Source organism: Urocampus carinirostris, chromosome 11 (genome assembly GCF_059441175.1).
Source record: "Urocampus carinirostris isolate Australia breed hairy pipefish chromosome 11, RoL_Ucar_1.0, whole genome shotgun sequence".
In the NCBI taxonomy this organism is placed as follows: domain Eukaryota; kingdom Metazoa; phylum Chordata; class Actinopteri; order Syngnathiformes; family Syngnathidae; genus Urocampus; species Urocampus carinirostris.
In genome coordinates, this window is record NC_142359.1 from 22572298 (window position 1) to 22644386 (window position 72089).

General features: G+C 40.4%; 1 protein-coding gene, 1 long non-coding RNA gene and 1 pseudogene across 7 annotated transcripts in view; 1 reads left to right on the top strand and 2 right to left on the bottom strand.

The window, feature by feature from the left end:
* LOC148356811 (uncharacterized) overlaps positions 1-198 on the bottom strand; it is an 8060-nt gene extending 7862 nt beyond the window's left edge. For both annotated transcript variants that reach the window (XR_015852084.1, XR_015852085.1), the window contains exon 1: positions 94-198. This is a non-coding gene — a long non-coding RNA (uncharacterized LOC148356811). The remainder of the gene's footprint in view (positions 1-93) is intronic.
* A 27373-nt stretch (positions 199-27571) lies between these two features.
* On the bottom strand, positions 27572-47797 carry gata3 (GATA binding protein 3). 5 transcript variants are annotated; one of them, XM_088346725.1, is made up of 6 exons: positions 47746-47797; positions 44172-44531; positions 42342-42923; positions 38607-38752; positions 35555-35680; positions 27572-29849 (listed from the first exon to the last, which is right to left on the bottom strand). In XM_088346725.1, the coding sequence occupies exons 2-6, from the start codon at positions 44407-44409 to the stop codon at positions 29565-29567; spliced, it is 1377 nt and encodes a 458-aa protein (XP_088202851.1). In that variant the 5' UTR covers positions 44410-44531; positions 47746-47797; the 3' UTR covers positions 27572-29564. The 5 variants fall into 5 exon arrangements, with proteins under 5 accessions (XP_088202851.1, XP_088202854.1, XP_088202853.1 ...); XM_088346728.1 differs by lacking the exons at positions 38607-38752; positions 47746-47797 and adding an exon at positions 38486-38532 and having other exon boundaries at positions 42399-42923; positions 44172-44768; XM_088346727.1 differs by lacking the exons at positions 38607-38752; positions 47746-47797 and adding an exon at positions 38486-38532 and having other exon boundaries at positions 44172-44768.
* On the top strand, positions 40346-40474 carry LOC148356814 (U2 spliceosomal RNA; annotated as a pseudogene).
* Positions 47798-72089: the final 24292 nt, after the last annotated feature.

The window sequence follows — 72089 nt, forward strand, 5'->3', positions numbered from 1 at the left end:
CCGATAAATGTTCATTTCTCCTAAGACCCAAACGAGTTTGAACCTGTTCCGCTAACCAAAGCTCACTAAACAAAACAAAAGTCCAAACGTCACCTGTAGTTGTGGCCGGTTTCTCAGGAACTGCATTCCTTCTTTTTTGCGGCTTCCTGTTAGGAGTGGAAGAGCAACATAAACACATTCGCCCACACACTAAAGAAGCAGAATCACAAGGAAGAATCATCTGCCTATGACATCATTGTTTTGTCATCCCATCCAGAGAGACAACATGTAAAAACACAATGAGCCTGTTCATTAAATCAAAAGAAGACAAGTTTTATGATGCAATAAAAAGAACACATACATTAATGGTTTATTTAATTGGATAATAATTAGTAAGTGGCATGTAGTGGTGAACTGAGATAACCTAAATACAACATAATACATCACGTAAATGCAATTTATTTATGTTTTTTCTCACTCATTTTGTCATTTTTTTATTAAAGTATTCATTTAGTTGCAAACAACACATTTTTCAGGGATTATGTGCTGGTGACTAATTTTTTTTATTTTAAAATGCCATTGAATGTGTGGAGCAAAAAACAAAACTTAACGGTAAGATCTCCTTGATTTTAGCTTGCACCCATTTAATCCAGAATACATGACAGCTGCACTGTCATAACACTGTGCCACAACTTTACCCAGACATGTATTTTCCATCAAAAATCGGATGATAAGACTTGAGATGTCTTCGAGTCTCTTCCCTCTGGTAACATTTTCAAATCGGACATAGCGCTCCTTGACTTACACCTTTGTTCATAACGTAACACACAACCATTGCAAGCTGCGCTCAGTTATTCACTTCTGTCACCTCATCGATCATAACAGAGACGAACACATTAAATTAACTTACAATCTGATCATTTACTCCTCCATTTCAGATCTAGCAGTGATCATGTCGTTTTGTATTTTGCCCGACATTCCGCTAATTTTTTATGAGTGGACACATGTTAACACAAATCCGTGTCTCTCTCAGGAATGATGGGAACAAGCTCGTCATAATTCCCTTTGTTTCATATACCACTCATAGTTTGAACGTTGAGAATAGCGGACAAAACATGAAAAGTTGGACCAGGCAATCAGCAGGCTAAAACATTGCGAGGTGGTTGGCCGGGTCCAAGTGGCGCGAGCAGGTTCTGGGGTGACGGAACTAATAAGGTCGGATCAGGAATGCTATACCATCAAAGCAGTTTCCCAGAGCAGACAGGGGGCTGGAAAACATGGGAAAGTCTCATGAACAGGCGCCTATGTCTTGGCCGATCTGTGGGAAATGCCACAAGCCAGGCTCAGCTTCCTGATTTGAGCAACTTACAACAGGCTGCCCTCTTCCCTCAAATCTCCGCCTGTGGTCCGACACTTAAGAGATCTGACACCTCTGTAGTCCTATCAATGCTAGCCTTCAGCGCATCCTCTCTGGCTGCAAAAGGTCACTGTCCCAATGCCACTACAGATGGCGGCATGACGCTGTCCTGAAGAACCATGCAGACAGGAACAAACAGCAGGCCAACTACCCCATCTTGATACACCATCAACTTTTTAAGGGCTGGCAAAAACACCACTGGCCCCTGCCCATCAAACACGAGAAGGTTCTTTTCACCAGGCAGGGAATATGATAATGGCCCACAGGAAGCAGTTGCAGTTTCCCTGGGAGCTCACTGAAACATTCCAACCAGACCTGGTGCTGTGGTCGATAGCCAGCAAAGGGGGTACCTTAAGAGGAGGAAATAGAGGCGGCATACAAGAGAAAATGGGCCAAATACAAAGATCTGGCACCCAAATCCTTGGAAGCGGACTGGTAGACCACGGTACGCCCAGTTGAGGTGGGGTACAGGGGTTTTGTGGGCTGGTCAACCTCTTGCCCGTTAAGAGTCGTGGTTTTTACAGGAGCTGGCTACCAGAGAGCAACAAAGGAGCTGGCAGTGGAAGAAAGGACAGCATCTGGGGGCTATAAAGCAACACCCGGCATTAGTAGGGTTGGCAGGGATAATTCCCAACCATCGCTCCGCCACCGGGAGATGTCCTGGGGTTAAAGTAGCAAAACATCAATGACTGGTGGTGCCCAGCTGATGACCCAATCGGGCCCAAGTGTTCAGGGCACATAACATTCCAAGGGCAGCGGAGGATACGCGTCAGGCAGAAATGACCAGCAGGAGTACCAATCCAATATTTCCAAACAGGGAAAACCTGCTCAATGTCCATCTATTATCTGCATTTCTTATCCCCAGTAGGGTCACGGAAGTGCTAGAGCCTGAACTGGTTGCAGGCTAGTCACGGGGCACACAGACAACTCACTCGACTCAATTCAAACCTAGCGACAATTTGGACCGGCCAATTAACCTGACATACATGTTTTTACGATGTGGGAGGAAACCGGAGTGCCCAGAGGAAACCCACGCAAGCAAGGGGAGAACATGCAAACTCCACACAGGAAGGTTCAATCTCATGATCTCAGAACTGTGCCACACACGCGTTAACCACTGTGCTGCCGTGCTGCCCCCTGCTCAATGTATGCCACAAAAATCGAAGTACTCTAAAATATGTTTTGAGGGAAAAGTGGTTCTGGAGGGCACCGCAGAAAGACTCGATCAAGTCACATCTTGCCTGAAGTGTTGCACCACTTGAGGAATGTGCGCGTTGCTGCGTGCGTGGATAAGAAAAAGCAAGACACAACAATCAGTAGCGCACTTTAAATGCCGCTGCATGCTGGGTAATTAAACACCTGCTCTGTAAACCACAGTCATGTATAAATGAAACATACATAACTGCGCACAGGTGCCAAAAAGCTGTACCCGTGCACTTTGGTTAACCTCTGCTTGTGAGTTACAGGCATGACTCACCTTGCACACATTCTACACACGTTTGCGCTATGATTGGAGTGCGCAGGTGTTGAAAAAAAGTGAAAAGTGCATTCAAGTCAGGGACTGTACATCTTGAAAAAGTCCTTTAATTTCAGAAACGAATCAGACAAAACATCAAGTTTTAAAGCACTGGTCCTCCACTGATCTAACTTCAGAAAACCACCATTACAGCTAAATGACAAGCTGCAACCCAAATCAAGAAAACTTTCCACTTCTCAAATGTATCCAATAAAGGGACTTTGCTATTTAAAGCAGAGCTAATAGCATGTATTCACCTTTAAAAAAAAATGGCCAGCAAAACCAAAACAATTTCAAATGACGTATATACTCGCATATGGGCCTACATTGCATACAAGTGACCAGCTAAAACTCCTTTAACATATTAAAACATTTCGAAATATGAATGAAGTGTGCTTGAATATCAATGACTTTTTATTTATGTAGGTAATAATGAATAATAAAGTTGTAGAAAGTTAAAAATACACAATTTTTACTGTACCTTCCAGCAGCCCTTAATGGCAGACTTTTGTAGACCATTTTCGTGTTTTGTAATCTTTTTCTTATTTGACTCACCAGCCCATTATGATGGGCACGAAAGGGAAATAATATCAACAAAAACACAATAAAAAGAGATGTGTTTACACTCAAAGACGTCAATTGACCGAAGACGAAAAATATATTCTGCAGGGCACTATCACCATCTACTGTTAGTGTGTAATAATCCCCCGTTTTTTCCTTTTTCTTAGCATTATTTCCCCAAGGCAAAGACCCGCGACTAACTGAAAACCCGTCCATGACTCACTTTTGGGTCCAGACCCAACAGTTGAAAAGTACTGCTTTAGAAGAGTCAGATTTTCAGGTACGGTTTCTTGTAAGGGTGTTCAATACTGGGGATTTTGGTATCGGTCCAATACCAGGTAAGCATAGGGTACTATCAGCCAGTATTGATACGGTACCGATACTTTCTGCATGGAAATGAAATGAAATGATTTGCATTTATATAGCGCTTTTCAAGTCAAGACTTCCCAAAGCGCTTTACAATGTGCTCCACATTTCCCAATAGCGGCCGTGCAGCCATGTAAGGCGCTAACCTGCTTTTTGGGGGTATTAGGGGTTCAGTGTCTTACCCAAGGACACTTCGACATGTAACACGAACGAGCCGGGATTCGAATTGGGATCCCTTGATCCCAAGACAAGCGCTCTACCTCCTGAGCTACTGCCGCCCCAGCTACTGCCGAAATGTCATGATACAGTTTTTTTGTTAGTGTAGCATGAAAATTGTAGCGTAAGAAAGAGTCCAAACTGTAACCCAAACCACAAAAAGTATAAAAAAACGAGTTTATTGCGCGCCTCTAAGAAATGCATGTACTTGCAGGCGCAACATAAGTAGCTTGACAAAAGCTGCAATGATGACTTAACCTAATTTCCTCCTCACAGTTGTTGGCACACGTCTATTTTTCCCTCCTATCACTACCCTTCTCCATCAATTTAAACACTCCTTGGCCCTGTGCTAGTTGGTCGCCTGCCATGTCATGTCCAAAATACTCTCGTTTCAGTGTCTTGTCATTCCCGTGTACCAAACCCTTGCCTGCCCTTCCGGCTCCTGAGTGCCCCCTGCTGAACTCTTGGACGTGTGCTCTCGCTGTTTAGACTTTCTCTAACACGGACCACTCGCCTGCAACCTGGACCACGACTCTCGTACCGTAACTTTACAAATAAAACCCTAAAGAGACCAGTGTTTGATGTACTAATGAGTGTTTCTGGACTATTTTTCAGCTCCATCCCAAGTGGGTTCCTTGACTCACACTCGCACTCTGATTAAAAGGTAAACAAATACATATGTTACTGCGAGCTTAGTAAAACATAGAACATAATCGAAGTGACTCTTGCATGGTTTAATTTTTCAATCTAGTACCTTTTTTTCAAACGTTTTTGTTTCTACCTGCAACGGAATTGTTTTTTCAAAGGATCCGACACCCTGTTTGGTTTGTGTTTTTTTTCTGGGTTTACAGTCGATTCGCTTACCAAGTTCCGTGGTGCCAAGTCAAACTTGCTCCAGGGGATAAATTATCCAAAAATTCCTGGTGCGCAACCAAGCAATTTTTTTATTTATTTTGGAGTAGGGAGAAACCCTTAAAACGGTGACTTATTTAGCCCAGGAATAATAACAACAAAGCAATTTTATGAAAGCCTTTTCAGTGCGTGCTCACAGCCCTAATGAAGAGTGTTAATGTTCCGAGTAGGCCTGAAGCAGAAAGAACAAAGGAATTCAGTTTGTATTGGAGAGCACACATTCCCGCCCACCTAGACCCCCAATACCCCTCCACCCAACATCTGAGCTCATTCAAATGACTGCATTGGCCCTTAGATGTAATCTCAGTGTAAAATGTTGCTAGGGAAGCCATGCGTCCACACACCTGTGCCAAAAAACACATCCCTTTACACCTGTCGCAGAAAAGTGAAAAAGAAGTAGGGGGGCACTGGTGACCAGGTTCTAAATTTTGAAACCCCCTCTTGACGTCCCCACCTAAACACCACCACCAGCTCCACCCATACCCAACGCCGCTGCTCTATCGCTATCAATGAAGCTTTAAATGAAAGCTATTATCAAGTCGCGCTACCTCCCAAAACAGAGGTCCCAGGAGGGGTTTTATTTAGGGGCAAGGGCGGGGTGTCCATTACGGGTCTTCAGACCAGAGTTGAAGCAGGAAGGGCGCATCCATTACGGCTCAGGGGGATGTAATGTCCAGATGGCCAGGTGCTGCGGAGGAAGGCGTCCCCCCGCACCGTTTTGCAACAATCGCCGGCCTTCATGGCCTGCCCTGACTTGACTGCGACCCCCGCAGGGTTGAGGACCCACCGGTCACAGCGGAGCGCTCAAGCGAAGACGAAGCGGGAGGCCGCTCGCTTTAAGGAATGCACAAGACAACGATGGAAGCGTTGTCACTAATGCTCACTATACAGTTACAATTTTAGGAAAAAAAATTGATTCAGGAAAAAAGGAATAAAAGAAAGAAAAATAATGAAAAAAAGAAAGAATAGAAGAATCAACAGAGAATAGACAATCAAAATAGGAGAAAAAAAGGAGAAAAAAAAGCTAAGATAAAGGCAAAAAATGACGGGTTTTTTGAGGAAGGGGTTGGTTTCTGGAGCAGCGAGATGGCAAAAAAAACATGGTATGTTAAATAAATACAAATCTCTCAACTTAAAAATGCACATTCATATCATCCAACCATTATCTGCACTGCTTATCCTCAGTAGGGTCGCGGACGTGCTGGAGCCCTTCCCAGCTATCTTCGGGCAGTGGGCAGGTGACACCCTGAACTGGTTGCCAGACAGTTGCAGGGCACACAGGGACAGACAACCATTCACCTTTTAATTTGGAGTCACCAATTAACCTTCCATACATGTTTTTGGAATGTGGGAGGAAACCAGAATGCCTGAAAGAAACCCATGCAGGCACAGGGAGAACATACAGACTCCTCACATAAAGGCTGGTAGCTGGATTAGTGGCATGGAGGTGCTAACCACTCATCCGCTGTTAATATCATAATTTATGTGTTTTTGCTTATTATCCAAATAAATAATAATTTTAAATATTTAAATAATAAGGATTTTTAACCACTAGGAGGTGCTAAATAATGTCACTTTAATGCTTTTAAACCAATTCACATGCAAATACTCTTAGACATATTGTATTGTCACTGTATTGATCAACCAAACATAAAATTAAAAATTCACATTGACATAACACACACTATTAGTTTCATCGGCATATTAACACAGTTTATGAACCAGCACAAACCAACACAAAATTCCACACCAGTTCAAGAAACTTTAAACGTACTTAATATTTAATGAGTCTGTCTTCTCCGTTTACCAAAACAATCTCCCAAACACAATATGACAGAGACGATTGCTTGCACTGGTGGTGTGTCTAGTAACCGCTTAAGTGTAAGAAATCTCGGACAATCACAACAATTAACAATGAATAAACGGCAACAATTACGCATTGTTGTTAAATAATGTGGATTTTCTTGAAGTGTGGTGAGTTTCTTATTGTTAGTTAGATGCATCACCATCAACACACACACACACAAACACGTAACTAACCATATGTCATAAAAACTTTATATCTATTTAATTGGATAGCTAACGTTTTTGTTTAACTTTTGTTTGAAGTGGATGAATGAAAACAAATATTGGCTAGCAAAGTTGTGTTTAGCTTAACAAATACACAATATAAAATACTACAAGTAATTTAAAAACATCTAGTAAAATATAAATAATCACCTTTTGCAAGTAAAGTTATTTTTGTTCAACTGGCAGATAGTTTTGCTGATTTCAAATGGTGTTTTTGTTAATTTGCAAGTTAATCAAAGCAACAGAGATTTTAATTGAGTGAAGTAGTCTGCTGGCGAAATATTTTCTTTTTCTTTGCCGTGTATTATTCAAGAGTCTTTCTACAAGCGAAAGTAGTTGAGAGTAAATTCAACACCAAGCACAAGTTGAATCAAAGTAATTGACGGGCTAGTGACACTAAACAAAGTTAAGAAGTTAACATTATACAGTAATGCATAAAAGGCAGGTTAAGAATGTAAAAATATATGCAGAAGCTGCCCAGCCCATAGGTAGGCAAAGCAAGAAGCAAACTGACTGTATTTATTTTGCTTTTGTATGTACATTTTAGAAATATGCAATCTTTTTGAGTCACGGGTTAAGAAAAATTGACAGATAGGCCGGATCAAGAGAAAAAAAACGAGTGATTTTATTTCATTGCATTTGCCGATAGAGAGTCTCGAAACCGATACTTTGCCAATACATGAGGAAAAACTAAAGGATGCTAAGGACGAGAGTGACACTGTCCTGATTACCGGTGTGAATCTCCTGTGTCCGCTCATTTGGCGCCAGCCGCTGCGGGCTCTGATTGGCTCCCTGTCCTTTTTTAAACACAGTCCTGTCACTCTCTTTTTGTCAATCCATCTGCGAACCTCTATTGATACAAGGCAAGCCTTTTTGATCTTTACTTCCACCTGTCCGTACCTGATCACCCCGTTTGTCTCCGGCTACGACTTGTTTTTGATCCCGACTACGTCTGCTCTCCCGTCTCAGCTTACGACCCGTTTCTGACCCCGACCACGTTTTTGCTCTCCGGTCCCAGCTACAGACCTGTTTTTCCGTCCCTGACACCGCCATCGCCCGCTACGGAAGATCGACTTCCGTATTCGGATCACAATCCGATTGCGAGAGTGACTTGCTTCCCGTGTCCAGCGAACACCAGATCGTGGGCGCAGCCCTTCCTCTTTCTTTCAATAAAACTTGTGGTAAACGTTACTCAATTGGGTCCTGATTCCGTTCTGGTCATGACAGACGCCAAATCACCAACAAAAATATATTTGTAGTTCTTCATTCACAATTGTATGTACCGTATTTTCCGCACTATAAGGCGCACCGGGTTATAGGGCGCACCCCGAAAAAAAAAGTTTTTGGTCCTATATTTGACATAGATAAGACGGACCGGATTATAAGGCGCTACAATGGGAACGTCGACAAAACAGTCAGATAGTTCAGTCAAACTTATTACCCCCTTAACATTCCCAAAGCTTGCAAAGACGCAAATACGTGTCGAGAACACGTGCGGATGCGGTGTCCGTACGATGTCACTCAAATGCATCGTTCCATCATTCGGAAGGTTACAGTCTTGGGATTCAAAAAAATGCCAAACATTCCTTAGTTTCTATTTTCTTTTTCGCTCGCAACTTTACTGTGCATATGACAATAAACACTTGGAATTGAGTTTAATTTAAAAATAGACACTCCATTCCATCTATTATCTGCACCACTTATCACAGAAACATCGAGTTCAGTCTGAAAAAAGAGATACAGGGATAATATATAGCCGGAGTAGCTCACCGAAGTCGTTGTGTTCAATAATAATGTGCAGCCATAGTCCTCTTATATCCGTGAGTTTAGTTAATCCAGGAGAATAAAATATTTACAAATACAGAATAGTAAAAAAATGCTTTCTGTATGCCGTCAACCACGTGCTATACGCATTCATCTTTTTCGGCCAATTCCAGGCTTCGTTTTGCCGCTTCAGCCTATGCCAGACTGTAAATGATAAAAAGGATCCGCCTCTTGACCTCCGAATAACTTTAGCCAATAGTGACCGATTCAACTGATGATTGACACATCTTTTTCGGCCAATTGCAGGCTTTGTTTTACAGTTTAAGTCTATGCCAGCCTGTAAATGATAAAAAGGATCCGCCCCTTGACCTCCGAATAACTTTAGCCAATGGTGATCGATTCAAATGATGATTGCCACATTGGTTAGCCAATGAAACGCCGGTAAATAAATCCCAGCATACACCGCGGACTACTTGGCGTTCGGGGGAAAATCTAGTCGGCGGCTGCAAGTTAGTTGGAAGACTTTGCGATTTAATATTGATCCATAAATAAGGCGCACTGTATTATAAGGCGCATGGTCAGCTTTTGAAAAAAATTAAGACTTTTAGGTGCGCCTTATAGTGCGTAAAATACGGTACTGTTATTATATTTTCACCATGTTCATTTGGTGGGATGGATTATTGAGTGTAACAGGCCGCATGTGGCCCGTGGTCCATAGTTTGCTCACTTCTGGTGTTTATGCATCTATCTTCATATTTAGTATTTTCCCATGCACGTCTATATTTTAAGTCCTAATTTTAATACTTACAAGGATTTATTGAGAAAGTAACACAGTCCACATATGCAGTTTGCGCAAAAAACACAAGAATAACTACAGAAAGAAATAAAAACATTGATTTTGGGTTATTTTTTTGCAAAAGCCTGTCACTTTAGTTCATCTAGTCAATTGCGACCTTTCCTCATAAACCTACCGCAGGGAACTAAAAACACCTCAAGGATGTCGCCATTCAGTGCTCACTCACATATCAATGTGGCGTATATGTTTTATGACAAATGAGGGGAAAAAAACACAGTCAAAAGCACACTGCCCCCAGGGAGGAGATGGGGGGAGTATTGAGAGAGGCTGACAAGTGCACATCTAGGATTACTGCTGTTTTCATTGTAAAGGTGCAAATCCAACGAGGGGCCTCTAAAGTGGACGCGCTGCTTGCTCCATTCGATCTCCTGAAGTTGTGAGTGGCGTGTCAACACGTGTGATTTATGGCCGCACTTGTCATAAAGTGTCCATTGAGTGGGATTGACTGCCATCAACAGGCACGCACGCTGCTCGAAGTAAGTAAACACACAACAGGGGGTCCTGAAGCGGAGCCTGGAGGTCATTTGGCCACGGCTGAGTCATTTGCAACTCGCTCCAATTCAGAAACCTTTGAGCCAATACTAAGTTTAGGTTAAGTAGACACTCAAAAAAAGGAGAGACGGCATCAATTGTTTTTGAATGGCAGGGGGAAAGGGAGAGAAACCTTCGGATAAGAAAGTCCAACCTGTTCTAAACGTCATCCCCTGAGGCCTTTTTTTGTATTACATCTCCCAGGATACAAAAGCAGATCTGCCTTGAAGGTTGAGGTAACCAAAGAAGAGCAACATGATTGGCCAATAGAGACAATGATGTTAAATGTCAAAACAACAAAAAACAGTGCGCATAAACAGTCAAAATCACCTCTTCAGATTTGCCTTTTCTTGATCATCTACCTCACATACCACGCCCTTTTAACTCGACTGTGTTTTTATTCTGTATTTATTATTTTCTTGTTTTATTCTTGCTTTATTGTTGTTTGTTACTATATGTACAGCGACCTTGGGTGTCCTGAAAGGTGCTTTGAAGTACAGACTCTACCCTACTTACGAACATTCGAGTTACGAACAACGGTAGATACGAAAAATAATTCCGGGATGTTGAAAAATATCCGGACATTGCTGTAAGTTAGATTTTGTATTGTGCACCTTTTCCCAAGGACAGGACATTACTGTAGTGATTCTATACGCCACTATTGGTGTGTGGTGCTGTGAGAGCTCACCTAGCATCCACCCCGAAGAACAAATCCGGCTTCCTCTTCCTAGTTCGTGTGTAAGAATAATAAACTGAATCTCCAGCATGCTAAGAATGTTGACATTTTTATTATTTAATATCTCGTGCATTCTTCCAATATGGTTGGTGTTAAGTGTAAAGAAGAGGCGAGCCTTTTCTTTTGAAATGTAAATGGGATAAGAAAGCTTGATGCGGTTGAGAAAATGGTTGGATTGCTTTTTTTTAGCCACTCTCTAACACGGAAGAGGACCTCTTGAAGCATTTATTCCAAAAGTAAGTAAAACTTACATTTTTTTATCTTTATAGAGCACATTATTTCATCAAATGTTTATTTTTTTACTACAAAACAATACAAGTTACTTATACAAGCCTTACACATACTTATATAAACCCTAAACATACTAAATATAGCACTGAAGCAACTTACAAACAAACTCAACTTACGAACAATCGTCTGGAATGTATCTCCTTCGTAAGTACGTCAGTTTCTGTACAATGTATTGTTATTGTTTTATTATTATTATTGTTTAATTTTCTTTCTCACAGTCACTTGTCTGGATTTTTCTCCAATCACAACACTCCCTAGATACTATTTAAACACTAAGTCTTCTTGGGTATGGGCAAGTTTGATGTCTTCTATGTCACTTCCCAGGCACTCTTGTCTCCACGTCTTCTTATTCCAGTATACCGAACCCTTGCCTGCCATTACGGAGTACTGTGTTTCAAAATCGCAAACTGTTGCCCTTACTTTTTGAACTTACCGGAAAACCGGGTCCTCGAATGCATCTTGGACCACAATTATTGCCTCGAACCCAGCCCCAAAAAAGACCACTGTTTGCTCTATTAATCAGGGTATCTTTGCTTTACTTCTACATCACCCCAAAAGAGTTCTTGTCAAAACCAAAGCCAGGACTAAAACAAACAACAAAGAAAAAATGTGCTTTCATAAACGTTATGTATTGATAATTTTCCTGATAAACTAAGGTTTGTATAAGTTTGGATAAGTCACAGCCTTTGCCTATCACAGAATGATTTGTCCCTATGGTACAGAACCTGAAAAAATTGACAACCTGTCTCAAGTCTTGAACTGTATTTTAAACTCCCAAAAAATCAGGTGGGTTATAGTACTGAAGAATTGGATGCACTAAGAATGGGACTGGGATTCGAGATGGCATACAGAAACATTCATTCAATCTCACCACAATAGCCAAAACGATCTATTCTGTAAGAATTCATATCATTCAGAATATCAACCATCTTGTATTGCAAAAGATGATATTTTGTTACAGGCTAACCAGGATATCATTTTCATACAACCGTAAAGTTCATTCATTAAGGTAACCCAAAGCTTTATGATTTATAAATATAATACGTGTATGATCTACAAAAAAATCAAATCTATCATTCCTATGAATGTCCACATATTTATGAACATCGCCCAAAAATATTTGTCATAAAGTTCATCTTGATGGACAAAGATGTACATTCAATCGTTTGCTTAAAAAAAACTTGACAAATCACAAAGATTAACGGCGTTGGAATTGCCCTCAATCATCAATACACTTGAGTTGACTGCAAAAATGGTTAAAATGGTAAATTCAAATCTTCTATGAGGCAGAGACGAATGATTCATCCAGATGAAAAGTAGTAAAAACAATATCTGTAGGCCCCTGACTATTCCTGCCTGAATATTTTGCGTCATCACGGTTTTATTAACAAAAACGTGCCTATAGTACAACCCGCCAGTCACCATCATGTGACTCCCGATATTGCCATTGTTTGGCTTAGCAGCACCTGCTATGTCTATTCCTCAATGTCTATGGATAAAGCCAAGTAAATTGACCTTGTAAAATTCCAATAGGGCAGCCCGCATAGGTGCTCTTGGCTCTCCCATTTAGTGCTTTATTGTGTACCTATTATTGTCTTTGGATTGTGTCAACACATACATCGGCATTACGCCACTACACCTGACAGGAGCTTGAGGATAACATCCATCGACATTAATAACACATCCCCCACAAATAGGCCAGACCACTGGGTGCTCCGTGAATTGCTATTAGTTCCGGGAAAAGACGTAGGCGGCTCGAGAGGGTAAGCAAAAGCAGGCCTACTGCTGAAGCTACGTGTACACTCAGATCCATTACCCATGAAACGGATGACCTGGAGCTACAACTTGCGGGAAACCACTACAATCGTGACTGTTGTATTTTAATCGTTAGGAAGACCGGACTCAACTCCAGATTCCCCGATGCTAGCGTGCATCAGTCATTCATCTTTTCATTGAACCACTGACTTGCTTTTATGAATTGCGAGATCATCATAAGCACTGGTTTTTGCTTGTTTTTTTTTTGCTAGTTCTTGGAGCTTTCCCACATTGTCATGTTATCAAAGGTACTGTATCCACACAATTCAAAGTACAGGTACCAGTCCTCACAAGCCAGACTTAAGTTTTCAAGAACTGTGCGTTATATGGTGTTTTTATTTTTTGTTGTGGATGTGTTAAATAATGTTTGTTTTCATCTGATTAAAAAGCTTTGTTTTACTTGGTACTTGAGCACAAAAGAACTGTATTTGCTAACTGTGTATAAATATATATTATTTTCCATATGTTTGTATATTTCTTGTGTAGAATGGATGGGGATTGATGAAATAAAGGCAAGGACATGGTTAGTGATGAGGCGACAACCTAAAGAAGATTGATGACAGCCTTGCCTCTCTTTCCTGGCTCCGGGGCAGCTGCGCCCGCCACAGCGTGTCCGGACCGGCTCCAGGCCTTTCCAGGTAAAACTGGTCATCCGAGTCCTCGCCTTCATCTACAACCGCCCTTTCGCTCACCTGCCCCCGGGCCGCCGCCCCCCCACCCACACATTACTCTACGTTGCACCCCAACCCCTTCCCTCCATCTGGCCAAACTAGAACAACAGTTGAGTTGAATTTAAAAAGAAGCTGACTTCCTTCTGCCAAACAACTTTTTGGATTTGCCCTGTTGCCAACAAATTGAAAGAAAATGTCAACTTTGGCGCGTAAGCTGGTAAATGCCTTCACGTGACTTTGCGAGAAGCCGATCCAAGCAGGAACTTTGCAAGAAGCCGCTTTGCGCCGATATGGCCGAGCAGCCGAGAGTGACTGAGCTAGCAGGCTAAAATGGGAGGACAATGGTCGCTTTGACGTCACAACCTTATTGTATCCTTTTTAGTCTCACCCTGGCAATAAGACACAGCAAACAGCGGCAGGATTGGGAAAAAACTTTTACCCAAACTTGTTTAATCCATCTGTCTGATTTTGATGTCAGCAGAGTTCACAAAACAATACAGGTTACTTATCTCATCTCATCTCATCTCATTAGCTGCACCGCTTATCCTCGGTAGGGTCGCGGGGGTGCTGGAGCCCATCCCAGCAATCATGGGGCAGTGGGCAGGGGACACCCTGAACTGGTTGCCAGCCAATCGCAGGGCACACAGAGACAGACAATTCGCTTGCTCGTTCACACCTAGGGACAATTTGGACCGGCCAATCCAGCTGAAATGCATGTCTTTGGAATTTGGGAGGAAACCGGAGTGCCCGGAAGAAACCCACGCAAGCAGGGGGAGAACATACAAACTCCGCACCGGAAGTCCGGTAGCTGGATTTGAACCCACACACGAGGTTCCCAAGACCATAGAACTGTCCCGCACACGCGCTAACCACTGCGCCGCCGTTACTTGTATAAACCCTAAACATACAAAATAGAGCACTGAAGCAACTTACGAAATAAATTTAACTTGTGAACGATCATCCGGAATCTATCTTGTTCGTAAGTAGGGGGGTGTCTGCATAGTCTGGTAATCTTTTGATCCATTTTAGAAAGTTACTTTTGTTATATTTTGTTAATTCAGGACTAGTTATTTATGTGTCACATTAACATTGTGTCGGTAAATATCCAGTTAAGATATGATTGCCTCTGTACTTGCTTTTATTTGTATCTGCCACCACCCAGTAACTGTTTTGTTTTTTTATATGTAAACTTTATGCCTAATATACATAACACAATAAAACAGAATTCTTGTGGAACTCAAAATGTTGACTGGAAAGTTATGGACTAAGCACAATTAAGCCTTACTAACATCAAGTGTGACACAATGCACTAAAGTATATCAGTAGCTGTGTCCTTTCTGATGGTTTTCCCCTGACCTATTTAGTTCAATAACCTGAAATTATGGCTTTTGGTTTTTGTGTGCTACCCTAAGATTTTAAGTGGCCACATTTGGCCACCCCGATGAAAAAATTCCGACAGCACCACTGAAGGACATACCTGTCAACCTGTACGTTTTTGCCGTACAAAGTACGTTTATTATGCATTTTGAGACGTGTACGACGCACAAGAAAATCAGTACGGAAAAACGCAAATTTGTCAATTATGGGTACCAGCCGGTATACACCGACTATCACGAAACGGCAAATCAATCAAGTCAAACGAGTTCGCTGCGGTAGCCTCTATCTCAAAATCGTTTTTTTTTTTTCGTTGCAAACGAAGCGAGCGGTTTGATGCTACCGTGCGCATGCGTCTGCCACTGTAGTGCCTAATTTCGACTCCCCAGCAAAATCCTCGCCTCCTTGCATGAACGCGCATTCTGCAGCGCTCACGACAATAGCGATCGTATTCTATATAATCAGCTTATTAAAACAATAAAGCTATTGTCGGAAGCGCAGCAAAATGCGTGTTCATGCGAGGGGGGAGGATTTCGCAGGGGAATCAAAGTTAGGCACTACACCGGAAGACTCCTCAACAGCTGCAGAAGTGATGTTTTGCCATTTCATCGCAGAGCACAACATACCTCCAACAGTTGATCACTTCACAACGCCTATAAAAAACATGTTTCCCAGTCACAAGGCTGAAAAAGTTTGTATTTTCTGTCCCTGTTAAATAGTTTGTTTGACATTTCAAATACAAGCATCAATGGTTGATATTGTGGTTGGTTTACAAAATAGAAACCTAGTTTTTTCCTCCAAAAAATATCTCATCATCATCATCAGCTGCACTGCTTATCCTCAGTAGGGTCGCGGGGGTGCTAAAGCCCATCCCAGCAATCATCAGGCAGTTGGCAGGGGACACCCTGAACTGGTTGCCAGCCAATCGCAGGGCACCCAGGGACAGACAACTCGCTCGCTCATTCACAGCGACAATTTATAGGGACAATTTGGACCGGCCAATTAACCTGACATGCATGTCTTTGGAATGAGGGAGGAAACCGGAGTGCCCGGAGGAAACCCACGCAAGCATGGGGAGAACATACAAACTCAGCACAGTAGGTCCGGTAGCTGGTTCCCAAGACCTTAGAACTGTGCCGCACACGGGCTAACCACTGCGCCGCCGTGCTGCCCCAAAAAATATCTTTATTTACAAATTTAAATTTAAAGTGTTATTAATGGATATTTTTGTTACGCTGCTGATTTTTTTTTTTTTTTTTTTTTTATTTTATTATTAAGAATATGTACAGAATGACATAACGAAACACATATACAATATCACATGTTAAACTACATGAATAAACACGTGTGAAAAAAAAAATATGGTGTAAGATCATTTTGTATTTTATAAGGGAAAATACGACAGTTTGTAAGGGCATGGAGCCGTGGAGGTTCACGGGTATGGAAGGGGACAGCATTGATATAAAATTTAGAAGAGAATTAAAACAATTTTAAGGAAGACACATAACATTCATGATCAAATGAAAACGAAGAAAAAACAACTTTTTCTGTTCTGTGTGAAACTAATTCGGTTCATCAAGAGGAAAAAACAAGAAAGGTGGGGGAAAACCAACAGCCTTTTGCAGAAAATCGCTGCTAATTCTAGAAATGCACCTCATGCTATTGTAATACCACCTTATATTTCAGGGAAATTGTTGGCATTTGCTCCCCCCAACCAGTTTGTCCACATACGAAGCTCGCCGTTGGAGCGAGGCACCTGCTGCCTTCTACTTCCTGCTTGCCGGCCGCCGATCGGCGGGCTTTCGCGTAAACACGCCATCTGGTTTGCCTGCAGTGTTGACAGGAGCCGCATTCCCGCTTCTCATCTGAGCTTCACCTGCTTACGCAAGGACCAGTACCGCAGACCTGAGCCAAGTCATTCTCCGTTCGCTCGAGGTGTTTCGTTTTGCTTTTCTTGGACTAAATTTGCTCCATGATACTCGTTGATCTACCTTTACTTTGGTTTTTAGTATGTACCGTTGGATTATTCAAATAGGTCAATGAGTATGTTGTCACTTAACATATTAGGTTTATTATTTAATCATCACATCATTATTTTGATAATCCCATTAATTATTTTAGTTGTTGTAAATACACATCATATTCATCCACATGTATTAGTGAAGTATTTACTAGCTGAATGTATTCTTTCATTTCAGTGTACTTCTCAGCATTGGTCTTACCACAAAACCTCAAAGATTCTGTGTTAATCTCTTGTACAGGGACTTCTTCTTTTTGCCTTGTAATGTGAGTTCTGCGTGTCTGTTTATGCTGGGTGTTCCATTATTGCAAGATATCCCTCCCTATAATAGAGGGGCAGAAACCTTTTTGTCATGTCAAGTCAAGTCAGGTTTATTTGTATAGCCCTTATGACAAAGAGTTTTAAAGGGCTGCACAGACCACAGATTATTGCAAACCACTGACTAATATTACACCATCCCCTGATCTAAAACCTACACGAGGGCAAGGAAAAACTCAAAAACCTCAACACGGGGGAAAAGAAGAAACGTTGAGAAGGAACAGCACATGAGGTAATCCCCCTTCCAGAATGACCAGGCTGCAATGGATGCTGTAATATTAAATAATACACAGATATTGTCAACATAAAATATATTTTGCTTGCCTTTTGGGGAGCGCACTCCTGCTTTCTTGGTGGGAGGGTGCTTCACCAATCGATAGGTCCGGACTGCATTCCGTTTTACTTTTATTCAGTTTTATCTTTTATTTTGAAACTTTTTTTTCAAATATGTCGTCAACTGCTTTGCTTCTCTCCAGCTCTATTTTTCCAAGTCTGTTTTCTCGGTCTTGTCTCACAAAAGAACACACGGCGAGACTTCGGTTCTTGGCCTTCAGTACTCGTACATATTTTTTTAAGGAACGCATTGTGCTACCTTGATTAAAAAGTTGAACTGGCTATATTTACTTAACTACATGTACAAACTACAAACTGTAACAAAACCACAGTACTGCACAAACGCAATCAAAATTATAAAGGACTCTTCACACCCCAGCCACCACCTCTTAGACCTGTTGCCCGATAGTAGGCACTACGTGTCCCCTGCAACAAGGACGAACAGGCTCAAAGTCAATTGCTCACCCAAGGCCATCCCCATCAGGGGTGGTCGGATTGATCCAAATGTCGATATTATTAGTACTAAGCAAGTACTTGGAGTGGATCGATACTATTGTCCTGGGATCCATATTGCACTCCTCACCCAATTTCCTAAAGGATAGGGCAACCCTTCTTCGTCTCACCCAAGCGCCATGAACAAAATAATTACATAAAAACGTGAAAAAAGTTCACCTTGCAGAGACCCATGAGCTCCTACCAAGATGTAAACATGTTACTGTTCCTGAACAAAACCCTGTAGTTACTATGGCAACGGAGTTGATGAGAGACAATTGACATTTTTTTCTAATTGTAACTGTACTTTATTATATTTTGTAATGGAAGGATTTTAGTTCTCCAAGTGACATAATTATACAATATTTGTATTTCGTTACATCGCTGCTTTCTTTTTATTCGACTTTCTTGGATTTTGTTCTTAAACTGTTGTAATAGAAATATTTCTAAGATCTTTTTTTACACTGTTAAAGTTTGAAACATAGTTATTTAATATAAAAAGTTACCATTTTTGATTATTAAAACCTTTGTGCTGTTTATGGTAACAATTCAATGATTGATATCGGAATGCTATCAATCGATACTACCATGTATTTACTAGGATCAGTTGATAACAAAATCCCTAGTATCACCTATCCCTAATCTCCAACCTAAACAAGCACTCTAAACTGTGAAAAATCTATATTTTGCCTGTTACATTGAAAATGTGTATTCATATCTGATATATCGACTTATTTTGGAATTGTGTTGTTGCTTAATGTTTTTGCCTTTTCATCTTGGCTTCCTTTTTTTTATCTTTTAAGTCTTTGATACATGTTTTTCCTGCAGTACCATGTCTAATCTTGTAGCAAACAATGGTCATTGCATTGTTATCAAAAGGTTTCAATTAAAAACTAAATTATTGAAATTCTGTGTAACTACACTTCAACTACAATGTTATGGTCACGCTCGGACCTGATTCCATACATATTATCATAATTTTTTTTCGGAGACCCTGTAAACTCACTCCAAAAGGTCTAGCTCTGCAATGTGATTGAGAAAGTACTTGTCATTGGTGTTAGTCGTTAGCGCAGAGCTAGCTTGTTAGCACCACCAGCCAAAGATTGACAGCTAATAATAATGTTGACAACAATAATAATGGTAATATAATAATAGGATATTGCTCGAGGCAACAACACACAGCGAAGGCAAATTACTTTTCACATTCCTCTTTTGGATATGTTCATTTCATCTTTCAGGTTTTTGAGTCCAATTGCTGATGTTACTGTTTTATTCTCTGGGTCTAAAGTGTTAGATTTTTTTTTGTTTGAGCACAGAGAACATGCTGGGAACTTTACAGCAAACTGGCAATATGTCCCTAAGCAATTAAAAAGCAAACAAAACACTTTTGTTTGTATATGATTCGTTGATATGTTGCAATTTTAGGATTTTCGTCCGAGGAAAATATACCAGGTTAATGGTTACAAATCCCAGTTCAAATATTGTTCTGTTGAGCTTTAGGCAGTGGTTTGAATAAATGGTAGATTGTGTGAATTTTGAACTAGAGAATTAAAAACAATGCTGCTGGAATAAGAGCCAAGAGAAAACTCTCCCAGCACAAGGCAGCAAAGAGTAAATCAATGCATCACACTTGATGTCCCCCTTCGGGTACTGAGACTATGCCTCGCTATTTCCATTTTGATCTTTTCCGAAAATTCATTTCCCTGTATCGGGAAAGTTACGCAACGTACTTGTAGTGCTTGGACCCAAATCGGCGGCAAGTGGGAACACATTTCCTGTCGGGCAAGTCGAGTCGAGAACGAAAAGAGTCAAAAAGTTCATTGGTTTTTTGAATGATATGTCAATGGCTTTATATTTGGGTGATTTTGTATTTAGAAAGCAAAAAAATAAGAAAACAGGAAACCAGAAAAGCAAGAAAGCAAGAAAGCAAGAAAGCAAGAAAAAAAGCAAGACAGAAAGAAACAAAGAAAGAAAGAAGGTCAGAAAGAAAGACAGGAAGAAAGAAAGAAAGAAACAAAGAAAGAAAGAAGGACATAAGGTCAGAAAGAAAGAGCTTTACTTGTTATGATTGCCGAAGTGAAGACACCTGCGGCTATCGTTTGGCGCGCTGGAGCGCGCTCTCTGATTGGCTGACGTTCTCTTCTTAAGCGGTCAGCTTCCAGAGAAGGACGTCAGACCGTACTTCTGTATTCCTGTGTGTTTCACCAGATTACCAAGTACCAAAGACTACTCTCCTGTTAGATTCCTGCCTTCGGTTCTGACCTGTTTCTGCCCCGCCCTTACGATCTACTCTCCTGCCCTGGCCATCGACTTGCCCGCTAAGACATATTGATTCTGCCTACCTGTCACGGAACTGCCGTTCCGTCCAACGCTGCTAGCGATCGACAACCATCGGCTTCCAAAGCCAGCTCTGTCAGCTCAATCAAATAAAGATTCCTTTAAAACTAACGCAATTGGGTCCGAGATTCCATTCTGGGTCGTGACATTACTGTCTTATTACATTCTCCAAAAATGTAGATACAAAGTTATTTTAGTAACCTTTGCGATAAGGGGACATTTCACGTAGGGGGTGCAATTGTCGGCAAAACAAAGAACTGGTAAACATACAGTCTTTCACAAGCTTTTAGATCAGCACCTGTGTATGGGGATTCTGCTTTACAATATAGTGGAAAAGATCATGTGGACTGAAGTCAGGCAGACTGGACGGTTCATTTACATGTGTGATTATGTCAGTAGGAAGACTTTATGATTTGTTAGCTAGCATTGCTAATGCTATCCTCAGTTTCTCTAAAAAGCGCCCATTGTGCTTTCCGACAAGGTGAGCCACCTCACCTGACAGCTGCACAGTATTTTTTCGACTAGTAATTGCCAATTGTGTTGAATAGTTTTGCTTTTTTTTGTAGTTGTTGTCCACTGTTTGGTACGGGTTACTAGCGTCTGTCATGATGTCGTCAAGTGGTTAGCTCGTGTTTGTGCAAAGGGTCAATACCTTTGAATCCCTGCCCACGAGAAGGAGTAGTCATCCTTCACACCAAGCAAGAAGCATTTCACTCTGCCGATTTACTGCACAACTTGACAGGTATCCACGCACCCCACTTAACGGTGCCCAATTACATCAACAAAGAAATGGAAACAGAGAGCAAGCAACAGAGCAGAAACAACAGTGACAGTTACTACCATGCAAATGTTAGCGGGTGGCACCAGGTAAGTTGCAGTTGTGGCCCCGGGCTTGACGACACAGGGTCCAATCAGGAACACGGCAGTAAGACACGCCCTGAAAGAGCTTTGTGGGGGGTTTCAACTCAACAATCAGCTTCCCAAGCAAGTAATTGTCCATTTTTATCATTGTAGTCACTGGGAATATGTCGATTGATAAAATGAACATTCAATGATAAGATTTTTTTATGGTTAAGGTTGGTTCTATTTGAATGAGCTATTGGGTTGCTTGAAAATAAATATTCATAAAACATAATTTTGTCAAGTCAAGTCACATTTATTTGGATAGCCCTTAATCACAAGATGTCTCAAAGGACTGCACATGTTACAATTACACCACCCCCTGATCTTAAACCAATATGCAGGTAAGCTAAAGTCATGTCAAGTCATGTTGATTTGTGATGCCCTTAATCACAAGGAGTCTCAAAGGGCTGCACAGACCATAGACTACTGCAAACTACAGACTATTATGACACCATCCCCTGATCTAAAACCTACATTAGGGCAAGGAAAACCTCAAAAACCTCAACGTGAGGAAAATGAAGAAACCTTGAGAAGGGACCGCGCAAGAGGGAATCCCCCTTCCAGGTTGACCAGGCTGCAACGGATGTTGTGATAACAAACATTATACAGATATTGTCAATATGAAATATAGGTCATTCATAAACTATAGAAAAAAGTGTGTTTTAAGCCTAGATTTAAAACCGTTCCACTGAGGTTGCAGATCGAATCTCAGGGGGCAGAGCATTCCACAACACCCGGGCCCTAATGGAGAACACTTTCGAACCTTCAGTTCTCTTCTTGGCTCTTGGGATTACTAGTGGACCAGCATTTTCAGAGCGGAGGCTCCGGACCGGAACATAGGGGGTAATTAAATCTGAAAGATATGAGGGAGCAAGTCCTTTATCACACTTGATTGTTGCTTGCATGATGCTTTTAATTCAAAATAAACCTCATTAGTATGCACATTTGACTGAATAGTTTTTTGGGGGAGTGGTCCAAATGTACAGTATATACAGTTGTTAATCTGTATTAAGCAATGGTGAGTGACAACATATCTGAATCATGTGATGTTTATCAATTTTGTCCATGAATGCTTAAATAATTCCAAATAGTCTATCAAGTTCTGTTCACTGCTTCTTCCTGGTTGTGCTACTTCCAAATATGTGATTTCATATTTAAGCATTTAACCTGTCTTATCTCAACCATTAGTTTTTGCTTGGCTCACAAATCTACTCTTCACTGAGACTTCTGACCACTGTTTGAGAAAGCTGTTGGTTTAGCTAATCAGATTTCGAAGTTGGCTTCTGAGAGCCTGTTAGCAGGCGTTGAGGAAGGTCAATGGTTTCACAAACTATAATTAGCTAGGGGATGGTAAGCCGCCAAAGCGATCACGCGAGAAGCCGTTAAACCTGAAGAGACTAAGCTGCGCAACGAAATCAATGGTTGTGTTGTTTTAATAATGAAAGGTCAGACAACACCGAGGGTAGCCAGCCTTTCACAAGTAAGAAAAGGTTTTGTCCGCCACTTTCAGCCTAGAGGTAAGATCCTAAGCCCAAGCCCAACCTGATCAAAATTTTGCGGCAGGTCGGGCCTAAAATGTCAATCATTAGATTCGGGTTGGGCCAAGCCTCTCTCTCTCTCTGACTTTATTTTTAATTATCCACCCGTCATTGTGCTTCTTGATCTCTATTTATACAGTCTTCTTCAACTTAATTTTTACAGTTAAAAAAAGCCAGGCTTTACATTCCGCATGCCTACTTGGTGCGGGGCTTTTGGAGACATCCCCCCTGTTGCGCAGTCTGCATTGCTGGGTCCCCAAACTGACTGGGCTTGGCAGAGACCCAGAAAACCAGGCAGGCGGCAGGGTCCGGCCCCTATCTTTCCTCACAAATAAAATAAGAGATTTCACTTTGCTTCGTACGTGAACAACACATCACTATTTCGGACCGGAGCTGAAAGCCCAGGTGTAAAACGTAAGGTCCGCCACTGCTATTAAGCGTGCTAGTTTGGTGGTCCTATGCAAGAATGCATCAAATGCACTTTTTTTCCTGGAGGGATATTTTAGTTATGATTTACATTTAAAAAGCGACGGGGCGCTCTACAAAACGTCTGGCTAGCGGATATTTTGCGAGCCTTCTTTGATGTAAAACGCCTGCGAGCCGCATACTTTGAATCCGAAGTGTTGTTTTTTGTGTCAAACGCTGGGTTTTTCATGAACACGGCAAGCATTGCGAGCGCGCGTTTACGAGGGTTTAGTCTCGTCATTGGCAAGGCCGTCCAAGAAGCCTCCGGGGCACGTCGCTAAAAGAGATAATTATCTTTTATCTTCCATGTTGTGACGGGAGATTATGGTTGAAATTTACGATTGTTAGCGAGACAATGGAACACCACACATTGCTTCTATTTTTTGTGTCCCTTTTTTTTTTACCAGCCTCCGGGACAAGTGAGGGAACTCCCATAATGCTACCGTGCATCAGCCTTGAGGTCTTTACCCAAACGAAGATAAAAAATAAACGATGTAATCCAGTGAATTATCTTTAATCTCAGCCATTGTACGTCACTTGAAATCGTCTTCATGCGCTTTGTGCAGATTTCGGCACGTAAATGTTGTTTATGAATCACATCACTGATGGAGAAGTGTCATGTTTCCTGGTGGGCCTGCGTCTGAATGCACTTGATTGGAAGTGTCAGTGTGAGAATTGTGTATTAGGAATATTTGCAAATTAATGGTAAAATAATAATAATGAGTGTTTGTTTTGTGCAGCACGTCGGCTGAGTGGTTAGCGTGTCCGCACCACAGTTCTGAGGAAATGGGATCAAACTTTCCTGTGTGGAGTTTTCATGTTCTCCCCGTGCCTGCCTGTTTTTCCTCTGGGCACTCCGGTTTCATCCCACCTTCCGACATGCATGTCAGGTTAATTGGCTTGTTCGAATTGTCCCTAGGTGTGAATGAGCAAGTGAGTTGAGTCTCTGTGTGCCCTGCAACTGGCTGGCAACCAGTTCAGGGTGTCCACTGCCCACTGCCCACTGCCCACTGCCCGTGGACAGCTGAGATGGGCTCCAGCACCCCCACAACACTACTGAAGATAAGTGGTGCAGATAATGGATGGATGGGTGAATGGATGAGTATTTGTTTTAAAGTGAATTTCAAGTATTTTAATTTTATAGTACAGTTTTTCAGGTCTATCAATGTAAGTAATCAGCCACCATTTGAGTATTTTGACAAATGGGTGTAGGGACTTATCCCCCACTAATAATAAAGACTTCACTTAAATGCATTTAACTCCCCGACATTGGATTTTGACATGAAGGATTTATACCACTCTGCAACTCCTCTTGGCCCAGGGTGGAGACAGATATTCTCCTATGTCAGACCCCACGCCTACAAATCTATCCTCACTTCACCCTAAGAGGAAGTCTCGTGAAGGACAAGAAAACAAAACCGTGGGGATCATGCAGAGTTGAAGAGTTTGGCAATAGCAGACGACTGTTGGGGTCAGACAAAGGCCACAGTATCGTGACATGGGGCTACAACCTGCTCCTAGGAGTTTAACCTTTTCTCAGGTTCAAAGTGTACTCTGGTCTAAACTTTTTACTTGGTTGAAAACCTTACCGGTGGAGTAAAATCCACAACTTAGTCCATTTGGTCTGATCCTTTGATTTTGGACTAGAATCTTCTCTCTCCCAGTTCTTTATTTGTGACTACAACAAGCTATGTTGTTTTATAACTTCAACTCTGACTTTTGTATTTCTCCTGCGACATTACGATGTTCTAGGTCTAATGTAATTTCATGGAACAAGTAATTTTCTGTTTTGTTTCCGGACCTCTCCTGCTCTGCCATTACCAGAGATGTGGGTGGGAAGGCCCAGCAGTGGATCCACTCTCTGAGTGCTCAGGTAAAGCAATTTGGAACACAACCTGTTGGTGTACTTCTACAGAGAGCATACCAGCACACAGCACAATGGTGTGGTATGTTGGAAGACATTGTTGGCTCCCGCCAAAGCAGCGGAGCTAAGAACATTATAAAGGACTCTTCTCAACCTGGACACCACATATTTGACCTGATTCCCTCTGGCAGACACAAGAAATCCCTTAAAACAAAGACCTATAGTCTCAGACACTTTATTCCCCAGACCAATCACTTTCCTAAACAATCACATTAAACTGTAAGAAACTAGCCAGTACATTGAAAAATGTATATATATATTTTATTTCTTGGATTTTGTTTGTCCACAATATTCCTGCAAGATGACATTGCACAATTTTCTGATGCGCTTACCACTTAGTCCAGTTTACAAGCGCTACGTTGTAAATATTACATATCTATCTTAATACATTTTGTGTCTCGTCTTTTTTTCCTTTAGATTATTTATTACATGTGTATCCATGACTTTGATGCCTCATCTCGTAAGGAAAGTTTACTACATTTTAATCGCTGACAATGAAGACAATTCTCTTCTGTTTTAAGTAGCTTGTGCAAGAACCTCTTCTTGAAAGTAAAAACTCTGTTACAATGTTATATAGTGCCTGCGTTTTAAGACAAGTACTTGCTCCTAACTACGACTGAGGGCAGAACCGATACCAACGTTTTGTGTTCATGAACTTTTTTTCTTTGGGAACATGTTTTAACACATATATATTCTCCTTAAATTAGACCTTTCTGTGAAGAACAGAACCTCCATTTCAGTGGAAATTCTGACTCTGTGACTACTGCTGAAAATTTGTAATTTAACTTATACCTAGATTCAATTTTGTCTTAGATTTAGACAAATCGCTTCAGGACTAAAACCCTCTTTTTTAAACATTGCATCATTAGTAAAGAGCCTTCTTTCTAGATCATGCTCTTAAGACACATCCATAGTCATTCGATTAAAACCTTCTGTTGAGACTGTTATCTCGTTTTTCTGTATGCTATGTGCCAGTCGGTCTTGTACAGGGATAGGGAAGCCTGGTCCATGAGAAGCATAGTCCTCCCTGTTTGTAGTGCCTCTTTCCTCAAACATAGAATCTTTTTCAAAGTTTGCTGATGAACTGCAGCTGGGTTGGAGGAGGTAAACATTGACAATAATGCTGGACTGTGGCTTTTGACGATGTTCCACGCCCTTTATCTTGTAGATGTTTTTATTGAGACTACAACCAACTTTTAAAACTCATACCTTCTACTTGAACTGAAACCAGTTGAGGCAAGTATCTGCTCTGAGGACTAAAACGTATTTATAAAATAGAACCTTCTCCTTGGTACTAGAACATATATGTGGTCTCAAGAGGCCAAACCTATTTCTTTGGATTCAAACATCCTATAAACCTTAAACATCAAACCACTATATTCTTTTCAGATTAACACGTTTTAGGACTAGTACCACTCATTAGGATTTGTCTTAGGATTTTTGAAGACTACCACCTTTTTCTCCAAACTCAAACTTCTTGGAAGAAAACCTTCTCGTTTGTTGCCATTTTCACCTGGGAAAACTCTGGAAAGACAACATTGAATACTGAGCAGATCACACGCAGTTGAAGCGTCAGGCAGGGGAGGTCAGACGGAGGCCACGGGGTCCCACCGTGGGGCAAATCTTCCCTTCAATCCCTCTGTACACACACATGCAATTCCAATTCCCATTCCCGTCCTCCCCTTGAACTCGCCACTAAAAACAACAGCGGATCTCCTCAATGGTCACGCAGCTCCCGAACAAATAACGCCTTAATATTTAAACCAACCGGGCTGACTATTCTGGCGTATACCAAGCTATCTGAACTCGTTTTACCCCAACCCCCTAGCTCCAAAAATCAAATATGATACCCACCATAAAAGGCTAAAGCATGTGTAGTTGTGAAAATAAGTGGGAATGGTTGTTAGTCAGCCAATCTAAGGTATCTAGGGTACGCCTCCCTTACCTAAAGCCAACCACGGTATGTTCCAAAGTAAGTATAAGAACTCTTTTTCCCCTCCATACTCTCTGACCAGTCAGAGGAACAAGCATGTGTCCGTTTTTCAAGTCACTACCCAATCGCCCACTCGACCGTTCGTTGTTTGATTTGCGGTTGTTTACACACGCACTTCCCGTGGAGGTTTTTCCTGTCGCGCGAAAAAAAAGCACGGCTCAGGATCACAGCGCTAACATGTCAACAAAGATTTAACTAGTTTTATTATTTGGAAACAAGGGAAGGAGGGAAGGAGACGACCTGGTAAGGTAGGTTTTACCGAACAAAAACAACCCAAGAAAAAGCAGCCTTATTTTACACTAGTGATTATTATTATTCAATTTTTACAACCATTCAGTCTGCATAACATAAAGAAATAATTCTACATCTTTGTTTCTTTCGTATTTTTGGTACTCTGATTTTTTTTTACATACAAATAACAAATACATGAACTTTTTTTTTCACAATGCATATCATCATTTGTCAAGTGTGTGCGTGCGTGTGTGTCTTTGTATGTGTGTGTATGTGCACGTGTTTCAACACAAACCAACAGGCCAAGACTTAAAGCACATCCAAAATCAAAACAAAGGCGCTAACGTTATCTTTACATGGACTTGTGGCCTGCGTCCCCACATCCTCGTACCCTTCAAGTGTCCTTTTCCCCCCATTTTTAGATGTATTTGATACAATTTGTACAAGTGTCCTGTTAAACAGGTACGAGAGCAGTTTTTGCGAGCTCTTCAGATGTGTTGGGGGTTTTTGTACACAAGTGGAGGTCCTTATCCGAGGAGAAATCAAATGTCACAGAGGTTTTGCTCACTCTCCTCCTTGGACATAGAAAAATAAGATCAACTGAAGGTGTCTGTGGAGCGTCATCTGGCTCACGGCAGTGCGCAAAATGTTCGTTGGCCGAGACATGGACTCTGATTGGTTGCTGGACACAATTTCAATGTAGTCCAGAAGGCTTCTTCACTTTCAGTAGTACCTTCATTCAGGACAAAATTTTACTGTTGGGACTAGAACTTGGGGAAGGTTTTTAATACCTTTATTTGGGTCAAGCCTTCTTACCCGGACTTATAAGTTTTGAAATAACAGTTTTGTGTAAAACCTCATGGGACTAGTACCTTATTTAAGAACAAAACAAATCTTGGGACAAGGATCCTCCTTTCTCTCTCCACTACACTGCAAGTCTCTCAGTTGCTTTGTTTTTGAACTATGATAATTTCACGGAAGTAATAAGTAACACTGGGGTCATAAATAACAAAAATAGTCAAAAACCGGTGGTTATTGATTTTCTATTGGTATAGTAAGTTAATTTCTATTTGCAAAAAAAATATCACATTTAAAAAATAGATATATTTAAATAATGACCTAATATTGTTACCTAGCAATCATTTATTCATAGGCAATTTGACATTACTTCTATGATAATTTCACGTTCCCGTTAATAAATGGCCAGTCAATACTGGTAACAGCCACCATTGTGAGAATGGATACCTTAAAAAAAGACCGGTAAGGGATCCAATGCCGACACATGGCCCGTTTCTTGTACATCCCTAATAAAAACAATCTTTGTGTTGTTATGCAGAAAATAATTTGTTGCTCTTTATTTTTACATTAACAACCATTTGAGTTTTTTGGTTTGATTTTTGTTTTATTATTAAAAAAATTGTTTGTTTGCAAATCATAGGACAATATTCACTGTTATATTTTGAACAAAATTTATGAAATTAACTTATTTCAAACAAAATGACAAAGTTGTGTGTTAGAGGTTTTTTAAAACGGTGCCTTAGGGTACATTTGGAAAATGGTTTAAAATGTTGTTTAATATTTTTATGAGAGGCATGATTGTAGCCACCTCCCACTAGTGCGATTCAGCTTTGATGTATAGATAGATAGAGGATTTTGTGCAAAACTGACTAGTGACCCGATTTTAATGATTCTTTATGCTGCTGTTTTTATACTATAGTAAGCAGACCATTTCGATGAACCAGTTCAAAAACCTACTGTTTGCACTTGTGTAGAACATTTGTGGTCTATACAAGGACTCTAAGTTCTCAAAATTAGAATTCTTCCCCAACAATTATTTCAAATTCAAGAGTGATGAAGCCTTTTGGAATTCCTGTGTTTTTGACAACCAGGAAGTGTCTGCCGCCGTTCAACTTTGAAGTGGGGTTAAAGTGACGTCTAGCCCATGGCCGTCACCATGCTGGACGGGTGGTGTGGGGCAAAAGAGGGGTGCATGGGTGTCGGGGTACTGAGCATGTGGCCGGAGTGTGGAAATGGCGGGAAAGAGGACATGTGGCGGGAGAGGGCGGCCGGGCTGAAGGAGCTGCTCTTGTCCATCAGACTCTTGGAGAAGTCATCCATGCCGCCGTCCTGCAGGGACTTTTTGCTCTTCTTGGACTTGCTGGACATCTTACGGTTACGCGTCTGGATGCCTTCCTTCTTCATGGTCAGAGGTCGGTTGATCTGCTCTCCATAGGGACAGCACAAAAGAAGACAGGTTAGTATGATTGAGTCTATTCTTCAGGAACAGAATATGTATTTTAACTGGGTCTTTTCTCAAGGGAGAAGACTAAACTACTTTTTTTGCTCTTTGTAGCTTTGTAATGGCGAATGTTAACTTAATTAAAAATAAATTAACTTGAATTTCCGACTACAAAGTGCACTTATTAGAAGCCGCATGCTGAAGTTTAGGAACAAAACTCAAATCTGTCTAGTAACAGCCACACTGGAGTTGAAGCTGCAGGCTAAAGAGCCTTAAAATTGAACGCATTCACGTCCATTTTTTAAACTGTGAACCCGGCGCACACCTGGCGCCAAACGCCTGGGGAATTTGGCATTGACATCTTTGACTGCAAAACATCAACGGTCCTGTGGTCCTGTTTCAGTTTTTCTCACTTATGTTTACGTCACGTGTTCTCGGCTCATATGACCATTCAAAATGGCAATTATAAAGACGAGCACACACTTACTATGGCACCAAAAGAAAGCGTGAATGAGGACTTTGTCTCGTACAATGTGAGTCTTACTTATATTTGTAGATGACACCAGAGCACCGGAGCAACCAGACTGAGGAGAATAGTTCCAGATTGCAATACATTTGTGTCTTTTTGTGTTGTCTTTGGCGGTTTCCACGGTAATGGACCAAATTGCATTTGCGTGTCAGTGTTCCTAAAAGATTAGAGGAGACTCCAGGGAACTCACAATATCTCCGATGATACGGTGAGGGAAGTGCAGCGGGGGTTTTTTAATAGATAACTTATGTTGATGTTCAATTTGGATGTATAAATTGAGGACTTGATTTGTGAGTAATTTGCCCCGAAGCCAAATTTTTTAAGCCTATGCGGCCCGTGACTCAAAAGGTTTGCCTATCCCTGTGGTAAAAAGTTGTAAAAACAAAGGAATTATCTTCATTGTGAGAACAATAACAAGGGTAGTAGTTCTTCTTTATTGAGATGAACAATTTAAAAATTGCTCAAAATAATTTTTAAGAATATGTAGTAAATTCCCATTCAAAAATTTGGGGTCACACAGACAATTTTGTATTTTCCATGAAAAAGTATTTATCAAAATAGCTTTTCAATGTCTGTTTTTTGACTTCCTTTCTTACTTCAGATATGGCTTTTTCATTGCCACTCTGCCTTAAAAGCCCGCATCTTGGTGTCGCCTCTTAACTGTAGATGCTGACAGTAATATTTTGCAGAAGAAACTGCTAGTTGAGGACCTGTAAGGCGTCTATTTCTCAAATTAGAGACTCCAATGTACTTTTCCTCTTGCTCACTTGTGTCTCCCACTTTTCTTTCTACTCTGTGCTGTTCACTAAAGGGAGTATTACACATAATTGTTGGAGACCTTCAGTTTCTTGGCGATTTATCACATGGAATAGCTTTAATTTCTCAGAACGAATATAGACCGCTGTGTTTCACATGAAAATTATATATTTTTTGGCCATTCTGAAAGTTAACACCTGCAAATGTGATGCTCAAGATACTTGACTTACTCAAAGGAAGGTCAGTTTTATAGCCGCTCTAACCAGCCAAACTGTTTTCAGCTCTGTTAACATCATTGCACAAGGATTTTCTAATCATTTGTTAGCCTTCTAACACAATTAGCAAACATGATGTACTATTAGAACACTGAAGTGCTGGTTGCTGAAAATGGGCCTCTATACACCGATGTAGATATTGTATAAAGAAGTGAAAATGTGCTGCTCATATAGAAATTTACCACACTGACAAAATATGGGGTGTATTTCTGATTAGTTTTCTGTTATTTTCATTGAATAAACTGTGCTTTTCCATCAAAAATAAGCACGTTTCTAAGCAACCCCAAACTTTTGAACGCTTTTTTTTTTTTTTGGCCTGTGCCAGGGAAAAAGGAAGTGATGGTGGGTAGGATGTATGGGTAAGGGAGGGATGGGCCAGTGGGGTGTCAATGGGGGGTTAGTCTGCCTGGCAGCCACCATCACAGGCCAAGTCCTCCTCGACCGTTGGGCTGTCTCCTTCCTGCTGCCATTCTTCAGTTTAGCCGGCAAGAAGCGAGATGATGGAATTTGGGCTGTGGGCAGGATTATGGCTTGGAAGAGTGTTCAGGGGGACGAGGGGGGAAGCGGGATGAGGCCGACTGGCTCCCTGATCTTTTCCGAGCATTTCTTCTTCCCGGGGAAATGGGAGCAGGGATTTCTTTCTGGCTCTGGTGCGGTCCGTCTCAAACATTTTTTTGCTGACTGCAAAAAAAGCGGAGCGGCCGCTGTGATTACCGCTGCAGTGCCCCCCAGACCTTCCCTTCCCCTGCCCACCCACTTTTTCCTCACTGCTGTGGTTTCAATGGCTTTTACGTGACACGGAATAGCGTGACTTCTTCACGCCTCCAGGTGGCCTGTACCTCTGCTCTTTGATGGTGTCCAATCGACCGGTCGGTTAACTTCTTAGATAACACAAAAATGTTTCAATTACTGGATTCGGGACGAAAAATTTAAGGATTTTTTCCCCAAAGTAAGTCCAAAAAGGGACTCCTCCAAACTTGTACATTCATTTCCTATCCCCTGCAGGGAATCAGAGCCAATCCCAGCTGACCTTGAACTGGTTGCCGTTGCTCATATATTCAATCGTGTCAAGTCCAGGCAGGTGAGGGGTCTTAAACTTGCAGCCTGGCAGACGATAGTTTGTGGCCCCCGTCTTAAAATGAAATTAACATTAGTGTTGCTACCTTCTTTCTTACTAGTTAGGCAGGGCTCAAAATTCACATGCAAATGTTTTGAGATAGATGAAGATCGGCCTAGGAACATAATTGGCTAGCTACTTCCTGGTTTAGCCCATAGCAGCAACTTTTTTTTTCAAATTATTCGATTTATCATTTTTTGCAATCTAATTGCAAAATGTTTTTCTTAAATTTGCTGTCCGGAATTTGAAAATGTTCTACCTGCTGACGCTATCTCTTGGCTTACACATCATGGCACCCTCTTTCAAGATGCTTGTGTGGTGCGCGCAAGTACGTGCATTTCTTAGATGTCATTGAATAAACTCTTCTTTTTTCATCTTTTTCGTTTCTGGACGTTATTTTCTACTTTCACCATTTTCATGCTAACATGCACTAACAGAAAACCTCAAGCACGAGGAATAATCCGCTAACCTCCCCTTCCTGCTTCCTAATGTATTGCTAGTCCCTAACTGCTCTAATAAAAGTAAGATAAAAGCTGGTAGGCACGGTAGGGAAAAAAATGATAAAGGCCCTTTAACTCAGTTAGGCATTTTTAACACATAATTAATAGAAAAAAAGTTTTACTTTCAACCTTTTAAGGACCCTTCAAACAACGCACCCCATCTTTGAATTGTAATATGGAACAAGAGACTTCCAGGGTGTGGGGGTTATCATCACGGCTGTCGAACTGAAGCCTAAAGGACAGTGCACATAACTTCTGGTGAGTTGCTACCTTCCAGCCAAGATTGTAAATTTGATTTCTCCACTCATATATTTAGTATGCTGTGAATACAATATTTTCTGATTTTATTTACTTTATTAATTGTTGGTTTAATTTCTTATTAATTATTCAAATTTGTTTTTATTTTGTTTCTTCATATCTTTGCCAAAAGTGCAATTCCTTAATTGGACCTTTTCTTGTGGAAATACTGTTATGCCCAGACCTCAACTCCAGCGGCCCCCCCAGTATATTGAATTTAAGGCCCCTCAGGTAAATATTTAGAAAAAGAAGTGTGAGGACTGATAATGTACCATAAACATGTTTAAAGGCCTTCAATTGCCATCCATGCGTTTTTCCATGACCTGTCATTAGTGTTTTGCCTTAAATGTTAGCATTAAGCTAGTGGACACGATTAAAAGAAAACAATTCTCTGGATTGTGACCTATTTGTAGCCAGTGGCATCATGGGAAAATGATTCATCAGCAGTAGACAGGAAGGCCAGCATTCTAACCACTTTAACAGTTTGATGAAAATTGACAGCTTTTTGTAGGCTGTGATTCCTGGGGAATCATACTTTGGGAATGTGCAGAGATGACGAGGGAATGGTCGGGTGGTCACAGGGGGGGGTGGGTGAATTAATGGGATTTTAATTAAGCGCCTTCTTTAATATTCACAAGTGCTCGGATTCACAGAGGCTGCCAATACAATCATTAATTCACTTTATCAGCCGCAGCTCTGCAGGAACAATTAGTGCTTGGGGACGTGAAGGGATAACAAAGATGGGGTTGGGTGGTGGGGGGCACAGGCAGGAGACTATAGGAAGGTGACTCTCGTGGGCATAATTTATCTTCATACTACTAAGTGTGACATTGTGGAAATATATCATACGTAAAATATTACATATGATATATATAAATAAATAAATATATTGCTCAAGGGATTTTCATTCTGCATTGTCTTCTGAATTCTGATTGGCCAAACAATCAATAAGAGAATATGAATTAGGGAAAAATAAATATTAAACAATTACAGTTACAGCATACAGTGCGTTTGTTTGCCCAAGAAACACTTGAGCTTGTAAAGAAAGGTTTGTTTTTTGGTTTATGTCAGAAACGAGTGGCTCTGAAGCTGCTTTGACTTCTTTGTGCTCCCCAGTGGCTGCCAGATGCATTTAAAAAAATATTTGATAATGGAAAACGATCCGGTTTCAGTAGGAGGACTAACATGACAAAAACATTATTAACATTGTCCATTGAATATAGATGTATACGATATATACTGTAAAATACAATTTACAATATACTATATATATATATATATATATATATACATATATATATATATATATATATATATATATATATATATAAAATGCGAGAATACAGAAATACTAATCCAAAAATACTACAAAAAAAATACTACTTAAATACCACCACAGAAAAACTTCAAAACTGCATTAAAATTAACATATTAATTAAAATACTGCAAAAATATGATTATAGTAATACTACAAAAATTCATGAGTAGTAATATTACAAAAATACTACAGAAATATGTTGAAAATATACTGGAGAAATACTACAAAAAAAAAATCAAAAATAGTACAGAAATACAACTAAAATATTACGGAAATACTAAAAATATACTTGTACAGAAATAATACAAAAAACACCATAAGTAATACAGTACTACAAAAATACAAAAAAATAGGACAAAAATACTACAACAGAAATATTTAAAAAATAAAATAAATACTACACAAATATGACATCAATATTGAAGGAATACTACAAAAATACTACTGCAGAAAAACTACCAAAATATATCAACAGTAATACTTCAAAAATACTACAGAAATATGACAGAAATACTACAAAAAACAAATTTGAAAATACATCTCCAATTATTCTTCAAAATTAAATGTTAAATTTAGTGCTTAAAACAGGGACCTGATATTTTGCTTTAATTTTGAGTGTTTCATAACCAATTTGATGAAATTAACCTTATTAAATTAAACACATATAAAAATAAATATAGAATGTATATATCTGCATGTATATTTACTCATAAATGAAAAAAATGGATCCGTCTCCAGGAATTTTTTCAAGCACTTCATAAGTTTGCCCACTCCTTATTTTATAGTACAAACCACAGACACGACTTTAATTACAAAACTAATGTAAACTTGAGGTGTTTTTCAGTGTTTTTTACTTTGTGCGTGCGTGTGTTTCGTTGCTTTAGGTGAACTTACATTGTGTAACTTGAAGTAGAGTCCGCAGGCGTTGCACACGGGGTCGCCGTTGGCGTTCCGCCTCCACAGCGTTGTGGTGGTCGTCTGGCAGTTAGCGCACGACGTGCCCGCGCGCCTCGCCGCCGACTGTGCACACAAATAAGCCACCGTAAATATACGTGCACGTGCAGGCGTGCTACAAGAAGAAAGGTGAAAGTGTCATGACTCCCCCACCACCACCAGAGGTAAGATCTTAAGCCCGAGTCGAGGTCCCAGCCCGACCCAACCTGTATTCAGCCTAAAATATCAATCATTACGTGCGGGTCGAGTTGGGCTTCTCTAGTAATTACACTACACTCACATGTTGCTACACTAAAATCACAGTGCACTGAGGCGTTTGGAGACCATAAGTAGAGCATTGTTTTCTTTGTCCCTCAGCCTCTCTCTCTCTTAAAGTGCCGCACTAAATTCTCAAAGGTTCTGTCCGGATTATGAACATTTGTTGCCACCATCTCCTGGTTTAAAATCAAGATCTCACCCTCAGTCAGCTCATTCATAAATTATAAGCTCTCAAATGAATTCTTCTATTATTATCTTTTTGGTGGTTTTTGTTGGCGTTTGTACAGAAATCCCTTGCTTAATCACGATCTTGCTACTTTGAGAATTTCCATCATGCATATTGTGGATTCTGATGAGTAAGTTGGACCTCTCCACCCACTAAACTTGCGGTTCTTTGGCATTCCATAGTGGCTTCCTGGAGATTTTTCAAAAATGTGTGATAATAGAAAAATATATAGTTTCTGTAGGACGGAACCGAAAGTTAAATGCCGTTTTCAATAGCGTCCACATGGTGGTGGCATAGTATCATGTAAAGTAAAAGTCGATCTGGTCCTTAATCCGTACAGTTGTGCAGTAAAACAGCAAAATATGTTTTTTATATTGTAATTTGACAGTACAGCAATTACTTGTAGAGATTTTTTTTAGCAAATACAGTACTTTCTGTTTGTTAAACAAATACTTGAGTTTGTACATTGGGTTTATTCTTCAGTAATGAATAAATGGTTGAAAATAAAGGGATAAAGAAAGGTTAGTGTGATGCAGGTTTTGATCATCGCAACTAAACATGAAAAACTGTGATGGCGAGCATGAAGTCACTCCTCAACTCGCCCAACCTCAATGAAAGGATTTAATTTGTTATCACGAATCACATCTCCTCCCAAGTCCTCACAAAAAAATATAAAATGTCGGCGTTCGGCCAGGCTTGGTCCTGCAAATCAAGTTAATTGGTCAGGCTTGGGCTGAATCGGGCTTTAATACCCGCGGGCCTGGGTCGGTTCGGGCTGGATTTTCCTGCCCGATCTTACCTCTGCACCCCTCCCCAAATGTTTGAAATCAAGACAGCAAAAAAGGGGAGGGAATGGAGTAGATGGAAGCGCGCAGAATGGCAGCGGTGTGAGGTGGGGGTAGGGGTTCTAAAAATAGCACAAGCACAGAAGAAACATTTCCTAAAAGCATGAGATAAAAGCGCAGCCCTGACACGCTACAGCCATTAAATCTGATTAAATGTCCTCCTGGAGAGAGAAAAAAAATAAATAAACGGGCTTCACATTTGGATGCAAAAGATTATTTCGGTGAGTGAGGTGCACTAATTAAAGGCATGCATAGGGGGTAGAGTGTGCAGGGGGGGTTGTTCGCTCCGGGGGGCTGCAGCGGAGCTTCCCTGACGGATTTAACAGTTTGACATTGATGTTCTAATCTTGGTCACCCCCCAAAAAAATCAATAGTTGCTTCGGTTGAGGGAAGGACGAGCTGCCGTGACGTTGATGATCTTTGCTGTTTTGCACTCAAAATGGCCTAATGATTTCTTGCATTCAAATATGACAAGCCCGCTTATTTTTAAAGCAGGAATCCTTGCAAAACACGCGCATGAGCAGTTCTGGCTTGGACGCTTATCTCACATCCTGCACACGTTTCCTGCTTTTAGCCTCTACAAAAAGGCTCCTGGTGTAAATATATACGGCCTCGCTATATTCTTTTAGGGTTTAAAAGGAAGGTAAAAATCAGGGGTGTCCAAACTATAGCTTGGGGCCAGCTGCAGCCCAAAGTCGAATATGTATGAGCAGTTAATTGTCAGCAACGAGAAATATGAATAAAATCTGTTTTTACGGGATGAATGAAGCAAATAAAACAAGCAGAAAATATAAAAGTAATTTAAATTATTAGTCAATCATTTGATCTCTTGCTGCTTTATTACAAATTTCACAATACGGTTGTAAATATATAGTGTATATTACAAATATTTCATTCTGTAAAAAGACCTTTTATCAAGTCGCCTCTGGCAGTCACCTAGAAATACATTTTTCCTGTTTTTTTCTTTTTTTAATATTACTAAGGTTAATAAACTTTTTTTTTAAAAGATGGAAACAAAAAGAGGAAAACCTTTCTTCATTTGACTGCAACAAAGTGTAAAAGAATGCGTGGGTGGGTCTATTGTAGGAAAAGGGCTTCAGGGCATCTTGAATTAAGTTGCATAAAATCAGTTTTTGTTCGAAAAATTATTTTTTTTATTTCATGTGACTAATTCAAATTGCTTATTTTTACAAGTGTATATTTTTAATCACTTTCACCTAAAAAAAATGTCAATTTTTACAACACAGCTGAGGAAGTAAGGCCTTTTTTACTTTATTTTTAAAATCGCTCAGATTTTGCTGCATGTGATATGAAATTACTTTATTAATCGGATTTTATTGGAATTATTTTTATTATTATCAGTTGTATTACTGTTTGGACACCCCCAATGTCACGACAGTAGCAGGCAACACCACTGTATTTTTGTTTCCTTTTTTCTTTTTTCTTTTTTTTTGCTTTTGCTTTTCTTCCAAAATAAGAACGGGAATAATACACAGTGCAGCTTTTTTTTCTTTTCTTTTTTTAGGATCTGAAAGCAGAGACCTGCACTTGTCGAGTCAATTTCCTGCAGCTAATAGGCCTACTTCTTCCTGGAGAGGGAAACACAGAGAAAGAGAGAGACGCACATGTCATCAAGAGAGGCCAGCGAGGCGCGTGCACGTACCAGCCGCCGCTTGGGCTTGATGAGGGGCCGGTTCTGGCCGTTCATCTTGTGGTACAGGCCGCAGGCGTTACACAGATAGTGGCCCGTACCGTCCCGCCGCCAAAGCGGGGTCGATGTGGCGCCGCAGTTCACGCATTCCCTCCCCTCTGCAGGAGGCCACGCACGTCCCCGCGCATGCAGGACGCACGCACCCACGCACGCACGCACGCACACAACCAAACAAACACACACATAAGCCGCAGGTCAGTTGGTGTGAACACTCGCCCAAAGGAGCAGATTAAATAAAAAGTGTAAAAAATACATGCGACAAAATCGAGGGAAAGAATGGTCACTTGTGCCTGGACAACACACAAAAAACACATGTAGGTGTTGATTTAACACTCCTCCTGTGTTACGGTTGCCACCGGATTTTAATACCATACAAAAATCATATACGTTGCATCAAGGCCTTTTGACTTGGTCAGGAATGTCTATTTCAACAAAACAAAGAACAAAAAACCCCTATAATTTAAAATACTAGAATTAAAATTGTTATATTTTTTAATGGTTTCAAATAAGGTTTATGTAAATTCAATAAGACTTTTCAAGTAAACTATATGGCTGCTGTGACAGAGATCGCGCCTTTACAGTATACCTGTACAAAAAAAACAAGGATATTTCCACAAATGTGAGGCCAATTCAGTATAAAGCTGGTCATTTGCAGCATTCGCATATCCTTTATGTAGCAGGCTACAATGAAAATTCAATTCACAGTGAAAGAAGCTCAAAAAATCATATTTTGGGTGAAAATGAGGAACTGTAAAGGAGCACGTGATACAAATCAGCAGGTTTCTAGTTCTTGCACACATAGACTTCTACTCTGATTTTGTTATTTATTTCAGGAGGAACCACTAATTAATCTTGGTCCGTTTTTGTTCAACCTTGCAAATTGATATCATTTTTATTATTAATATATGTAATTGTTTTGACTTCTTCTCCTTTTCCTGGTGTATCTTATTGTAGTTCTATTGCTGACATAAAATGATTTTTTTTCAGCCTTTTTCCTCAATTATATAAATATTTAGCAGATGTCTTGCAATATCCCTCGATAGTAGTCCAGTTACAGGAGAAATATATCAAAATTTTCATTTTAACATGTTTTTAAATTGAAATTGATGAGTGGCAGAAAAGGGTCCAGAGACCCACATCAAAAATAGGAGAAACAAACAGTATTTTCATGGAAAAGCAAACCGAATAGAGTAAACCAAGAAATGGTGGGAAATTGTAATGTGTTTTTAGTGTACTTTACAGCTGATTTCAGGAGTTTGTTACCTGAAAGCTAACACAAGAGGAGGGTTAACACATTTTTATTTTACTTTCTTTACAATAAATGAGTGTTGGAAGTTTGGGGCTAGAGTAAAAAAGTCGCACTTTCAATGGTGTTAAATTGACACTCAAGGGTGTAAATACGTAACGACTTGGAAGAGCCAATCTAAGACCGACGATTTTGCTGTGTGTTGATTGGTCTGTTGGGGAGAGTGCACGCGCAAAAGAGCAGATAGAACATCTTAAAAGGGGGAAAATGTATGAAAGTACATGCGACAAAATCGTCAGAAAGAATCGACACTTTTGTTTGGTCAACGCGACAAACACCAGTTAGTGTTCAACTAACCGTTTTAGAGTTTCTTTTTTACAATAAACAGTAGAGTGTTACAAGGTTGTAGAGCTAGGACCTAAGCTAGGACCTTAAAGCTAGGACCTTATCTTTACCGTTTACGGATAATGGATGATCTTTGATTTTTGCAACTCGGAGATGGCATAGGAGCTTGCTCTGTCCACTCCACGCAACGGCCCGGTATTGCAGTACCTCCGGGAACGGTGCATTCGCAATGATCGCAGCAAGGCTTTAGGGCTGGGACCTTAGCTTGGCCTTTTGGCTGAGAGTAAGTGTCCCAGCTCCTAGGCTTTGTAGCGTATTATGAACTGACCGATAACGGATAATGGATAATGATTTATGAACAAGCTAAATAACCCTTAAAACCCCTAAACCCCCCCCCCCCCCCCCCCGTTAAAAGCTTGGGGCAACACTTTGTGTTTGCTGTTAAAAACGTCACATTGGAATATAATATTGTGAATGTGCTTGATTGCTGTTGAGATCGTCATGATTGTTTTCTGTTTTTAGTGTCAATAAATTTGTTAAAACCAAAAAAAACACTTTCAAAGCGGTTAAATCATGGATGGCCAAACTACGGCCCGAGGGCCTTATACGGCCCCCCCGGGCTTTTTAATCCGGCCCGCCCGAAGGAAATGTTGAAAATAATTATAATTATCAAATAATGAGAAATTAAAGCACTTATAATTCATTTTTTTTTATTTGGGTCCACTCATATCTGCGGTTTCTCTTATTTATTCCATTGATCTAGTTAGTTATCAAATACCTTGAAAAAAACACTTCTGCACTTTATTTTTAGCCTCTCTGCATTATTAGAATGTTTGGAATGGGAAGAAAGTGCAAAAAAAAAAAAAAACATTTTTGAAATAACCACTACAATATGAAAAAAAATGGATAGGTCTTTTTTCTTCATGTATTGCCGAGGTATCAGATTGTATCAACAGATAAAAAAAAAAAATCAGTTTAATTTTACCTCCTGGCATGGCATTTCTGACAATTTATTGAACCGGATGCAGCCCACCAAACAAAAAGTTTGCCCACCACTGTGTTAAATTAACACTCACGGGTGTTGTGCTAATCTAAAACTGACAATTTGGCTGTGTGTCCCTTTCATCAAATCAGAAAATTCCTAATTTTACTATGATTTCCCTTGAAATACTATTTGCTTCAGATCGAAACATTGCTATAAAGCAGTGTTTCTCAACGGGTGGGTCGGGACCCAAACGTTGGCCGCGGACACATATTCAGTGGGTTTCCTTGGCAGGAGTATGCAGATTTCAAATCTTAAAAACAAATCCACAGATTGATGCTTTTGGGATTTCAAAAAAATGAAACCAATTGAGGATTACAAAGAATTTTATTACTTGAAATATTTTTAGATCTGCTGGTTATTTGTTGTTTTTTAATGTGAATATGCTCTACTACCTCTGGTTTAACCTACAGAATACTTTCATCAGCAAAGCTTTGCCTTCAGTCTATTCCCTTTAGCACCTGTTTAAGTATTGTCTTATTGTGTTGTACAGCTGTTGTTTTCGTTTCCCTTTGTTGAACAATGATTGATGCCGTTTTAGTTTTTGTACTGTGCCTAAATAAACTTCATTAATTCAAATTTAGGAAGTGAAATTGACGTTTTCTTAGTTAGGGTCGTGGCTTTTTTTAAGCTGGGTCCTGAAGTCAGACCAGTTGAGAACCATTGCTATAATGGACATCATTGAAAAATATTTTCATTGACTCCTATTCAAAAGATCACGTGTTTGCTTTAATTTGAATAAACGTTTACATTTTTTCCCCTGATGAAAAAAAAATATTGGAACAAAAAGTCTTATTAAGAAGAGGATGACATCTTTAAGTGCACATGATCCCCCCATTAATAATAATCCTGATGATATGCATCGACTAATCCACTAGATTTTAATCTCATTACCAAAATAAAATTAACGCAACGCCTATCTGCTTATGCAAAGACGTGTTTTTTTCAGGAGATACAGAAAGAAAGAACCCAATGCGTAATGGAATTGTCGCTTTTTGGTGTGTGCGGGATGCAGTAAAAGAGTGAGAAGGGAGGGAAGCTGAGGCAGGCCTACCTGAACACGACCTTGTTTTTGGTCTTGTTTTGGAACCATAACTAGAAGAGGACCCACCTATCAGGCTACTTGGTGGAAAGAGGCCTGGCCCGTATTCTGGGACATAGGGTGGGTAAGTGGCGATGGGGTGGTGGGCTGCCGCCGAGGAACCGTGGGGCCCGGGCCCGAGCGCCGTAGCCCCGCGGCCGTGCGCCGTCTCCAGTTTCATGCTGTCGGCCAGCGTCACCTGGTACTTGATGCACTCCTTGTCCTCGGGACGTGGGAGACCGCCGCCCCCTCCTCCACCTCCAGAGCCCGGCGTGGAAAGACCCGGGTCCGGGGACACGTCTTTAGGCGGGGTGGGTGGAAAGGTGAACAAATGCGGGCTGGAGTGCCCCCCGGATAGAGACGACGAGGAAGAGGACGAGGCTGGGGGGTAGACGGAAAGGCCGCCCGGGGAGCCGTGGTGGTGCAGCGGGTTTTTGGGGAAGGGGCTCAGGTTCCAGGGTGATGCACCGTGGTGTGCGCCGATGCCTTTTCCGCCTGCTGCCTCCAGCCAGGGCAGCGAGCCGTGCAGCAGCGACGGTCGGCACACCTGACTGCCTGGGACACACAAACGCACCAGCAAACATCAAAATCACTCCGAGCACTTTGAATGCGAAATAGGCGATCACAAATGTCCTCGTTTTTTTAAGCAGAATATATATGCAATTTATTTTCCTTTTTATATACATATTTCATTGTATTTCGATAGTATCCCAGTATTAAAACTAATTTAACAACACTGTTGCAGAGAGAATACCATTGGCACTTTTATATTTAAGACAATTAAGACAATCTTGAATGTTGAATCCTATTGTTGAGGTATTTTCGACATGACTTATGAAAAATATATTTAGATTACTTTCTCGTTTAGCGGGCACAAAATGAAACAATTCTCATCATTTTTATTTATCATATATAGTGCAATTGTGGAAAAAAACTATTTTTTTCTAAATCAGAGTCACAAGATCACTTTCACACATTATGGTCTTGATTTATGATAAATATATGTTAGTTACTTTCTTATTTAACTGCCTAAATATGCAGTTTGTCTCTCCATTTTTAGATTTATTTTCGATAGATCACATTCACGTGAGCAATTTCCCCAAGAAAGTGACATGTAAGTAGATGTTGGCTGCAGTCCGGGAAATTAAAAGTAAAGAATAAAACTTAGAGATCGTCCATTATTTTGTTTCGTTTTGTTTCACCTATCTTGCTCAAAGCGGCACTTACAATCAATCAATAAATCAATCACGCGTTCAGATGTAGATAACAGTTTAGAATACATTTACGGACCAATCACTTTAATTTTCGTTGACTTAATTTGGTAATTTTACTCATTCAGACTGGAGACGTGATTATTTGTGGATTTTATCTGAAAAGAGAAACTTTGAAAAATAATGGACATGTAGATATGTTACTTAAAAAAGTTATTTTTACTTATATTATTAATTCGACTTTAGGGATTAAGTTTTTATTTTATTTGAAAAGGGAAACTGTGAAATAATGGATTGATTTGATTTTTTTTTACTTAACTTATTTTGTTATTTTATTCATGATTTTTTTACATTCTGTCATTAAAAGCAAGTGCGTTGTTTGGCATGGACGGAGGGGACGTGTCCCCACCAATATCGAGCAATTATTGTTTTGTCTCCGCACAATTTTATGTGATCACTTAATTTAAAAATGCTTTTCGACCCCACCAATGCCAAGACCAACCCCATGCCCTTGATTCAAAGGAAACTCAATAACGGATATGTTTGAAACTTAATTGGAGGATTACATTTTGGTTATTTTTTTCATACTCACTGTGCGGGGGTGGCGGGTACCTCTGCACGGCCCGCACCGAGTTGCCGTAGTAGGGCGAAACGTGATTGCCTTGGGCATCAATATTAAAGAGTACATCCACATCTTCAGCCAACTGGTACTGCGATGGGTCCATGTAGGAGTGGCCCAGGCCCGGGTGATGCGAGGCGGGATGCTGCTCGTTGAGCACGGCCGGGTGCGGGTGGCTCATCCAGCGGGGCTGCTCCGCGCTCACTTCCATGTCGCCTCCTCCTACGCACCTCCTCAGACTCCTTTTCTAAACGTTCGCTCTCAGGGTGGGGAGGGAAAGGTGAAAAAAAAATCCGGGTTGCTTTTACGGGGTTAAATCCACAAAGGTGCCACCTGCGTAAAGAGACAGAGGCGGTTAACGCGGCGCCTCACACGCAAGGAAGGAGGCAATAAGTCCAACATGGAGAAGTTGCGCAAGAAGATCCATAAGAAATAAATCAGTTTGTTTGTTTTTGTTTGCTAAATGTTAGTTTTGGTCAAATGATAAGTTGACGTGCGTTCAACAGGTTAGCGTGCGTCTGAGTGACCAAAACGCACCCAAAGCAGCGTGTTGCACCCACTCGGGCCTCCCTCCCTCATTCCCTCCCTTTCACCTCCCCCTTTTCTCCTCTCTCTCTCTTTCTCTCTCCCCGCCTCCCAATCTCTTACACTGAAGGCATTCTTTCCGGATGGCGCCAGGCGGCTCAGTGCAGCAGACAGCTGCGGCGCGACGCAACTTAAGGAGGGTCCTTTTACGCATGAGGTGGGAGGGGGGGTTGAATATTTTCGAATAAGTGGGCTGGGCTTGCCCTAATTGAATTGGAGACTTTTTTTCCATTTCAAATGAAGATTTAAGGGTTTGAATTGAGAAAAAGGCAAAGTACAGAACTGGTGAAAGGGTTTGCGCATGCGTGCTGGGGCCAACGCGCAAGACACTGCACCATTGCGTCCTCTCGCGTTCACATGACTCTTAAAAGCAATTGAGGCCTGCACGCGCAAGGGCGATCAAGTTCGAGCCGGGTTGCGCGCTCACGAGCACTCGAATCTCACGCCGAAGGGAATGGGGGTGGGTTTCAGGTTGAATTAACTCCGGTGGAGTCATTTTTCTTTTTAAACGTTTAATTTTTACAGGCTGTGGTAGGCTGGTCTTTTTATATGCCCAAGGAGAAATGAGAGATCATTGATCCATGTGGCATGATGACAGTGACGTCAGTAGTCACTAATTAAAAAAAAAACTCTACATACATTTATTCATTTATTAAATCCGACAAAACGTACGACGAACACAATTTGATACAAAGGAGTTACACGTAAACCAAATGAACAAGTGTTATAATGCATGCCTAACACGCGAAAAGTCCGGTTCGAAACCGGATGGAAATATATGTTGCCTTGGAGATTGATGGGAGCCACCAGACTGTGCTTGCCCAAGGCACACCGCAGGTAATGGTGACCCTACGACCCTAGTAATTAAGGGATCCAACAAACATTACAATTATGGCACAAAGTATTTCCAAAAAGAGAAATCTTAATGGTATTTCTCATATATGCTGCCCTCATAAGGACACAAACACCAAAATAAACGCAGAAGTGAATACTGTGACGCTGTTTAATTTCGGCGAAATGTTCAAAATATTTAAATGTGTACATTTTCGAAGTGTCAAAATTAGTGCAACTGAAAACGTGTTTCTTTATTTTTTAATAATATTGTTTATTTTTGTACTTTAACCTTAACTTGAATCGTGGTAACGTTTTCTTGTAAATGTTCTTGCACATAAAGAATGGCGTTTTTTAATTTTATCTCGTCATGCGTTTCACTTGGTACGGTAATAACAAATTCTATTCTATTCTATTCTATTCTATTCGAACTAGTGACATTTTGTTTTATACATTTTCATGGTATAAAATATGATTGCATTGAATATGAATAATGATTCAAAACAGGTTAAAAATGAATATTACTTAGCCCTAACTCCCATAAAATAAAAATACAAAATACATTAAGTGATGTACACCATATTAATGTTGCCACTTTTTTTAATAAAAAATGAGCAAATGATGTAATGCATGCGTAAGTGTTGGGGAGGAAAACATTTTCTTGTTTATTTATGTGTGTGTAATTGTGTCAATAAATGTGACGTCACAACGCGTGCAGGAAGTGATCATTAATCAAGACACTAGTCTAAATTACGAACCATCACTGTCACCTGACTGAACCATTAAATTGCTGTTATATTCAGATTTTTTTATCTGCTGTTATCTGGATTGGTGATCTGGATTAACACGCAGGTGATTTCATGCGATCCAAAACAATATTTGCAAGAAATTACGTCTAAGAATATCAAGATAACCCATCAAATGTATTTTACCGTTATATTCTGAAGGCATTTTTTTATATGGTTGACATATACAACGCCTGTTTTAAACAAAGTCGTGTGTGCACACTCGCACGGTTTACAATTTAAAACTAGAGTGGAATATTCCACGAGCCGCACAAAACGTGGGAGATAATTTGAGCGCACACGCGCGTGCACACGCGCACAAACACATGTCATCTTCTGTGTGTAAAGAGCAAAATATTTTAAGATATTTAAAAAACAATTTATTCAAATGATTTAGTAATTTTCTAATGCATATCATTTTATTAATCTTTTTTTCAAACGAAATTTGGAATAGAATAGAATAGAATAGGATAGAATAGAATAGAACAGAATAGAATAGCACTGCCTTTATTGTCATTGATATTAACGTGCTGGTACATTGTATGCAACGAGATTGGACATAGAACTCCAGAGTAAACGCTGAATAAAGAATTTAAATAGAATAATAAGATAAAAGGTCGTTATAATAAATAAGCAAAACTATTTACAACATATAGTGCTTAGATACTGGTCCAATTTATAATTACAGTGCAGTGAAAGATAATAGTGCAAAAGGCGCAATTTTAGTGGGATTGTATTATAAGGAGAACCAAATTAAACCAAATCATTAATAAATGTATATATAAATACATAATTACCGTCCGATTTATTTTCTTTTAGAATACAATTCCTTCGCCTTTTTTTGCAAAGAAACGAGAGCGCGCACACCCACATGCAATATTTAAAATTTGTTATTAAGTGTGTGCACGTGTGAGTGCGCGCACTCGTTTTCAAGGTGTGTCTTCGGGGGACAAAGACTGGACGCAGGGGGCTCTCATGCTGCAGCAGCTCTCACACAAAATGGACGCAGCAGAGGGAGCAGGTCAGTAAGTGTAAAGGGACGGAAAAAATGAATTTCACCACATTTGGAGCTCAAGCTTTTGCGCGCGCAATATATATGGCAATAAAGAGTATTCTATTCTATTTTATTCAATTCTATTCTATTCTATTTCCACGTCCCACCGCCAAAAAATGACGCCATCTATATTTTCTCATGCACCATTTGATGAGTTCATAATGAGAGGAAAAGTTGACGGGCGACGGATGAGAAGGACGCGCGCACGTGCGCAAGTAGGTGATGACGTCATGACGTTGTTGATGAGGATTCGAAAGTCGAAATGAGACGAAATGAGAATTTGTTTACTGACCTTCTCCGTTTGGACGAGACGCGCGAGTGACCCGACGAGGCGCGCGCGCACGAGACACAACACAAAGAGCGGGAGAGAGAGAGGGAGAGACACGCGGGCACGTGCACGCGGGGAGGAAAGCACACGCACACGCTTCCCAGCTCTCCGCCTGTCCACGTTTTTACCTTCTCGTCATTTTTGGGAGTTTTGTTGTTATTGTGGTTTATTATTTACTGTTGTTGTTGTTGTTGTTTTCCAATGTCTAATTTTTTGTCAATATATATCTTTGTCGTGATTATCTTTTTTTTTTTTAATTTTGTTCTTGTCTCTTTTGCGTTAATGCATAGTGAAATAACCAGTGTTAATTTATAGCCTAAAAAACAAATGTTAACACCAACCCAGTGAAAATTTCTTTCTTTCTGGTTGGTCGGTTGCATCCCTCATCAAGGGTCGTAGGGGCACCATTTTCTGTGGTGTGTCTTGAGCAAGTACAGCTTGGCGGTGCCCTACAAACTGTAAAACATACACTGAATCTTGATTTAAATGTTCATAGTTAACTCAACTCTGATATGGGTTATTTTTTTACTCTGCATTGCACCAAGGAGTGTTTGTCTAGTTTAATTATGTCCATTGTTAAATACATTGAAAATGCATATATTTAAAATTTACAGTATATACACTCTCTCTGTTATCAACATTGTGTTTTTATTTTTCTTTCTGGTTAATTCATTTTCCATACTTTTATAATTTTCCTTATTGTTAATTTGTATTTATTTTCAGTTTTTTGTTTCATTGTGGGTTCTTCTTTTTCATTTTTATACGTTTGTAATCATGTAACGTGTTTTAGAAAGAGTAAAAACGCATTCATTTTTCCCACTATTTTTCCTCTTTATAGAGAATAGAATAGAATAGAATATAAAAGAATAGAATAGAATTGATATCAACGTTTTGAAATATTGTATGCGACAAGATTAGACACGCACTGTAACACACACTCTAAGACTTTCAAGAGTAAAAAAGGGAAAAGACTAAAGACTAACCAGACAAATGGGCAATGATATACAAATACATGAGTAATTACAACGTAGTTTTTAGAAAAACTGCCCCAAGTTATAATAATGATTCAATGAAATAGGACAGTGCGTTGTAATGACAGTGCAAAGGACAGTGTGTTCTATTTTGCGCCAATAGTGGTAAAAACAATTTTTATTTTAAAAACCAAGTTGGTATGAATAATAAGCAAAACAGGACGTGTCACCTTATGCATTCTGTAAAGTTGTCGTAGGTCGAAATATTAGCATATAATTGAACCTCCGCTAAAGGAGCTGAAATTGTCTGCCATCTTTCTTCCACGTGTACTGAAAAATTTGAAGTTCAATGGTGAGTTTGGGTCACTTTGAGTCTGCATAGTTTGTATTCTTCCTTGTGCTATTGAGCAGTTGTTTTCGGTAGCACTGCACAATCCAGCAACATCTAGCGGTCAAATAATACACAATTTTCTTTAAGGTTGTGTTCAGTTAACTCCTTTTCGAACCTTTAAATGTTATTTGCTTTGAGATTTTCAAATTTTAATTATTTTTTTAAATGTTTGCTTCTGTTTTGTTTCCTTATTTCTAATCATTTTGCGTCTTTTACACATTTGTGTTCAGTAAACATAAAAAGAGTGTAATAAAATGTATATTTCTTTCCCTTAAACATTACATTTTTAATGTTTGATTGTACTTTTTTCTTTATTGTATTTCATGCAATTTCGTGTTCTTCATGTTGAGTGGATTTGGCAACAACATAAGTAATTATTAATTATTGTTAATGTCGTTATATTACAATTGTTGCCATTATATTACTTTGATAAACATCATTATCTATCATGATGGGGATTTTTTAATGGATTTTTAGCAACAAAATTGCGGGTTATTATAATTATTATTATATTTATTATAATTATTATATTTATTATTATATTCATTATTATTATTATTATTGTTATTATTATTATTATTATTATTATTATCATTATTACTACTATGCAGATTTATGAGACCTGTTCATGGCGTTTTACTGTTTGGCAAAATAAAAGGGAAAAATGGGGGAGCAGGGTCGGGGGTTGGGGATCTTCTAGTCGTCGCTGATTGGCCCGAAAATGCAAACAGAAGCTGTGACGTCAGATTTAGTCGTTTGACAGAGTTGCTGACTGAGCATTTTAAACGAAAATGTTGCATTTGTATCGAATTCTGTTTAGGGGGAGGGTGTGACGTCACTAGAATATATTTTGGAGGAAAAAAAATAACATGACATTTTCACGATACAAATGTAAATGCTTAGAGTCTTACCTGTTTGCCTACTTATTTCAAATGGTGTATTTTCATAAATTATGCCGTCATGTATCGATTCGTGGCCAAATTTGTCATGTTGACAAAGCGTGATCTCCGATTGGACAAAGAATGCGCGTCCACGTAATCCTGGTACTTCATTTGGGACAGAGAAAGATATCGTAATGGAAACATTGGAATCAAGTGAATCAATCGCTCCTCCCCTATTTTCTTTTCCTGCTCTTTTTTGAGGGGATTTCTTCGTTTCTTTCACACATGGGGCCCCTAATCTGAGATTATCATTTTCCGAATTAAGGACTACAGATTGCAAATCAGGATGACAAAATATCCTAATCAAGGATTGTCGTGCACTAGTTATTATTAATAACGTGCTTATTTTAGGAATGAGCTGATGGGAAAACATTAAATTACATCACATTGTACTTGAGTCTTAAAAACAATTAATTTCAGTGGTGGGTGCATTGCATATTTTAGGTTATTTGCGCATTTATATTTGTTAATTAATACATAGAATTAAAAACTAATTATTCAAATTAGGATACAAACAAGGTTGTGCACAAATAGCTAATGCATATAATAGATTTCATTAAAATGTGATCAAATTGATTTTTCGGGTTTAATACAAATGCAATCAACATATATATCGTTTTGATGATGATAGACACTATCAATTAAAATATCAACATAATAGAGTGTGCAGAATAAAAAAAATATATAGGATTAGTATATTTGGGATTAAATTACACAGATTTTCATGATAAAAGATGAACAAATCAATCAATATTATTAATGACAAACATGTGATGGAATAAAAGAGTAAAATAAAAAATTTGGGTAGAAAAAAAACTCTTAAATGAGAAAAAATATTACACGCAGTAAATTAAAAAATGGGCAATTTATCATTGGTATCGTCATTATTAATGACAAACATTGACAACAATTATGATATTAAGGAGTGTTATTCAATGATTTCCAAGCATAAGAAAAAATATACTAAGTTTCATTAAATAAAATATATCAAATTATCATTGTTATCATAATTATCAATGAAAAATAAGCATTTGAAGAAAATAATGAACTTCAGGAGTTAATTCGATGATTTGGGGATAAGAAAATCTATGCATCAGAAAAAAAATCATTTTCATAATCATTATCAATGACAAATACACATTTGAATAAAATTTTTTAAAAAAATAATGCAATTATTTTGGGAGGAGTTAAAAAAACTCTCACATATAAAAAGAAATGTTATATTTAGTTTGATGGAAAAAAAAGAAATGATCATTTATATCACTATTACTTTTTACAAATAAGCATTTGAAATAATTAAATCAAAGAGTAAAATTCAATTAATTTGGGGATTAAAAATAATCCCATGCATTGTTGGTAATAGGAAAATTATTCTTCAATAAATATTGTTATTATTTTTAATTATTATTATTATTATTATTATTATTATTATTTTGTATTATTATTATTATTATTTTGTATTATTATTTTAGTATTACGTAACAACAACAAAAAAGAGATAATTAATAGTAGTTGTAGGATTCTTACTAGTAATAATACTAAGAATAAAAAGAATCAAAAGAATAAGAAGTGCAAGAATAATTGCGTTTTATTGATTGTTAGGTAAATACATTGACAAAAGAATTTCATTAAAAATAATAATCTGATATGTCGTTAGTCCAATAATACAAGCATATTACAACCATAAATCAGATAGATTATGGTTTGTACTAATGTTACAATGCTTTTATCTGACAAACTATGAAGTCAGCCCGAGACTCGAACATCTCTCCCATGAACCGTGTTATTTCGTCTTGACGTGCGAGTGCACGCGTGGCGCATTCACGCGCACGGTGCCCTTATCTGTCCACGCACGCTCGTGCGCGCGCACTTTCGTCCCCACGCAGGATCACAGCCGCTGATTAAGAGCAAAGTGCCAAAAGGGCCTGCAGGATTGCTAATGATTGCGAATAATGAATCCTTATCTCGGGCGTGCACATTATCAGCCTTTCAGCGCGACGTGTTTTTGTTCCACGCGCGGGCGGAGAATTTATTGCATCCAACACACCACAATGAGCGAGGCGCGCGCGTGCACGAGCGCGCACCTCCAATCCTATCCCGCGTGGGGCGGAGGAATGCTTTTTAGCCTGTTTAATTGCCAAAATAGGAGAGAGCGATCTGATAATGGAAAAAGGGAGGAGTGGGCTGTGGTGAGGGGGGGCTAATCTCTCCCGCCAGTCTTGCAGCCCATAATTAGTGTGTCAATTTCAACCTGAAATTAACTGCATCGACCTGCCATCTAGCACCAACCATTTGGCTGATCATTTATTTCTCATTATTTATCAACAACCCCCCCCAAACCCCCACTCAACTTTCTTTTCAAATATCACGCACATCAGTCATCCAACACCACATGCATTTTAACATTAATCTCCTCTTTCTCCAATATGACTCAGTTGTTTGTATCCTGGCAACCATCAGATGGATATCACGTCCAAACGAGAAGTAGGAGGGGGAAAGCTTCCATTTGAAAGACGCCCCCCCGCCCCCCTACCCATAATCCATGAGTAGGTGGCCCCGAGTAGGAGGGAAGAAAATTATCATCTTTGATTTTGATAGATCTGAAAAAAGAGCGATAATGTAAGACTAATAACAAAAATGTAATTTGGGAACGTTTGCAAAATCTGGATGATTTAATCCATCCATCCATCCATTATCTGTACCGCTTATCCTCAGTAGGGTCGCGGGGGGGTGTTGGAGCCCATCCCAGCAATCTCCGGGCAGTGGGCAGGGGACACCATGAACTGGTTGCCAACCAATCGCAGGGCACACACGGACGGACAATTCTCTCGCTCAGTCACACTTAGGGACAATTTGGACCGGCCAACTAACCTGAAAATGCATTTTGGGAATGTGGAAGAAACCGGAGTGCCTGGAGGAAACCCACGCAAGCACGGGGAGAACATGCAAACTCCACACAGGAAGGTTGGTAGCTGGATTTGAACCCATGACCTAGAACTGTGCCGCACACGCGCTAACCACCGCGCCGCCGTGCTGCCCCTGGATTTAATCCATCCCGCCATAAATTTGTGAGGATGTCAGAAAAGAAGCAAGTCTCTAGGTCATTTCAATCAAAAGTTAAGGTTTTTGCAATAGGGTTAGGGTTAGGTGGGACCCAAGCCTTCATGAGGCCACAAACAAAATTAGATTTGGGGGCGCTCTATTACCTGATCATTTCTATACCTTCTAGAACTCATTCCATGTTGTACTCCAGGGGTGGGCAACTAATTGGAGTCAGGGGGCGCATGTGACATGTATACTTCTTTTAAAACAGATCAGTTTAATCAAATTCGTTTAAAACGGCCACAATTCGAGCAAAATAGTTGATTAGGTGTCTGTTATAAGCACTTGATTTGTGATTTAGTTTACTGTAAATTTTTAAAGTTTTTTTTTTTAGTATTTCTGAAGTGGGATTTTAATTGAAGTTCTGCAGTGCTACTGTCGTTTTATTTTTGCACTAGTTTTGTAGTATTTCCAGTGTTCATTTTACCTCTGAAAAGTGATGGGTCCCGGGGACTCGCATGCTCAAAAATCTATGGGTCCCAACAGAGATCTATGGGTCCCCGAAATGTAGTGTTATCGAGGTTGAAATTGTAAATCGGCGACAAATATATATTATAAATCTATATATTCATTCAGTTTTAATCATCACAGTTTATTGGTAATACAAATCAGTTATCACTTCAAGATTTTTCAGTTCACAACAATATTTTACATTATACAAAATGATATTGCTGAAATAATTACATTAATCTATATTCTTTTGTTTATTTTCTTTCATCGAATTGTTGGCTTCAACACAATAGTTTACCTTGCCTCCGCCCACTTCCGAAGAATTTATTTGCCGTTTTTTCCTGCCGTATTGCCGTTGTTATCACTTTCTGCATTATGTTTCGACTTATTACTGACACTGAAGAAATTACCAATTTTGTGTTGATTTTCACCTAATACTAACTGTTTTTTCGGAGGCATACTCATACCTGTCAACCTCCACGGCTCCATGCACTTACAAACTGTCATATTTTCCCTTTAAAAAATACAAAAAAATCTTACTCCATTTTTTTTCAAACGTGTTGTTATGTGGTGTTATGTAGTTTAACATGTCATATTTTACATGTGTTTCCTTATATCATATATTGTTAATGAACATTTTGTTGTGAGACACTGAGTTGTTAGACATGAATGAGGTTTATCATTAAAAAAAGTACAAAATGAAGTATCTTGGACATTCACTGTAGAAGGAAAAAAATACATGCAAATATAATTACCGTATTTTCCGCACTATAAGGCGCACCTAAAAGTCTTAATTTTTTTCAAAAGCTGACCATGCGCCTTATAACACAGTGCGCCTTATATATGGCTCAATATTAAATTTGCAAGGTCTCGCAACTTACTCAACAGCCGCCGACTCGATTTTACCCCGACCGTGGAGTAGTCCGCGGTGTATGCTGGGATTTATATACCGGCGTTTCATTGGCTAACCAATGTGTCAATCATCATTTGAATCGATCAATATCGGCTGAAGTTATTCGGAGCCTCGGATTGGCTAGATGGCCAAAACAAACCCTGCAATCGGCCGAGTTTAGCAATGGCGTAGCAAGTCCGCGGTGTATGCTGGGATTTATATACCGGCGTTTCATTGGCTAACCAATGTGTCAATCATCATTTGAATCGATCACTATTGGCTGAAGTTATTCGGAGCCTCGGATTGGCTAGATGGCCAAAACAAACCCTGCAATCGGCCGAGTTTAGCAATGGCGTAGCAAGCTTAGCAAGCTTGCTAAAGTACACCATAAAGAAACATGTTTTATTAGTCTGTATTTGTAAATATTCTACTCTCCTGGATTTACTTCACTCACGGTTGTAAGAAGACCATGATTGCGTATCATTATTGAACGTGAGAACTTAGGTGAGTTATGCGGCTTTATATTTTCCCGTTATCTTGTTTTAGAACGATCTTGATGTTGCTGTGATGAGTTGAGTGAATTAAACTCAATTCCAAGTGTTTATTGTCATATGCACAGTAAAGTTGTGAGCGAAGAAGAAAATAGAAACATAGAAATGTTTGGCATTTCTTGAATCCCAAGACTTTAACCTTCCGAATGATATTTGAAATGACGCATATAAGTGACATCGTACGGACACCGCATCCGCACGTGTCTACGACACGTATTTGCTTCTTTGCAAGCTTTGGGAATGTTAAGGGGGTAATCAGTTGGACTGAATCATCTGACTGTTTTGTCGACGTTCCCATTGTAGCGCCTTATATTCCGGTGCGCCTTATCTATGGAAGATATAGGACCAAAATCTATTTTTTGGGGGTGCGCCCTATAACCCGGTGCGCCCTATAGTGCGGAAAATACGGTAAGTAGAATAATACATTTTCTTATTCAAATTATTATTTCATTTTCTCCATTTAATTATTGTTGGTAATATACTGATTAAAGGGATAACCACAAACCTGTCTTTTTTCATTTTCTCATTTTATACTTCCTTTTTTTCTTAACTTATTTATACAACATCATAATTCGTAATATAATGCATCAAAGCAAGTGAGCCGTTTGAGAGCCTGCTCTCTTTAATGAGTTGAGCCGAAAAAGCCGGTTCTCTAAAGAGACGGACTTCCACCACTTCATTGACGTAATCTTGTTTTCCGGGATCAGCGTGCAGACGAAAACTCTTACAGCGAGACCAAAACAACAATGGCGTATCTGCCTGACGAAAAGTTAAGTGCGGTAAATCTTTGTTAAAAAAAGTATCGGGTAATAATGACAATTTTGTGTCAAAAAAGTTGCGTCCCGGGGACACACATTGATTTGACACAATGCGTCCCCAGCAAAAATGATGCATCTAGGCCAGCAGATATGAGAAACACCATTAAAATTTCTTATTTTGGAAACATTGTGCCATAACTTTAATGTTTGTTGAATCCCTTAACCAATAGGGTCTTAGGGGCACAATTTCTTGGGGAAGTACTTCCTGGTGGCTCCCATTCCTCTGTATATTTACTGAATACATCTATGTTCATTGAAAAACCGTAAGAATGTTTGTGACATGTATGTCCTCTTACAGAAACCATATAGTTTTCCACTATCAAACATTTTTTAAAAGCGCAAGGGCGCCACTAGGAAGCGCCAAAAAGCCTTCAGAGCCACTGGTTGCCGACCCCTGTAATACACCGCTGGGAATAACCAGAATAGACAACTTAAACCTTGCCATTCATCTCCAGCAACAAAATTCAACAACTCCATTGCAGGTTTGTTTTGAAGAAGTGAAATAACTACCCTGATAATTATTAAAAGCGAGCCATTTCCCCTTCTTGCTGGTTTTCCAGGAAGCCGACGCTTGATTGACAGGCCGTCGGCGGGATCATGTTTAATCCGTGCTTCTCTACGGCCTGTTCCCGACTCATTTCTCCACGACGAGACGGAGGGGGTGATGGGGGATGCAGGGGACTCAGATGGTTGCCACGGCGACTGAGATAGGGCTAAGCCATTTCCATTTTTGCGTGGAGCGGAGGTCGCCGCAAAGTCATCGTTGGCGAGACAAGCAGCCGTCTGCAGTCGACCCGATCCGGCAAATGTGAACTCGAGTCGCTTCTTGAGTATTAACGCAGTATTTCGGCACCAATTATCGACACTTGAAAGGCAATAAGTGTCTCCTGGAGTCCATTACTGTTTGCTTTGATGAAACGACAACACTAGCGGCCATTTTGTGTACAGTGCACCTGTTGAAATGACAACAGCATAAAAATATTATAAGATTTGGATGAGTTTATTTTATGTAAAAGGACATTAATTAATCAAAATAACAATATCAATTTGAATAATTAGCAAAAGTACATGTATTATCATATAAATATGCATCTGTAAAAATACTCATAGGTTGAGAAATAAGCCTTTATTTTAAATAACATATATTAAGGTCTGGCGCCCTTCCGTCCACAAGGTGGCGCCTAATCGTGATTGGGACAGGTGTGCCCAAACACCCCACACCTGTCCCTGATTAGCCTGACGCTTCATAAGGATATTGTGGACAGAGTCACTTTAATTTTCCACATCCAAATTTTCACCATCAAGATCACCATCAATATCACTATCACCCTTTCCTTGTTCCATCTTTGTTTCCGAGGTCTACATGCTTACTGCGTCCTGCATTTTGGTCCACTGCAAAATCACATCATTGTTAACCTAACCGATAAATTCAAAGTTTATTAGACACCCAAACAAGGAGAGAAGACATCAATTGACATTGATCGTAATTGTCCACCATCTTGCTTCTAAGGGTACCCAAAATCCTCAAAAAGGCTAGTAAAAAACTATGCCCTTTGGTCAAGAGGAAAAAAAGAGAAAAGAATAACAGGATAAATGGGCAATAATATACAAATATATGAATAATTACAACGTAGTTTTTAGAAAAACTGCCCCAAGTTATAATAATGATGCAATGAAATAGGACAGTGCGTTGTGATGGCAGTGCAAAGGACAGTTTGTACTATTTAGCGCCACTAGTGGACCTTAAGTCTCTATTGTTTGTATTCTTCCTTTTTTAGCACTACTATCCATTTGCATGAGACAATACCGCAATAAAAAAGAGGGCAAATAATACACACTGTCACTTTAAAATGAGAAAAATTATCTGATATATAAAATGATAGAGTATATTTAAGAAAGTTCTTTTTTTATTCAAGACACTAGTTAAAGTATGATAGAATCAGAAAAATAGGCTAAAAATGGGCACTGTTAAGAGGATTTTTCCGCTCATCCTCTTTACCTGTCATAAATGGACAACTTGAATACTAATCTTAAAGAGAATGAATATTTTGTTTCCTCCGAAATGAAAACTTTCAGCAGAATTGAATTTTGTTGAAAATTGTTCTTAGATAGCTGTAATATAGATGATGCAGAAAATATTTTCACATTAATCACAAGCGCAGAATGTTTATGATTCATTTAAAGTTTAGTGGGTTGGTGGGTGGGTATTTGCCTTAACCACTTGGGTCGTATGGGCACCATTTCCTGTGGTGTTTCTTGGGAATGTCTGGTGGCACCCGTTGTCAAAATAAGGAGAAAAGATATCAATGGTTTTTGAACTTGCAAGGAGAACAGGCTGGAGAGCCCGGTAAGAAATTACAGCCCATTCAAACGGTCTTCCCCTGAGCCCTTTCTTTTTAATAAATCTCTTGGATTAAAAAAGCATATCCACCCCAAAGGGTGTTGAAATCAAAAAACAGCAACATGATTGGTAGATAGTGACAATGATGTGCACATCCCGTAATAGTCAAAAAATGAACCATAAACCGTGAACTTTACTCATGTAGAGCAAATACGCCCAGCACAAAAATGACTTCCACATTCTTTGTTTCAAGTAACTCAGAACTTTGTAATGCATGGATCGACTGCATCCCCTTTTGGACAGTTCCCGGTCGTACCAATTCACCATGTACCATAATGAAATCTGATAACATGAAGTTTTGAATGAAATGAAAACATTCAAGGTTATGCATTGATAAAATAATGTTCTCACCGTATGCAGTTATGTCAATTGGAAGGACATTCTCAAGTACAGAACATTACACAAATTTCTCAGTTCTTTGGCTTAACGAGGTTAGCAGTTTCAAACACCATCACCCGATACAGAGAGTATCAGATTGCTGAGCATACGCCCATAGAGGCATGATGTTGTTGAGCGTTACTGGTCCATATAAAAAGAATTGGCTGAGCTACAGCCGCTCTCTTTTCTTCTGCCTGGCTCGTTCGTCTCGCACGACGGTTGTACCAAGCCGCCGAGCAGGCCTTCACTGCAGCCTTAAGTTCAGCACGTAGGCCATACGTTGTGACCAAATCTCTTCACAACAAGGAGCAAGAGGACCGTTTCAGATTTTGCACTATGTTTGCCGGTTCTTGGGAATGAGTGTTTTTTTTTCTGTTTCAGGGAATTTCCCCTAATCGACCAGCTTTCTCGCGGGAAACTTTCTTTTTGTGCCAGTAACTTCCAGTTTTTCAGTGGTCGAAAACCTTTTTTTCCCTATCATTAACTCTCTGTGTTAATAAAGTGTGTGTTCTGTTTCAATTGGCCTGGTTCATAGAATCCATTGTCTTGGGATTAGTAATTCATATCAGAACACAAAGAACTCAAAGTAATAACGTAATTAAATGTTTTTATCAGTGTAGAAAATTCAAGCATCCTTCAGAGAAAAACTATTTATGGTGGAGAACTCAAAGTAATAACGTAATTAAATGTTTTTATCAGTGTAGAAAATTCAAGCATCCTTCAGAGAAAAACTATTTATGGTGGAGCACAAGCAACACCTAGAGGAAAATTCGTCTACTGCTGTAAAGAATAATTAGTTTCAATCCTAACGATTATCAAAATTAAAGATAAAAAAATCCCTACACTTGTTTTTTGAGTTTCATTGCACAAAAAAGTTCAAATAACAAACTTGCATCCCATGTAATCTCTTGTGCAGGTGTCCAATATTAAAATCGGAATAAAATTGTCACTAACCTAGAGGCAACTGACATAAGTGACCTCCTACTTGCTGCTATGGGTACTCAAAAACCTCCAAAAGGCTGGGGGGAAAAACTAGAGGAAAAGTTGTGGGTTTTGGTCATATTGAGTCTCTCTAGTAAGGACTCTTCCTTTTGCTTTATAGAACTAATTTTCAGTTGGACTACACCCTATGTTGACATCTAGTGTCAAATAGTACTCACTGGCTTTTTAAAAAACAATTACAATCCCAACATCGCCACCAGAACATTCCACATGCAATTTAATAAAAGTAATTTGTGCACGTGTGTATCTATTATTATTGTTATATATATTTTTATCTGGGTTCTTGTAGACGTTAGGGTGAGTCTCATTCCAATACTGCAGCTACACTCCGGCAGTCTGCGTTCGCACGATAAACGGACACCCTTACCGGGCTAGCCATGGTTACAGTGCTCACGAATGCTAACTGCCTATCTCGGCACCACACACCCCATAGGAAGGAGACCGGCAGGGAATATTCAAATATGTTTAGCATGTCCTAATGTTCCAAGTGCCCTCAGATGACGGTGACAAGCATGGATAAGGATGACTTTGAATCTGTTACAAAGAAAATAAATATCCTCCTGCTAATTGGGCAAATGGATGTTATGCAATTTCCTCAGGGAGGATTAAAAACAGTTTTTAGGGAATACAAGTAAAAAGTGGTTGAAGTTTAAACTTTAGTAGATCCTCAAAACAAAGAGAGAAGGCACCAATTGATTTTGAACATGCCAGAACGACAAGGAGGAAAGCCTCCAGATAACAAAGTCCAACCTCTTCTAAAGGACCTTTATTTTTATGAAATCTCCCAGAAAGCAAAGGATAGCAATATTAGTCTCTGATAGTGACAATGTTGCCAAAACAACTGACAACAGTGCACAATAACAATCAAAATGATAAACTGGCATTCTATGAAGTTTCAGGATGAAATGAAATGATCTGCATTTATATAGCGCTTTTCAATTTAATGAAGACTTCCCAAAGCGCTTTACAATGTGCTTCACATTTACCCATTCACACACACTCACACACCAATAGCGGCCGTGCAGCCATGCAAGGCGCAAACTTACTTATTGGGGGCATTAGGGGTTCAGTGTCTTAGCCAAGGACATTTTGACATGTAACACGGAGGAGCTGGAATTCGAACCTGCGATCTGTTGATCCCCAGACGAGCGCTCTACCTCCTGAGCTAATGCCGCCCTATCAGTAGTCAAACAAATGAATTCTCAAAAACAAAAGGAAAGTAGCTTATATACTCCAAATATCTCTGTCATGGAATTCCTTCGTGATGACCCGAGTGCCTTGTTCCCAATTAATCCAAAAGAATTAAGTGACCGGTCTTGCTGGGGAATCAAATGGCTTGGCGGCTTTTCTTCCAAGATAAACAACAGCTGGATGATCAAACTTCATGTCAGCAAAATGCTCTCTTGTTAGCGCTGGGCCAATAGTTCATGAGTGTGAAATTATCATTGTAGCGACATAACAAAAATAAAATGTGCTAAATACAAATTTTTGGGTCTAATTGAAACTCCTCGGTTCACTTGAAGTGCAAATGTGCGCCAGTTTTTCCCTGGGAGAAGTCTTCAGTGTTGACAGGATTTTTTTTCTTTTAGCATGCAACACTCACCACAATGAATTAAATGGTGGTACAGTAGATGAAGTGACTGGTCTCGGTGGAGGGTGGGGGGTCGTCAAAAAGGAGCAATGGGATCTTCTCAGTCTGCGCTTTTGATGGAAAGTTCTTTTAGTGGAGAAATAAAACACTTCCTGCCTTTCAAGTGGATGCGACGGCTACTTCCTCCCTCATGCAGGTGGGTGCAGGCGGCGTCCGGTGGACGACAAGGAGACAAAGACAGCAAGTCCAAACAATTTTTGCCCAGACGCCACCCACACTGAAAAAATACCACAGAATAACTTTGATGAAGGGTGTAGGCTTGGTCTTGGCTTTTCTCAGGACATAGCACATTTTTCTAAGTGATCACATAATATTGGTGGGGACAAAACAATGATTGTTTGATATAGGTGAGGACACGTCACCAATGTCCACAGCATATCCTCAGCTACTGTGCTAAGGCCCTGTGCAAAAGGCGCTACCGTTGGTGCCATGATCAACTCCTGAAGGCCATAGTGAACACCCTAAGGTGTGAGATTGGCCAATGCAAGCATCTTTGCCCAGTCAATAACTCCATCGCTTTTTCCGGGGTGGTTATAAGACAATGTCCGCTGCCAGAGCTACCTCACCTGGTTTGCTAGCAACACAGCAATAGACTGGTTGATGAAGGTTGACCTGGGGAAGCAACTGAAACTCCCCAAAATCAATTGCGACCACAACAATGCAGCTTGAGGTATGTTTATCCCTGAAGCCTCCAAGCGGATCTCTCTCTTGAAACTCACTGTACCAAAGGAGGACCGTATTGAGAAGGCCAATGAGAGAAAGATAACAAAATATGCTAAGCTAGTGGAGGAGTGTCGGAGCAATGGGTGGAAAGCACTATTTGAGCCTATCAAGGTGTGATGCAGAAGGTTCACTGGCCAGTTCCTCTGCAAGGCTTACAAAATATTTGGCATCACAGGGTCCAACAAGTAAAGGACCATTAAGTAGGTCACAGAGGCAGCAGAGGTTGCCTCAAGGTAGCTATGGTTAAGGAAAACCATGGATGAGGTACCGCTACCTCGACACAAGTTGGAATTTTGATCAGCCCCAGCAGAGTCACCTGGGTGAGAGTGTATGATGTTTGACATACCCAAAACACTCTGTGACTCAAAGTAGCATCACAGATGGTACGTCCCGGAAGTCTACTCACTATAAGTGCACAAAGCTTTACACATTCAGATTCAGATTCAGATTCAGATCTACTTTATTGTCATTCTAGTACACGTGTATACAGAACGAAATGTCGATGCATCTGACCCCCACAGTTTCCTTGAATATACAGATATAAATAAAGTTGTATTGTAATTGGCTACGTATAGTATTTTACCATAGTGCCGATAGTGCAAGAAGAGTAGCTAACCAGATGTGCAAAATGGGCAGTCAGGTTAACAAGTCAGGTACACAGTAACATTAACACTGTAACAATAACGCTGTAATTACCATAGTGCAGAGAGCAATGTGCAATGAGTGGCAAGCTATAAAAGACTGCCAGTAGTGCAAAAAGTCAGATTAGCAGCCGTTTAGATTTAAGTTAACTATATGTTAGATTGACCATTTAACAGTCTAATGGCCAGGGGGACTAGACTATTGCGGAGCCTGGTGGTCCTGCACCGCACACTGCAGAACCTCTTCCCAGAGGCTAGCAGAGTGAACAGTCCATGATGGGGGTGAGAGGGGTCCCCGGTAATGTTCTTAGCATGGGATAGGCAGCGCTTCTGGCCAATGTCCTGAATGGAGGGAAGTGTAGTCCCGATTATTTTCTCTGCTGTCCTCGTTACCCTCCTCACACTACCCCAGTCGGTAGCGCTGCAGCCTCCACACCACACAGAGATACAGCTGGTCAGGATACTCTCTATGGTGCCCCTGTAGAATGTGATGAGGGAGGGTGGGGGCAGGTGGGCTCTCCTCATCCTCCGCAGGAAGTACAGGCGCTGCTGTGCCCTCTTAACCAGTGATGCAGTGTTCACGGACCAGGTGAGTTTGTTTGTAATGTGCACCCCTAGGAACTTGATACTGCTGACAACCTCCACAGCCTTGTTGTTGATGCAAAGTGGGGCATGGTTGGGCTGGTTTTTCCTAAAGTCGACAATGATCTCTTTAGTTTTGTCAACATTCAGGACCAGGCTGTTGTCCCTGCACCAGCCCACCAACTGCTCCACCTCCTCTCTGTAGGCTAGGTCGTTGTCATCCCTGATGAGGCCCACCACTGTTGTGTCGTCAGCATACTTCACGATGTGGTTTGTGGCGGACCTAGGGACGCAGTCGTGTGTCATCAAGGTGAACAGCAAGGGGCTTAGGACGCAGCCTTGGGGGGAGCCCGTGCTGAGGTAGATGACATCTGAACTGTTCTGACCTATCCGCACTGATTGGGGTCTGTCACAGAGGAAGTCCAGCAGCCAGTTCCGCAGGGGGGTGTTGAAACCCAGGAGTCTCATTTTGTCTACCAGATGTTGTGGGATGATGGTGTTGAATGCTGAACTGAAGTCCAGGAACAGCATCCGCACATGGGTGTTCTTCTCCTCTAGATGTGTCAGGCTCAGGTGAAGCGCAGAGGAGATGGCATCCCTGGTGGAGCGGTTTGTCCTGTAGGCAAACTGAAAGGGGTCGAATGAGGAGGGGAGACTGGAGGTGATGTGCTCTTTAACCAGTCTCTCAAAGCACTTCATTATGATAGGAGTCAGTGCAACGGGCCGGTAATCGTTGAATGATAAGATCTGGGGTTTCTTTGGCACTGGGATGATGTTGGCAAATTTAAAGCATGATGGTACTTTGGCTTGGTCTAGCGAGGTGTTGAAAATGTCTGTTAGTACACAAGCCAGCTGATCGGCGCACTCCCTAAGTACCCGCCCCGGAATGTTGTCCGGGCCTGGAGCCTTCCTTGTGTTGACCCTTCTCAGGGTCTTCCTCACGTCAGATGAGTCCAGGTGGAGTGCTCTTTCGTCCTGATTTGGAACCGCTTTCGCTGCAGTGGTGCCGTTTTGTGCCTCGAACCTTCCAAAGAATTTGTTGAGGTCATTCAGAAAGTCCATGCTAGTGTCCTGCACTGGGGCGGTGGTTGGCTTGTATTTGGTAATGGCCTGAATGCCTTTCCACATATCCCTGGTGTTGGTTTTGTTGAGGAAACGTTCCAGGATTTTTTGACTGTACGTTCGCTTTGCTAGTCTGATAGCACGGTTCAGGTTAGCCCTCGCTGATCTCAGCGCCTCCATGTCACCAGATTTAAAGACAAGGTTCCGTACTTTTAGTTGTTTGCGTATCTCAGCAGTCATCCAGGGCTTCTGATTGGCACGGGTGCATATAGTTTTGGTATTGCTGACGTCTTCTGCGCATTTACTGATATAGGCTGACACAGAAATGGCGTACTCATCTATATTTATTTTGTTGTTGTAAGTGGCAGCCGATTTAAACATGTCCCAATCAGTGCAATCAAAGCAGTCCTGTAGTGCCTCCATTGCCCCCTCAGACCACACCCTCACCTGCTTCACTGTAGGTTTTTCTCTGGTCAGCAGGGGCTTGTATGCTGGAATTAGCATAACAGAAAGGTGATCTGATGAGCCAAGGTGGGGGCGGGGGGCTGCTTTATATGCACCTTTGATGTTTGTGTAGGCCAGGTCTAATGCGTTCCTACCTCTTGTAGCAAAATTTACATGCTGATGGAAATGCGGGAGAACTGTTTTCATATTGGCCTGGTTAAAGTCCCCCGCCGCAATAAAAATGCACTCGGTGTAAGCATGCTGCAGTTCACTCACAGTTCGGTAGAGAACGTCCATTGCCTCCTTCGTATTAGCGCTGGGGGGCACGTACACGGCAGTAATGATGGTCGCGCTAAACTCCCTCGGTAGGTAGAACGGTCTGCAGATCACCGTCAAAAGTTCAATGTCTCGTGAGCAGTGATTCGAGATTATCTTCGCATTTCTACACCAGTTGTTGTTTGTATAAATGCATAGACCGCCACCCTTGCTTTTGCCGGTGAGCTCGCCGCTTCTATCGGCGCGGAAAGCAGTTAGCCCCACAATGCTAACAGCGTCATTCGGGATAGATGAGTTTAGCCATGTCTCCGTCAGAATTAAAGCACAACAGTTCGTCAACTCGCGGTTCGATGAGAATTCCAATTGTAAATGGTCCAGTTTGTTGTCCAGGGAGCGGACGTTGGATAGGAAAATGGATGGTAGAGGCGTTTTGAAGGGTTTAGCCTTCATCCGAGCCGTTAGCCCGGCCCGACAACCTCGTTTCCTTCCCCGGTCACAGCGCTTCCGCTTGCCACTTTTACTCGCTGCTTTGTAGGCCGCTGTGTTCTGTTGACGTAGCACTCCGAGGCTAAGTAAACACTCCAGAGTGATCGTCGAAATTTGCGCTGGATTTCTGGATGTTCGCATATCCAGCAAAAAACTGCGATCGTATATTAATCTACAGTTAGAGTTGTCTTTGTTCGCCCTCATAAACTGAGTCGAAGGTTGGGGTTTTTGACTAGAATGTGAGAAACTGTCGGGAGCAGATCCAGCCGCAGCCATTGGGGGCGCCGCCATTTTGAAAGCCACATCATCGTGCAATTGAAATGTTTCGTATATTTTTTTGCTTTACAATATGACAGACCGCTTATCAATGACTTTCCGTGAAAGGATTTTACCGCAGACAAAGGCATTGAGTTGTGTTTATATTGTGAAGGTGACGATTCTTTGGTTTATTTGTCCGATCAAAATTACCTGCTCTGATGCAGAATCCTCGAATGAAGAGGCATCAGTCCACACTGCTCCCAAAAAGTAAGTAGTTACTTATTATTCAAATCATAACTTTGCATTTCGTGTTTATGAATAAACTCTTGCACGGCATGACCAAGGTTTAGCAACATGTTTAGAAGTGGGAAGGGGGTGGCAGGTTTTCCGTGCAGGAATAGCGTTATCTCATGACAACTAAGTTTGTTATTTTTCACATCTGGATAGGGGATTAGATAACTCCAAGTCTTACCTTTCATTAAAGCCCAAGATCATTTTGTATGTTGAAGCTTTCCAGCAGCATTTTTCCCTGTGTAAGCATTGCTTCCAAAGGGTCACCCAAATGGCCCACTTTTGATCCACCTGGACCTCTGTAAAATGCTATTTTTCTGTAGTATTGTTGACAAATTTATAGTGGAGCTGGGAAAACCTTTGGGCTATAATCCTGATGTGTGCCAGAACCCTGCCATATTAATTTTCTAGGCAGATTCCTGGAGAGAAAAATTAGGCAAACATAAAATGTGCTTTTCTTCCATAAGTCAGTGCTAATAGTACCTCAACAGATTTTGACTGGAGAGGAAAAAACTTCAAAGTGTTGGCTTCAAAAAGAAACCAAAACTACGATGATGCTACAAATGGTTCAAGTACAGCTAAGGTTTACTTTGGGTGCACCTTTTTAGGCGTTAAGGTAAGAATATATATATATATATATATATATATATATATATATATATATATATATATATATATATATATATATATATATATATATATATATATATATATATATATATATATATATATATATATATATATATATATATATATATATATATATATATATATATATATATATATATACATTTATAGGGATGGATACGTGGACTGTGAATGTGAACCATCAACAATAGGAAATGTTATCCTCGATCAAGGAGCAGCACGGCAGCGCGGTGGTAAGCGCGTGTGCGGTACAGTTCTGAGGTCATGAGATTGAAACCTTCCTGTGTGGAGTTTGCATGTTCTGCCCGTGCTTGCTTGGGTTTCCTCCAGTTTTCTCCCACATCCCAAAAACATGTATGTCAGGTTAATTGGTCTGAATTGTCCCTAGGTATGAATCGGCAGGTGAGTTGTCTGTCTCCATGTGCCCTGCGACTGTCTGGCAATCAGTTCAGGTGGTCCCCTGCCCATTGAGGATAGCTGGGATAGGCTCCAGCAACCCCGCGACCCTACTGAGGATAAGCGGATGGATGGATCCTCGATCAAGCATTCAATTTTCGCAAGTTTTGCTTTCACAAATTCTTTGTCTTTATGAGAACTAGTCTTAATTGCTGTGAGTAAATAAATGCTGGTGCCGCTTTCAGTCTGTAAGCTTTATTTATCGCTTGAAAAGGGGAATCAAAATTATGAATAATTCAAACTTTCAAATAGGTGACTCTGTGTGTGTTTTAGAAAGGTGGGACCAGCTATTTTCTTTTATAGTATTTCCTCCGGAAAAAAAAACTTCCACTTCAAAGATGGTGATATATTTTTTTTTAATATCTTCACAATGTTTTTATTGGATTTTTGTTATTGTTTTTAAACGCAGCATCTGTATTGCGGCACAAAGCGAGCGCCTGGCCCTCTCCTGGGGTGGTAAGGTATACCGCGCCAGTGGTGGGGGGCCAGAAGCTAAGCGGCTCATTCTGAGGGGCTCGTTCCGCCGATGGTCATGAGGTTAAGTGGCACGCACACGCACAAACACTGCTGCCTTTCACGTGAATGTGCAGGGGACGCCGCAGGGATACTCCGGTTGGGGGGTTCAGGTTCTTGTAGCCCACAGACTGTCCTGCCAATATGGACGTGTCTGCACAGCCAAACCAGATGAAAGGATTGCCAACATTTAGGGCGGCATTCATTTAAAGTGTAATAACTGATTTGACATTTAATTTGTCCAAAGTTGCGTGTGTATCCGAAACAATTTTTAGAGCAGGGGTTGGGAATGTATAAGTTTTAATGACTATGTTTAGCTTGGAGATAAAAGAAGATCGATAATCATGTTTATTATGACTTTCCAACATAAGCATGTGCGAAGCCAAAACAATTGAGAACATAATTTGTTCAGTCCAAAACATATAAGGCAAAGTTTCAACAACAGTTAACACTCACAGTTTTACACCAAGAGATTCCGTTTTGGCTGCATGTGTCAAAGTAATTCTTTATATGGAAGCTCATTAAACTATTGATTTTCGCTGTTGAATCTTTATGATGAAACCCCACAGAACAATCTGTAAACGCCCAAAAAAAAGCCAGCCTTATGCCCAGAGTAACTTGATTGGGTGAGCGGTAGGGGCGGGCGGATCTCTCCACATATAACCTGCTCCACTTGATACATCCGTGTCCTTCTCTTTTGCGGTATTTTGTGGCATTTTCACGAAAAAAAAATTATGCTTGCATTTTGTTGTTGTTCACAGATCCCTTAACTGCCTGGGTCGTCGTGGCACCACTGAGGACACAACACCGGACAGCTCACTCCACTGTTGACGGTTTCTGAGCTTCTTTTGGGTCGTGGCAAAGTTAGCACCAGTTTATTCCTCAATTTTGTTGACCTAGTTCTTTTTCTATCGACCTTTCCTCTGCTCCTACCCCCTTGGACTGTGACTTGACCATACTATTGCAGTTCTTGTCAGCGCACAACTGACAACAGTTCTTTCTAGGGTCCAATGTGCTCTCTGAGGGTGTTGTGCACATGGGCTATGTAGCTGATGATTACTGTCTCCATAGCCTGGATTTTTCTTTCCAGCTTAGCTTTGAGAGTCCATGACTCGCAAGCACAGAGGAAAATGGAAGAAACCAGCGCTTGCATCAGTCTGATCTTTGATTTCACTGCAAAGTTCTTGTCCCTCCAGATGGATTTGTCATACACATGAAGACCATGAGACACACCGGACTATAAGGTGCATGAAATCGAAACTACAATAAGATATTTTTGTATAGGGGTACATATTAATGCAAAGCTAACCCAAATCACAAAACGTCAGTCTTACAAGAGGTGCTATGGTTTGAGCCCTCTTTGGGTATGGCATATGGTATTTTAAACCATTACTTACGACGAAAATGACGGTCAAAATGAGCCTCAACAATCTTAGATATTTGCGGAAGACAGACAAATTTTAATTGGTATATTTGTTGACATGGCACACAGGCATTATTATTATTTCATAGGTTTTAACAAGCTATCAAACGTCACACAGTAAGATACAATGGCAGACGCATTGGCTTTTGTCTGGAAAGCGGGTTTCTTGTGTCTTAAAATATATGGTGTGGCTTTCAATATAAAAAGTAATTATTTTGCTTTCATAGCTCTTTGAGTCAAAAAGTTCCTGACCCCTGACCTAGCCTATGCAAACAAGACGGTTGGAGGCACAGGCCCATAAAGCAGCCCAGAGACCTGATTGTGGACCTTCCGGCGGACGGTCCCTGGCGGAAGACGGTGTCAGCCACGGCTTGGCTCCATCTCGGTGCATCTGTGTCTTTGTGTCGGGGGGTAAACCCCCGTCGCCGCCTGGCTTTTGTCTTTCTCTGATCGCCTCTAATGCTGCAGCACTAATTGTTTAACACAGAAACACATCTTTTCTCCCTTTAATGTTTTTGTTGCTATTGTCAGCTGAGCATTGATGACAAAACCTTTGTGGATTTTCCCCCAGCAGTCCGCCCCCTCTTCTTCCCCCTGCCATAGAAAGAAAAGGCGCGGGAAAAACGTGAACATCAGCAGAAAAAAACAGGGATGTCTGGCAAGTTGCATCATTTCGCCAAACAAACAGTGTGAAAAGGTGTTAGCCGGCCTATTAGCATATACACACAAAAGGCCCGTGTGTGCGCTCCCGTCTCGGAAATAAAGGGAAAACACACACAAAAAAGAGGCGCTCGTTACTCTCCGCTAGCCGTGACGGAGGTTTCTCAAAGAGATAAGGCGGCGGGTAAACATGTGATCACGGCAGATCCAATCAGCTCAAACAAAGACGATACGCAACGGAGACGACCAGAAAGGATGCGCGTGCCAGTCTGTAGATGCGGCGCCATAATACGCCGCGGCGAAAGTGGAAGAAGGAGCGCTCGGCTGTTATCATTTGCATCATAATGGCAAAGTGATACGTGCATGCTAAGCGCTTCACAAAGTGCCTTACCTTCAAGAAATGTGTCGCCATTGTGTTCCCCCCTGCCGCCGCTTTCATCAGCTTTTTCGTAGGAGGCGGAACAAGGCCGACGCCTCATACAGGTGCACAGGCAAGCGGGGATGAACGCTCGACCGACACACTTAACTTTCTTTGCTGCAAGTTTGATGGAACGGTGACAAAGACTACCGTTCTACATAAACTCAATCAGTGCAATCAATATAGATGTCAAACATCTATTTTAACTGGGCTGTCGTTTAATGAGGCAAATGTTTATTTACTGTGAGATTCATGTGTCTTCAACAGTTCCTTACCTAGAAATAGCGATTAGCAACAGTACAGTTACTAGTTTCTTCATTTAAAGAGTAATTCTCTTGCCCTCACCACAGATTACAACACCCAAAAGTAGTTTGTTGCTCTCTAAGTAACCTCAGTATCTAGTTACAAAGTACCATATATATTGCATTGAAGCTGCCCCCCTAACACTGCTTTGATTTGGCCACATAAAAAGAGAAATGGAAGAAAATGTGTCCACCAAGTAGTGGAAGCAGTGAACTCCTTATATTTCTTGGCTTAGGCAATTTTGAGAGCTTGCAAAGAAAACAGACAAATACTGTATGTCAGCTCTCTCCAAGTGAGGCTTATGTCATATAAATATCAATACAAGTCGAGTCATGTTTATTTGTGACGCCCTTAATCACAAGGAGTCTCAAATGGATGCACAGACCACAGATTATTGCAAACCACAGACTATTACGACACCATCCCCTGATCTAAAACCTACATGAGTGCAAGGAAAAACTCAAAAACCTCAACACGAGGAAAATGAAGAAACAGTGAGAAAGGACTGCACATGAGGTCATCCCGCTTCCAGGAGGACCAAGCTGCAATTGATGTTGCAATAAACAAATAATACACAGATATTGTCAACATAAAATATAGCTTATTTATATGCTATAGAATAAAAGTGTGTTCTATTTCAAAAGTTTTTAGAAAATGCATGTTAATATGATGGTTCATGGAGCATTTTTGCTTATTAGTCAAATAAAAGTTGTTGTTTTTAATATTTCGAGTAAAAAAGAAAAATAAATGTGCTTCTTTAGAAATTTTAGTCTATATTTTAAAATAAATCCACGGAGCAAACAAGTTTCTTGAAAAAAAGAAAGTTCTTCATGCTTAATTTCTATTTTCTTCATGTGATCATTATTGGGACAAGCTGTCTCTTGTTTTGGCTTGGCAGTGATCTTTTTTTTTCTTCATACAAACAAGGAAAGCTACCACGGAAAGTAAATAAGTTCTCTTGTCATGTTTTAATACACGGCCTGTTTCCACTTTATCTGACAATCCTGCACAAAATGTGGTTCTTTTATTTCTTTAACTTTTTCTCTCTAACAATAAAGGTTATTATGATAGTTAATATTATGATTCTGGAGGCATGAAACAGAGGACACATCCAATGACACCCTCACACTTCCTTCCCAGGCCCCTACACCCCCCTTATGCCATCCTCCCCAGGAGGCTGCTGAGGCCTCTGTGCATCCCAGATAAGATTTCCACACTGGGGAACAGAGGTGGGAGGTATTTGGGGGGGAGCGTTTGGTTTCGGAGGTGCTCCAGGGTCACTACAATGGCCCGTTCCTGATAGCACTATCATCTTATGCTAATCAGCAGCTAAGTGTTTCGGGGGGCGTTCTACTAAAAGGCGCAGCACCTACTTAACCTGTGCTGGATCTTCAGAAACTCCTCGCTCCTTGGAAAAAAAATAACCAGACGATCAGATTGTCAGTCCAGAGGGGGGAGGTGCAGTTTCCCGAATTGATTAATAGTGTCACAAAATGATGTTAAGAGCCAGAGGAGATACCACTACGCTTTTGGTGGGTGTTTGAGTTATTGTTCCAGACAGAATTGGCAGATATCC

Bases quoted from the DNA above. Each gene is read 5' to 3' on its own strand.
- gata3 (XM_088346725.1), bottom strand. From the start codon at position 44,409: ATGGAAGTGAGCGCGGAGCAGCCCCGCTGGATGAGCCACCCGCACCCG. The intron at 42,924-44,171 runs GTGAGTATGAAA...TGTGTGTCCCAG, and splicing joins GTACCCGCCACCCCCGCACA to GCAGTCAGGTGTGCCGACCG. The intron at 29,850-35,554 runs GTAAGTTCACCT...TATGGAGAGCAG, and splicing joins TCTACTTCAAGTTACACAAT to ATCAACCGACCTCTGACCAT.